We start from the raw sequence: 72,089 nt of genomic DNA on the forward strand, positions 1-72,089 counted from the left end.
ATATATGTCTTTTTAATGTAACTTAGATTTTTATGTCATGTTTTACTGATTTGTATGGAATAGCCTGGGGCCCTTTCAGACTAAATATTATAAATCCTGAAGGGCCCCTCACACTCCATCATTAGAGTTGAAATCAGTCAGTCAAACCAGGCCAAGAAATATTTCAGATTTGAATTCCGTTTTGTCAAAATGTAAGGAAAATAGGTGAAAGAAGAATTACATAATAAATCTTTAAATACCATCCTGACAAATCCAATCAACAACAAACAATCAACAAAAAAACAAAAAAAACAAAAACCAATATGAAAACTTTTAAAACATGTTCCTGATGCACAAATAAAATGTTAATATAAATCAAATCTATTCCACAAATCCCTATTTTTCACATTCCAATCAAATCCAACTGTACATTGTTCTAAAAATATTTCATATGACAGAAAAAAATGAAAGGGTTATGAACAAGTTCATGACGACTTAATCACACATTTCTTCAAAATCACCTTCCCAACTCCCAACAGTTTCATCGTAATAGTAACACTGAAGTCCACATGAAGAGAGAAAGACTTTCATGCATTATTAGTGCAAGTCATGTACAATTTACAGAAGTCCACAGTCCTGATGGATCCACAGCAGTGAAACATGAAGGCAGCAGCACAGGAGATCTATGAACACTACCAGGCTACAGATCAGATGAGTGTCTGTCAGACCTGAGCTGAGAGGCTCATAGGTAGGTGACAGTAAGTATGGTCTTCCTAGGTGTGACAGTAATAAGTATGGACAGGCAGGGAACTGTAAGTAAAATGGTGAAACGAATGACAATGAACAGACTGTTAAAGGGGTTGTATCATGAAGAATCAAATTTACCTTTAAAAAACTGGGTTCACTGAAACCGAGGTGCAAAACCGATCATTCATGAAACCATCATAAAACAATCAAATTACAAAAACCAATAAAAGCCAATTAAGCTCATTCTCAGCATTCAGATATTTGCCTGTCCAGTCACAGTGAGGAATGACAGATGAAGTAGGATAGCTCAAGGAGGCTGTTTATCTCAATGCGGTTACTGGGCTGGTTTTTAACAAGGTCCCCAATAATATCAGTCCAGTTTTGCTCTGATTATTTAGGCAATGCATTTTATGAAGGGGCTGTTACTGAAGGATGAATCAGTCAAAAAAAAAACAACAAATCAAATAAACAAACTCAGCTTGCTTTACATACAAAAAAAAAATTGTTCGTAGACAGATGAATAATGACAGAACATGGTGGGGGAAAAACAGGTAGAAAAATGTACTTCAAATAAATACAATCATTTATAACTAATTTGAAATGGTGCTTGTTCGAGAAAAAAAAGAAAAGAAAAAAAATCATGTATGCACTCTCAGTTGCCCTGATCATGATTGTTTTTGGCTTCTCATACTGTACAGTTTGAGGTCAGTAAGAACTCAGTAAATGACAGTAAAGACTTGTGACACCGAAGATTGGAATAATGTCTGCTAAAAATTCAGCTTTACCCTCACAGGAATAAATTACATTTTAAAATGTATCAAAATAGGAAACAGTTATTTTAAATTGTAATAATATTTCATCAGAAAAACAATATACCTTTCTTTTTTACTCAAATATTAATACAAAATAAATGAATCTAAGATTACTGAAAAAGAACAGAACAAAGACAATAACAAAGCAATAATAAAAAAATAAAACCATCTCGAGATTAAAGTCATTATATTGCGAGATTAAACTGTTAAATTTTGAGAAAAAAAAGTCGAAATACAATCTTGAGAATAAACTCATTAAATTTCGAGAATAAAGTCGTTGTGTTTCGAGAAACTAACTCGTTAAATTTCGAGAAAAAAAAGTCGAAAGACATCTTGAGACAATAAACTCATTAAATTTCGAGAATAAAGTCCGTTGTGTTTCGAGAAAAAAAAAAAGTCGAAAATGAAATGTAGAGAATAACGCATTAGATCAGTGTTCATTGCATAGGACATGGCAGAGTTGGATCACTTAGTCAAGCTATATTTTAGTCAAAGCTATACTTTCTTTCGTAGAGTAACAAGAATACTAGCAACTTTAGCTAATTATGACAAAAATAATAATTAGCACACGAACTTTAAAAGAGAATTTGCAAGCGGCTAGGTCTTTTTAGAAGAAAAACTCGCTTTTGTCCAACATGCAAGGTTATCGCTGGCTTCACCCAAATGCACTCTGGCACTTGGACAGCTATGATAAATAAAAACTGTACCCCCGCATTTCCACATTAATGGCGTGTAATGTAATGAGATTTATTTCTGAAGATTGTATTTCGACTTTTTTTTTTCGAAATTTAACGATTTTTTTTTCTCGAAAACACAACGACTTTTATTCCTCGATATTTTAATGAGTTTATTCTCAAGATTGTATTTTGACTTTTTCTCGAAATTTAACGAGTTTAATTTCGAAACACAACGACTTTATTCTCGATATTTAATGAGTTTATTCTCAAGATTGTATTTCGACCTTTTTTTCTCGAAATTTAACGAGTTTAATCTCGAAACACAAAACGACCGCCCGTAGTTCTCGATATTTTAATGCGTTATTCTCAAGATTGTATTTCGACTTTTTCCCTCGAAATTTAACGAGTTTAATCTCGCAATATAATGACTTTAATCTCGAGATAATTGTATTTTTTTATTATTGCTTGGCCCTAATCCTCTTCCGTATAAGAGACTTCTTTCAAAGACATTTAAAAAAAAAATCTTACCAATCACAAACTGTTTCAAACAATTTTACAATTTTAATAATGCATTAATAAAATGATGGAAAACCAAATATGACCTGCATCCACAATACAAGCTTGCCTGTTTTCCTGCACGTTTTCTCTTTTTTCCAGAGCTGCAATCACCACAGACACTGCACTAACGTCAAGACTAGAGGGACATGTTCTCAATCAACATGGGTTTTTCAATGACCAGTTCTCTGATACCTTTAGTCCCATCCAATGCAAAATATTAAATTAGATTCTTGATATAACTTAGTGAATGAATGCTACAAGATTACAAAGAATAAACTCAACACCTTGTACATTTTTGTGCAAATAAACAGTTGAGCCACTTTGCATGTGGTATTTCACCGTCATATGATTCTCTAACAATAATAATTTAAATATGATACTTCATTCAAATATATATACACAAGTATTGCCTTATATAGAAAACTCATAACTACTTTCCTGGCACAATTAATACTGCACACTTTTTTTACTTCAAACTTCTAAACTGAATGGAAGTCAGCCATAGCCGACTATGAAAAGGGCCATTATTTCTTTAAAGAGAATAATGAGTATGCATTCTTGCATGATTTATGTCTGAGAATCTAGCAAATATGCTTAACATGAAACCAAGAGCAATGAAAAATCTCACAGCTCATTCTGAACAGCTGGTGAGTCAATCTTCTCTGAACCACATCAGTCAAAATAAACTTTATCTAAGGTGCATTTACACGTTGGACCTGCTCCTGTCTTCACTGGCTCCCTCGGTTCCCTGCAGAAGCACTAACCAGAGGTAGAGTTTATCGTACAAAAAAATTATTAAGTAAAATAGATAGATAGATAGATAGATAGATAGATAGATAGATAGATAGATAGATAGATAGATAGATAGATAGATAGATAGATAGATAGATAGATAAAAGAAAGAAACATGCTGTCATTTGCTATTATCATCTTTGCCCAATCTGGCCATATTGTTCACAACACCAAACACTGAACCACTGAGGTGCAGGTATGTGGTGGAACTAACAGAAGGAACAAGAGCCTGGAGCACTGAAAAGGGTCAAGACTGCCAGTGAACCGAGGCACTGCTGAATTTGGCCCCTGTGGTACATCATGGGGATAAATAGAGAGAGCTCAGTCACTGTCCAAACTAAATAAGCACCAAAGCCCTGCTGTCATGACCAGCTGGGCTTAAGCTGGTTGCTGTGTTTTGGAACCATCTTAGACCAGCAACAAACCAGCTGGTCATGACAGTTTATGTGGAACATGGTAGCTGGTAAACCAGCTAATTAGCAGTTTTTTTTTTTTACTGAATCAAATGTTTCAAAATTGACAAATTCTGAATTATCAACATTGTTATTGAACTGAAACAACACTGAACTTACCTGAGCTCAATAATGACACTACTGACTTCTGTAGAGCTTTTTGAATTTGAATTTGTCTAATATTTGAAGTTTGCATAATTGATCTTATTATTTTCTGTTTATTACTATGAAGCTGCTTTGAAACAATTTTTATTTTTTATTTTTTGCTTAAAGTGCTACATAAATAAAGGTGACTTGACTAAACCAAGGTTATTAATTAACTAAAACTAAAATCATAAAAAATGTTACTTTAAATTAAAATAAATGTTAACTGAAATAAAATGAAATATATAAACAATACTTAAAAAACTTAAATATTAAAAAACATTTTATTTCAGCTAGTTTCCAAAGTAAGATTTCTCATTTTAATTTAGTTTAACTTGATGTACTGAAATACCTAAAACTAAACCTGAGAAAAAAAAATATATAGAGGCATATTTAAAAACAACAAAAACTAATAAAAGTATAAAAACAACAAAATTATTAAAACTTTCGCTAAAAATTAGGAAAGCAGGAAATAAATATGAGAAAAAATATAATCTAATTCAAAATATTAAAGGTGCTGTATGTATTTTTTATTTTTTTTTGTTGACGTTACTAAAGCAGAAAAATACCATAATATGTTTGCAGATATTTAGGAAATATGCTAAGTTTATATACTTTTTTCTCTGAAAAACAACGCTACAGCCATCTATTCAACTTTGATAATGGGCGTTCTGTTTTGGAAAGTCTGCTCTTTTTTTTTTTTTTTTTGGTTCATGTGATTCCACCCACTACCAATTTACCCAATAGTATTCTGACACCCCAAGTTGCCAGTTGGTGGACATAACAACATAGCATATTGCAAACGATCTGGGTCAGAGATCGCAGATTCTACTTGACCTAAAGAGTATCGGCATCCATCTAAAAATCAATCTAAGCTCTATGATCAGAGATATATTGAAAGTGTAAGGCTCATCACCTTTTGTTGCCGATTGCACTCATTTGTGTTGTGTGTCCTCAATCTGCCAACCGTCGTGAGCATAGTCTGAGGAGGAGGGGCGGGAGAAACAACCACCAACAAATAAATTAAAATCAATACAAATCACTTACCATCTAATAATATAAAATACACCACCTTTAACAAAAACTATAATATTATCTCAATGATACTAGTATAACACTGGAATTGACTTAGGCTAGCTAGAAACAAGCTATCATGTTTCAAAACCAGCTTAAAACCATTTAACAGAGCTATCACACAGTGAAAAATCTGTAGGAAGCAATCCAACCATTGTACCCGTCTGCTAGCCCTCTTTATTTCACTATTGAGGGCTGATCAACATGTGTCTGTCACTAATGGAAATGCAGAGGAGGCTGATTTAAATGAGGTGGGGAAGGTGAGGTATGTTTGTGGGTTAAAGCTCCTGGCTTTGCGCTTGTTGTTTTGAAGAAGTGAGCGAGTGAGCAGTACCTGTACTTCCTCTCTCTCTCTCTCTTCCTTTAAAATCTGGTGCTCTCATGTTTCAACATTCTGATTTTGGGGAGCGTACTGGCCCCCCTGTACCCGTACCCCTGGTGCTGCTCCTCCAGTCATTGAGCTGTGCTACTGGATGGAGAACTTCCACTGGAGCTGGAGCTGGTGGAGCCACTGTCTTCAAAGATGGAGATTTCGATCTGGACAGCCACAGTCAAGGGTTAAATGCTGCGATGTTGAAATATAACAGTGCTAGTATGAAAAATGTAAATACTGTATTAAAGACCCATTTCAATTGTTTAATGGGTATTCTTTCTTGTAATGTTGTATTTCCTTTTTAATTAGGACATTTGGGCAAATATATCAATGGGTTCATCAGCCAATTTGAGGTGGCGTCATTTTACATTTATGCATTTGGAAGACGCGTTAATCTAAAGTGATTTACATTACATTCAAGTTACACATTTCATGCAATCGAACCAATAAATTAGTGTTCCTAATTTTAAGTTTCTGTTTGCTTCATGAAATCTTAATTATATTTTATTTAACTTGTATTAATCAAAATTGTTCATATATAATTTAGAAATATTATATCACTTTATATTATAAAGTCGTTATTTTTGTTTCCCTCGCTTACAAAAAGTATTCTCGTCACTTCATAACATTACGGAACCACTGATGGCAGATGAACTGTTCTGACAATGTCTTTCATACTTTTCTGGACCTTGACAGTGTATCTTACTTGGCAGTCTATGGGACGGTGACAAGCCTCCTGGTTTTCATCCAAAATATCTTGAATTGTGTTCCAAAAACGAACGAAGCTTTTACAGATTTGGAACGACACGGAGGTAAGTGATTAACCCTCTGGGGCCCCAGGGTGTTTTGGGGGCCTAGAGAAGTTTTTACATGCCCTAATATTTGTGTTTTTTTCAGTTGCTTATAAACATATAAATGGCTAAAGTCTAATAACACTGTAATCAGCACAAACTGGGCTATAATAATATGTGAGCAGCATGTATGTACATGATTGTGTTTTTGAAAAAGCAACGTTTATACATGGTTAGTGAAAAACTAAAATTTTGAAGTCACTGAAATAAGGCAATAAAACACCTAGAGAACATTTGCTCACAAGAATTTTGAGAACAGATTTTGAACCCTAGAGTTTTTGCTTCAAAATGATGTGAAAATCATCTTGATTACTCGCTCACAGAAAACAATATATTAATTTACATTTTTTAAGACACTTTTTGTGTAGGAAAGGTATATGCGAGAAGGCGTCAACTATCATGCATAATGCTGTGATTCACACCTGCATAATGAGCCTTTCAGCCAGGTATGTGACTGAGAGGGAAGAGTTACAAGAAAGAATCTGAGGACAAAATGCATTTTGTATATATATATATATATAATATATATATATATATATATATATATATATATATATATATATATATTAGTTTTTACTTAGAATATATTTAGCTATCACACAAAATAACTTGAGATTGACTTGGGAGTGCAGTTAAACGGTCTATTAGGAACAATCAAAGTTGACTTTTAAGCATCACTACTCCAGTCACCTGATCCTTCAGAAATCATTCAAATATTCTGATTTGCTGCTCAAAAATTATTATTATTATTATTATTATTATTATTATTATTATTATTATTATGTTAAAAAAGATCGGAGGAGATTTTTTCAGGTTTTTTTGATGAATAGAAAGTTCAGAAGAACAGCATTGTTTTTAATATGATAAATGTCTTTTTCATCACTTGTGTGCTAAATAAAAGTTTTATTTTCTATATATACTGACTCCAAGCTTGTAAATGGTATAGTGAATATTGTTACACTGTGAGTAAAACTGGAGTAATGATGCTGAAAATGTAGATTTGATCACAGGAATAAATTAAAATTTTAAATATATTCAAATAGAAAGCAGTTATTTTAAATAGTAAAAATATTTCACAATATTCCTGCTTCAGCAAATGCAAATGTATGTATTTTGGATCAAACAAATGCAGGCTTGCTGAGCAGAAGAGAATTCTTTACAAAAACATTAAAAATCTTTTTTTTTGTTTATTTTACATTTTGAAGAGACTCATGGGAGTGTGGCCCTCACTTGGTCTTAGCTGTGTTCCAGGTTCCTGAGTGGGCTGATTATTTGCATTGGCTCGCTTTGCAACGGGTTCTTTTGCACTGTTATCCTTCCTCACATCTGAAATAAAAAAGTAAGCATGCTATTTACACAAATAAACTACAGTATTAACATTATTGTGATGGCCACTGATAATAATACTAATTTACAGAAAAAAAAGAACACAGTTGCCACATAGCACACATATTATCAGTGATATTTACAGATTACTTAATACATTTACACCTCAGAGGATCCCGGGTATAACACATTCCATTTCCATTTAATCAATTAACATAGAAGATTCTTATATCCAAAGCGTCTTACAGTGCATTCAGGCTAACATTTTTTACATAACATGTGTTCCCTGGGAATCGAACCCACAACCTTTTGCACTACAACTGAGCCACAGGAACACATTCAAAATATTTACACCAGAGTAGATATTTATGAACAGAAGCTTAGTTACATTCATAAACACAAGCATGCTTTGTATGTAGGCCTATACAATATATATAAACATATATGGCTATATTCCTGAAAAGAGAATAACCTATCACAGTAAAGTTTTGTCTAACCATTCTTACTGACATTAGGCTAGTAACATTATATATATATATATATATATATATATATATATATATATATATATATATATATATATATATATATATATATATATATATAGATATCATATTGCTGTTTATGTTATAGAACATAAAAAAAAAAACATCCTGGCATGGTGAGACATTTAGATGATGTGAATGAAACTTTATAATGTTTCACTTGATTATACATTTAGTCAGGAATCAAAGTTTGAAAAAAGTCTAACTAGTAAAATGTGTACAAGTTATGTGAAAACTAATACAAGTAGGATAATAAAAAAAAGACTTACTCTTATTTAGGATCTCTGCTTTATGAAGTCGCTGCATCAATAATCTAAAGCTTCTTGAGGTGAATTCTTTCTTATTTGTCACAGCGAGTCTTTTCTGCGGTGAATTCAGTCTTATTCCTCTCAGCACAAAGCGAAAAGTAAAATGTAAAAAACTTGCTGCTTTGTTTGCTGTTATAGGGGCGTTTACACCCCACACGCTTCACGTGGACCATTATAATATCAATAGCGCGCTTGGCGCGTAGTCGTGGTCGCATTAGATATAATGAAGAGAGACGTGAAAGACTGGACATTGCGTTGGTTTCATATAGATTACTTTATCACAGAATATTTGTTTTTGGTAGCACTTGCTTAGTTTAAAAGTAGACATGCCAAGCTTTCTATAGATATCTCTCTCATGTCTCTTTGTTGAGTATTTGCTGAGTTACAGTTCATTTTAATTACGTGTTTCTAAATGAAGATCAACGCAGACCAAGGCTGCAGACAGCGCAACCTGTTTGTTTTCTTTATTTTATAAATGCACAAAGTTTTGTTGTTATTATGTGTGTATACAAATAAAAGTAGACCCTTTACAGATTTGATAAATGTATTGCTCTTATCTGTACGATCAAAACTAAAAGTATAATTTAAGTTATTTTCGGCTTTATCAGGAGATTATGCCACAAAACGCATATCTGAGTTTGTCGACCCCTAAGGGTTAATGACAAAATTTTCATTTTGGGATGGAGTATCCCTTTAAATGCTGTTCTTTTGACCTATCTATAAAAATAAATAAATAAATAAAAAATTTAAAATTAACCGTTTCCACAAAAATATTAACCAGCACAGCACAAACTGCTTTCAACATTGATTATGATGATGATGATGATGATGATGATAATAATAATAATACATTTTTGTTGAACACCAAATCAGAATAGAATAATTTCTGAAGAATATTGTGAGCCTGAAAATTGGAGTAATTTTGCTCAAAATTCAGCTTTGCCATCACAGGAATAAATTACATTTAAAAACATATTCAAATAAAAAACAGCTATTCTAAATTGTATTAATATTACAGTTTTTACTGTACAAATAAATGCAGCTTTGGTGAGCACAAGAAACTTCTTTCAAAGACATTAAAAAATCTTACTGACACCAAACTTTTTAACGGTGGTGTAATTACAATAAATGTTTGTTTTGTAAAGTACACGTAACATTTAGATGGCCTTAAGGTTGATAGACATGCCCTTAAAGCCACATAACCCAAATTTGGACCTTAAAAAAGTTAAAGATGAGAGTTGGACAGATGTTAAAGGCATTCCCTCCTAATAAGAAACTTAGACCTAATCAGATGTTGAGAGTATGCAATATTTTGCAAATGTGGTAGCATAGCAATAATGGAATTTAAACCATCAACTGATTCATTTAATTTAAGTTGAAAATGTATTTCCTATGAGCTAAACCAAAGCTCTGTGATGAGTTACTGGTGGTCAGTGTGGTAGGAACTGAATGGCAGCTATTGTTTGCCCATTGCTCCTAAGGTGACAGATGGTTGGATTGTGCAGGACTGTGAGCTGATGATGGGCTGCCAAAGCCAGCCGGGCCTGCAGTCAGCGGGAAGAGGGAGGAACGGTATTGCCAAGCTAGCTTGATGGTTCACTGGATAGCTTTCCCAAAAGGAATCACCCAAAATTATGGGATCCAAAGAATAATATGTTCCTGAAGGAACTTTTGGAAGTGCATACTGTCATACCTGAAGACTGCGGATATATAATAGACAATGAGAGAAAGGGGACACACACTAGTTCTTTAAAAGATACTTCAATTTCATTATGCATGCCAATTTAATATATATCAGGAAAAAGGGGAGCCAAAAGAATAATCAAAAAGGAAATGGGTTGCTAAGGCAACTAATAGACCATTGGGGTACATGCAGTGCATGAGCCTGATCTCTGCAAAGTGACATGCATTCATCCAGGCATCAATAGATTTGACAGGAACAATGCAGCACCATCTCATATGGTGAGGTGCTTAGAAACAATTAGTCTAGTTCACTTTGACCCAACAAATGGCAACATTTCAAACCTTCTTTGCCTGTTGAATTTTTAATGTGAGAAACATTTTCAAACTGCTTCAACAAATACAGGCTTTACACACTGATCTGACAGAAGCAAATTAACTGTAATTTGGTTGTAATTTGTAGGAATTATGGTTACAATCTTGGAATTTTAAATAATGTTTAAACAGGATAACTTTCATTAATGACACAGTTTGGGTTAAATGTGCACTGGAAGCAAGCAGTGTAATGTGATGTGACAAAACTAGATTGTTCCCTTTTTGATATTTTATTTTCTTGGCCAGCTGATTTTCTTCTATATTAAATCCCACTGAAGGATATTCAGTCTGGCTTTGAATATTAATGGCTTCAAACTCCAGCTGTCAAACAGTTTAAGTGTCTTTAATCTGCTTTAAGTTTAAGTTTACTTTAAGTTTGTCCTGACAAATGTTTCTTTTTTTTTAAGATATTGTGTTTCCAATCAGTTCTGGCCTTAGACACTTTTTGGTCTCACAGTTTCCTAGCTACAACCACAGTGCTGGAAAATGGAAAGAAACGCCTACAAAAAAAATGCTAATTTTCCTTTCTGCTTTTTATCAACATATCAAAGTTTCACCTCGGCTGAACTGCTAAAGATGCCATGATATTCTTTGTACAGTATGTGACTCTTTTGAAAATGATGCTTCCCATTTTGGAAAGAACAGAAGACACACAACCACAATTGTGTTGACTGGTCTCATTTTTTTTTTTTTTTTTTTTTTGTGGAATATCAGAAGTGAAAGGAAACTAAAAAGTCTAAAGAAACTAAAGCTAAAAGAGCAATGTCTTTTCAGCAAGCAAATAGGATAAGTCATCAGTCCACAGATCATGCTTTGCTCTTTCAAGGTTGTGCCAACACTTCAAAAAAACATCCAGACTGTTTGCAAAGGATACCACTCTCATGCCTCTCTCGATGGGATCTGTGAGGAGCAAACCTCTGGGTGCATAGATCTTCTCATTCTGCTCCTGAATATACATGCTGATCTTTTTCAGTATCTGTGGGGTGTCAGAGAAGAGACACTGCAGTGAGAAGGAAGAAAAAAGTTATTGTAATTACTCTATAGTGGTCCTTTAAAGTTAGCTTAAAATAAACACAGACTCCATTTGCTTTATTAATACACTTTTTTTTTTTAGGTCTTACTGTGCATAAATTAACTTTCTTTGCTAGCTGACATTAATCCCTCATTATTTTTCCACTGCTCCCCTTCAATCACCTGCCTCCATTCTGGTACTTAAAGGTGCTGTATGTAGGATTAATACCGAGTGGTTGAACTAGGTATTGCAGTCCAAATTCAAAATATTGGAGAGGGTTATTTTCACCCGGCCCCTCCTACTCAGACGCAGGTTGACAGATTGGCGACCCAAACAGGAACGAGTGCACTTGACAATGAATGAAATTAAATACTCTGTGTTTTCTTGCCAACTGGCAACCCGGGATGCCGAAACACAATTGGGGATAAACTGGCAGTGGGCGGGTTTCACAAACCAAAACAAGACATTCCGGCCGGAACACACATTTTCAAAGGAGAATACTTGACCGTAACATTGTTTTTCAGATAAAAAAATATTAAAATATCATCATTCTTAAAAAACATCAAAAAACATATTATGGTATTTTTATGTTTTAGCAGAGTCAAAATCTTACATACAGCACCTTTAACACCCAATTTTCTCAATTTAATCAATTACAATGGATAAAATTATGTTTGTCCTTACATTTATTTTCTTATTGAATATTATTTAAAGAAAGGTTAAATGTTAAAAAATAAAGTACTTTTGTAATTGTACTGTACTAACTGTACTGCATAATTGTACTAAAAATTAACTGTATTTCATTAACAAAATAATATTAATATAGCAAATTACTTTTTTATTTATATAAATTTTTACTACAGTTTTTAACCGTAATGGAACTTACTATTAACCAGTTTTTATCATAACATTTTTAGTCTTTTAACGTTAAAATTAGGTTAAGTTTTTACAGTTTATTTAAAAATACATTTAAATGTTTATACAATTAAAATTAAGTATTTTTAAAGATAATTACAAATAGATTATATAAAAACAATAGAAAAACAAGTCTATAGCATTGTAAAGCTAAATAAATGCTCATTATTATATTGTATACTGTCAGAGCCAGTTGTGAAAACATCAAAGCTGTATAACAGTAGTTTATTTAGATTACTCAAGTTTATTTGTTTGACTTCTCAAGTGAGCATTGCAAAGGCTGTCTGTGTTTCTCTACCCCAGTGGGGTGAAACTGTGCATCACTTTGCTACGCTTTGACTTCCACTCTACAAAACCGGCCATGAAAAGGGACAAGATGTTTGTAATAAGGGAGAAAATGAATCTGTTCTGAGTTCAGTTGCCATGAACAAACTTCAGGATGAGCAATGACTCACAGAAGTAAATCCAACACATGCTGCTAATATGCTACTTGGCACAACCCAAAGTGAAATATGTTTTTCCAGAGCAAAGTGTACAAGTACACTTTTATCCAAAAACTTACATTAATTTATCATGAAAAAAATTCCATGTAAATATGCAGTGACCAAAAAAATAACAAAAACAAACAAAATAAATTCTTCATCACAACAAATAAAACATCATAATAAAGTATTGAGTGGAAAGTTGAATTGAAAAATTAACATGAATATCTTACTGTTTGGTATGTTGACCTTGAGCTTTACTCACAGCAGCACTTAAGCTGCATAAAGGTTCATTTACATTGATTCATTTAGCAGACTATTTTAGGCAAAGCAGCTTACATTGCATACACTGTATTGATGTATGCATTTGCTGTGATTTAAACCCATGACATGACATTGGTGTTGCTATAACTTCATAACTTAAAAAAAAAAAATAAAGAAAATTTAAATCCTATAACTTCCTTTATTTAAAGATTTAAATTAGATTATGAATTCCTGATTTGCAGTACACTCTTAGATTTTTGGACCTGAGCTGATACTAGCTGTTATTCTGGGTCTTACAGTGTTTTATTTTCAATGTCTTTTAAATAGGCAACAAAGTGCAACAGTCAGATTCCAGAAAAGTAATAATCTCCCCTCATTTTCTCCACTGAGAAATTTATTTTTTTGTGATAACCTTTATATAATGAGGTACAATGAGCTCTGAAGATGTTAAGCAATGATTTATGAATCCAAACCAGCACAATAGTAACTCTCTATTCCCATAAAGCACTGCAGATGGCATAAAGTCAATATGACTTTAGAATTTTTGGAAAATGAATGCCAAATATATCACTGGAAGCAAGGCAACTTAAAAATTGGCTTGCCATTTTTGCACATATTTTTGAAATAATGACTGCTCACTTTTTATAATAATAACAATAACAGTAAATATATCTATAATATAATATTATAAATATATCTATAGTAAATATATCTAATATATAAATATAATTATTTCCTGAACAGCATGCTGTTACATAATGAGGAATGGAACTTGAACATATGGAATGAAATTCTGATTTGGAATGAAAGAATGAAACTGAATATATGGAATGAAAGTCAGAATATATGGAATGAAATATATTTATTGCACATTGTATATATATATACACTTATATATAGCGTGACATACATGCTGCGTGCACGTGGTACGAAAAAATTGGTCTGTGCAATGAATACATTTACTGTAGTAGCTTGCATGTGATAATTTTGCATGTGATAATTTTGCATGTGTGTTCTGCTCTCTGTTGCCATCTACTGGTTATAGTGGTAATTTGATGTCATTTTAATTTTAAAGGTGTTTGTTTTCCACCTGAAGGCAGAAATCGTCCACTAAAGCATGGTACATGTTCCATGTTATCTTTGTGAATTAAAATGAGAAATCACAATCACAATCACAATCACATCTCACATCTTATTTTTGTCCTGTCCATTGCTATGGTTATCACTTGAGTTATCAATCACTGCTATTTCGATTTCAGGGATTCCATGACTAATAATATGGGGAGGCAACAGTATATCTGTGTGTGTGTGTATGTAAATCTGAGATGTTTTTATTGATTCATTTAGATTTTGCAATGGAAATGCGGATTTCCAATGTGTGTAACACACAGTGCTGCTAGAAAGAACGAAAGGTCATTTTGTGATTTACGGTCTTGAGGCTTGACATGTGACAGTGCAGCATGCTCTAAATCTTTGTCTCCACTGCCCTGACGTGTGTGCAATCACTCGTCTTTGATGAGGAAGATGCTTATCATGCTAGCCTAGAGCATGAGAGAACTCATCCGTGTCCACTCATGTGTGGCCTTCTTTCAGCTGGAGTGGCAAACAAAAGTGTTCATCATGGGTGGGAGCAGTTTATCAGAGTTCTCCATTAAAGTGGGCATTTTTCCTGTCTGGAGTTTACAAAAAACGATCTGAAAAGGCCTGATGTGACCTCGGATTTTCACAATGCATGAACAATGTCACTTTTCAAAGATGTTAAAGCATGAAGACAAATTTAGTACAAGAGAGACTTTCAACTTTATGTCCACTCTATCTCAGTCTCAGTGCAGGTGAAGCACACCTGTGTGGAGTAATCTGCTGGCCTTTGGAAGTATATCGCAGCACTAAAATCCATGTTATGATTTGGTCAGATATGCCCACTGGTGGACAGGTGCTCAACCCAAGGGAACTACTGTCTAAGTAGGGTGTATCTACGCATATCAAACCTCATCTCAATTTTGTTTGCATGCTATTCAAAGAGAGTGATTAACATCTGCCACTGCAAACATGTATGGTCAGATTCAAATGGGTTGGCAGATCAAAATCTTCAAACTTTCTAATGTTTTGGTTCTGTGTGAATCCTTGGGTGACCAGGCCTGAATGCTTGTCTTTGATCTTCAAAGGCACTCATGGTTTGGAGCTGTTCTCAATCTTACATCTCAGGACTGGCTTCTTCATGAATGTTAAGTGTATTGTAAATGAAACAGGAGAAGACTTTATCTTGATACCTTTTCATAGCGTGTCTCCATGCACAGGAAGATGATGTAGGCTGTAGCACAAGCCAGGCAGCCTTCCAGGTAGGACTGACCACCAATCTTTTCAGCCTCTGCATAATAGCAGTTGAGCGTCTTCAATGTTTCTTCAAACAGGCTCCTCTCGATCTGCGCAGAGCAGTCAGTTTAAACTCAGCAAGCTTGCCAGTGGATCCACTGCAGAATGGGTGCCATCAGAATGAGAGAAAACATCAGAGTAATCCACAAATCACTCACACGACTCTAGTCCATCAATTAACGTCTTGTGAAGCAAAAAGCTACAAACATTGCGATCCATCATTAAGATGTTAAAACTTCAAACCATTGCTTTGTGCTAAAATTTGACTCCTCGATCCATAATACTGCTTTCTACAATGAAAAAGACGTCTGGCCTGAAACAGGAGAAATTTGTTTCTTACAAACACATTGTGACAACAAAAGATGTTAACTGATTGACTGGAGTGTTGTGGATTACTTGTGGATTATTGTGATGTTTTTATCAGATGTTTGAACTCGCATTCTGATGGCACCCATTCACAAGAAAAGCTCTCTTTGTGAACAAGTGATGTACTGTAATGCTAAATTTCTTCAAATCTGTTCCAAAGAAGAAACAAACTTATCTACATCTTGGAAGGGCTGAGGGTAAGTTCATTTTTAGCAATTTTTTTTTTCCTTTCATTTAAACTATTCCTTTAAGACTGAGGCAATCAAAAGTCTTAAGATTAAAGCAATGCCACATGGGATGACTGTGCGACCACATAAATGGCAGTAATACATCAGATGTGTCCCCGAACCTTCATTTGAATCTCACCCTGCTGTCCAGCTCTGCGGGGAACTTGGTCTGGAATTTGCAGATGGTGCTGTCTCTGTAGTCTCTCTGAATGAAGACTTTGGTGGCCAGAGATGCACTGTGACGCAGCTCCTGAAGGTTGTGAAACTACAAATAGACACAAAATACATCAGGAATGTCTCAAAAGGGGGCGCTCATGAGCACCTTTCTGGAACTTAAAATGACAAATGGCACAATCACTTGGCCATTGATATGACTAGTGCCTTGTATGTACATAATTTTAAACATTTTTCATGTAAATCATTACTTGCACAGTTAAATCATTGTACATGTGGATGAGAATTTGTGATTTGACACTTAAAATTGAGAGGGTCCTGACAGTATGACATTGTTTCAATTTATTTAATGATTTACGTTTCTATCTCTTCCAATACACACAGAAAACCTAATGATAGAGACTGGTCCTACATCAAGAGTCTATCAAAATGAAAAATGGACATGGGCTTCTGAATAAATAATATTTTAAAATATGAAGGAATAATGTATGCATGTTTATAAAATCCAGGCCAGAAAAAAAGACCGAGCATCAATCAAAAGAAGGAAAAGAAACACTCAATGAGTTGTTTTAGGACTTAATGTGTAAAACCCATCTTCACCAGCTCTGGAAACATCATGAAATAGTTTTAGAGAGCCAAGAGAGAGAGAATGAAACCTGATAGATCCAAGATGCAAATCCAGCTCTAATGACCATTTGCTGTGTCCCATTTCTCCTGATTCTCCAATTGACAATACAGTCAGACAGACATATTCCAGTACTCAGTCTGTCTACAGTGGCTGCTGGCAAAAATGTGTTTCCTGAATTTCATTTTCAAATAATAATAATAACTACATGAATTAAGAACAGAATGCAGCTTTCTGTCTGTGTATATCACCTAACACACTGTTAGCAATGCATCGGTTTCCTTCTTTCAAGACCTTGTTTCTCTCTTGTAAACAAAGCCATATTTTAACAGATAAAAAAATAAGACAAGGCTCACAGCTTTATTTTCAGCAAAAATTAATTGGCCTCACAGTTGCAGTCTCATTACTGTAATTGCTGAAAGCTTTGATGCCAAAGTCAATCTCAAAAAAAAAGTGAAAGTGACGTGACATTCAGCCAAGTATGGTGACCCATACTCAGAATTCGTGCTCTGCATTTAACCCATCCGAAGTGCACACACACAGAGCAGTGAACACACACACACACTGTGAACACACACCCAGAGCAGTGGGCAGCCATTTTATGCTGCGGCGCCCGGGGAGCAGTTGGGGGTTCGATGCCTTGCTCAAGGGCACCTAAGTCATGGTATTGAAGGTGGAGAGAGAACTGTACATGCACTCCCCCCACCCACAATTCCTGCCGGCCCGAGACTCGAACTCACAACCCTTCGATTGGGAGTCCGACTATCTAACAATTAAAAAACCACTTCAAAAAAAAATATTTTATCATGTAGAAATTGCTATTTATGAGTTAAAAATCCATTTTAAAAACCTTATCCCATAATCACTAATGACTGGAAAAGTAATGTTAATTGGTCATTAAAGGAGCCATGTGTAATGTCTGGCAAAAAAATCAAGTCATACTCCACATTCCATACCAGATGGGGGCAGTATGCCTCAATAAAGTGAATTGGTCTACTCTAGAGTAACAAACGAGAAACGGCATAGTCTCTATGCTCCGCCCCTACCTTTACAACAACCCTAGAGCCATAGCCGAAGCCTAAAGGACGTTTTGTGCCTCCAGAGGAACGTTGGGTGATGTCAAGTGATTTTGAAACATGACATCTTCAAGCTACTCCCCTTCACCTTTACCAGTGATATGTTCATATTCGTTTTGTTCATATTACATTTTGAATTGTATATACACATTATTTGAATTAAATTAATTTGACAGACAGCATTCTGTCAACATCATTGGTCAACATCAGACAGCTGATGTTGACCAAGCTAGCGCCAACCAACGTAACCAGAGCTGCCAACTCTCAAGCATTCACCGTGAGACACACGCAATTGACTCTTTTCACACGCTTTCAAAAACTTTGACCGCTCTGAATATAGTGAGTGAGTGCGCGCGCGGCCGGGGCGCGCTCTCTCTCTCTCTCTCTCTCTCTCTCTCTCTCTCTCTCTCGGGTTCATTATCATCGAAGACATTTCAAGCTTCTTAGGTAATGTTACATTTTAGCATCAGCTTGGTAGAGACGGGCTTGGTAGATAACAGGTGAAAACCGGATCGGATCTGTGGGTAAAGTTATAGCTAGCTTACTATCAAACGCAGCTACGGTTAGCCATCGCTAACATTAGCACGTTTATCGAGCAGCCTTCGATACATTTCTATGTTATAACTTCCCGAAAAAAAATACGCAAAAAATATATAAAACAAACTTCTAGCGAAATACTAACAGCATCTTACTTACCAATCCAAAGAAATGGTGCAAGTTCGGAGTCGAAGCTCATTTCTTTCAAGTCCATCAGTTGTCTCCAGCGATGGAAAGCAGTGCCGATGTTTACTCTGTTTCGGCTCCTTTTCTTATCGGATTTGATTTGTGATTCCGAGCGCGGTTGCTTGACATCAGCTTCAAGTACGCCCACAAGCCGTGCGAGTTATTCGTGTATTGCAGGGTTGGCTGGTGGTTATGTTGCCCGCATACCGCCTCCCATGGCCGAAACTGGTATTACGACACCTGTCGGGCCGTGGCTAGTAATGCTAATGCTAATTAAGGTTGATATCTCTGCAGCACTATAACTTGACATTTTTTTAATGACATCATCGCCCTTATTTCTTCTCATTCTTTTGATGCGTGTAGGTCATTTTTTGGATATTTTTACCTCAATTTTTACACATGGCACCTTTAAGAGTGTGAAACAAAGAACATTCAGTTCTGGAATTATGTTTTAGTATAACAGAGTATCAGTGTCAAACTATTATAGTTTTAATTAATATTTTGAGTTATTTTGAAAATTTTAATATTATGCATTTTAATTTTTAAAAAAAGTTTTATTAATTTTGTCCTTTTTTAAATGTCTATAATGTTTTTCATTATTATTAGTTATAGTATAGTTATTTTAGTATATCAAGTCAAACTGAATGAAAATAATAAATGTTGCCTTGGCAGCTAGGTGTAGTAAATAATAATAATAATAATAATAATAATAATAATAATAATAATAATAATAATAAATCTTATTATTTTTTTAGTTTATTTAGTTTTTTTCTTCTTCATGGATTTAGCTTTAATTAACTATAACAACCCTGAGGGATTAGAGTTAAAAAGTCTGAGAACCAGATATCTGTGCTCAAATTTTTGCAAGAGTTTACAATCAAAAGTAAGGCGCTACTTGGTTTTAGGAGAAACGTATGAGACAAAAGTTGATAATTAAATGAGGCACAATTAAAGGAGCCACACCTGAGCAAGATTTCATTTACAGGGTAGCAATAAATTCAGCTACATGTTGTCATTATGACTTTGGAACAAATACAAAGTAAGTCAGAATTAGCAACCAAAGGATGGACATGAATGATAATTAGTCTTCACTGTTGCCATGACACACAAAGCCTTTTAGTTCACACCAAATGAGACGAGCCTAATTATCCCTGCACTCCTCCACCGAGGCATCGCTCAGAGAAACTCCAACTCAGGTTGAGGACGCTCATAATAGCTGTTCTGCTGTCTCAAATCCCACAGCAGCTGTTAACATATCCACAAGCAAGTGGCTTATCTGGCCACATGACTATCCACAGCTGAATTTCTCCCAGATATGATAAATTATTCACACTTGGGAGGTCATCTAAACTGTTACAAGAAGAAAAGTCTCACAGTCAGACTTTAGACTGTCAACAAAGTATTGTACAGTTTGAAGCTTATTTTGCTCAAACTGTTTCTACATAATTTTTTTCAGTGTACAACAATAAAGTTTTAACAGACAGTCATTCAAAATTTCATGATTAATTAAATGTGTTACTGTTTCTTTTGTGTATTTGTAACTAATTGTAAAAGTTACTAGCAATTTCTGAGTAAAAACTGTTTCTATATATCTTTTTTTTCAGCGTACAACAATACATTTTTAACAGATAGTCAGATTGGAAGAGGCAATTTTTGCCAGCTCTTGCCATTTCTGTGTCCAATTTGCATCAGACAGTCAGTAAACTGACTGTAGGTGGTTAGTGGGCTTAGGTTATGACTATAAAAAGAGTAACCATCAGATTTCTGTAAGTCCTGAGCTGTCGAATTGGCGAATAAGTCTGAAAGGTGAATGAGGGTACAGTGACATTCCTAAAGTGAGACCATTAGCATCATTGGCCATCACAACTCTCAGCAGTGAGATGGTCACGGGCAATTAATATTCATCAGTTGAGGAAAAGGTTATGAATTTTAATGAAACAGTCTGTCCAGCAGGAACATCTAAGGGGTCAGAGGTTGATTCTAAATGCTGCCAGTATTTCATAAGTAGCTGAGCAGATCTGCAGATGCATATCAGGAAGACAGATGTGTACCTTCAAAACTGTACAGGCTCTCGGGCATTTCCTCTTCCTTCCCTTGTGAATGGGGAAGATGATTTTAAACAGATGTGACAGAGGCAGAACATTTACAGAAATGCTGATGTGCTCTCAAACCCTTGAGAGACACTGTAGAAAAAGGAAAATATAGACTTCTTCAGTGTAATGATGGTTTATAGACCCACATGTTATAAGTGAAGAAGTCCAATTGACTGAGAGAGCAAAACATTTTGGACTCATTACACAGAGAATACACAAGTCAGCCAGCTTATGGACTCAATTTTAAGCAACACATAAAATACACTAAAACCATTCAAATGAAATGTATATCAATCATGTTAGTACTCACTGATACACAGGCCAGCTGCCCAATGTCTCTGAACTCATCACAAATAGATACTGTAAAACTGTATAGAGCTTTTTAGGTTCATTATCTAGACTCACATACACAAGACACCTGTCAAAATATACATGAAACAAAAATAAACACCCTCTAAAAAACACTGGATTAAAAATAACCCAGTTTTTATTTTGACAGGTGTCTTGTGTATGTGAGTCTAGATAATGAACCTAAAAAGCTCTATACAGTTTTACAGTAGCTACTGTATTTGTGATGAGTTCAGAGACATTGAGCAGCTGGCTTCTCGATGTTGGGTTAATTTTACCCAGCAAATTTAGCTGTTTATTTAACCGAGCTAATGGGTTAATCCATTTTTACTATCGTTTTTTTTTATGTTTTGTTTTCTTTTTTACTTCATACATTAATTAATGTTTACAGATGAACTTAAATCCTCTAAACATTTGTAAAATATTCCACACAACCACTGGTTTGCATGATAACATATTTACAGTATAGCATATTTTTATAGCATGTTTACATCTTTTATTGATTTTTCTGAACATTTCTGCCGTATGCACATAAACTGACAGTCATCACTGATAAGCTACTACTAAATATTGCAGAAACTTAATTTTCTGTAAAGTTGCTTCGCAATGATTTGTATCGCAAAAAGCGCTACACAAATAAACTTGAATTGAATTAAATATAGTTTTTAATACATCTTTGTCATTTAACAAACATTAAAATGAAAAATGAAACATTTAGAAGTAATACACATGTAATCGGCCAGTCCCTGTTATCCTTTTTCCACAGTGACAGTGCTGGTTCTCGTGCCCGAGCTGGAATCGTGTTTGGTGGAGAACTGCTAACTTTAGACTGCCGGCCTGCATTTCACTCATAGCTGAAATATGCTGTGACTGCCTGCATACCCTGCCCATAAACAAACAGTAAACAGCTCCAAGGACATATTTTAACATCCAAAATATTTATATTCTGTATCTGTATAAATAAAATCTTTTTTTTTATGCATGGCATCAGGCCTTTCCATCACGCAAAAACACCAATGCGAAAAAAATCATAATGCAAATAATAATAATAGAACAGGACTCACAGGAATTGCTTTGAATTTATATCAAGCATAAAGTACACAAAAGTATTTGGACGATTAACCACATTTAAAAACCTCTCAATCTAATTGCATTAAATAGCAAAATACCAAACCAAGTGGCATAAACTTTTAAAGAAAGACAGCACGAGTACACAAGCAAAACCTTTCATAAATCCTTTTTTTTAAATGATAAAACTATAGATACACTGTTCAAAATTAAGTTTTCGGACTCAAACTTCTATAATCTGGAACAGATTAAATTTGTGTCAAGTATTAGTGATTCTACGCACCATTATGAACAAGCAAGCATTGAAAAGCTATCATTGTGCAGGTTACATTCAGATTGTCACATGTGCAAAACATCTGCCACCTATTAGAGATTGAACAGAAGGAGAACTTCAGAACGATTCAGGAGATATGTAAGATTCATTGAGTGTAAATAGTGCATGGATGCCATGCCTTTAGAAAATGAAGTAGCTCTTGAAAGGGCAGCGTGCCATTCTCTAACCGCTAGCAGAGATGCTGAGTGCACATGGCCTGAGGGTCACATGAAACAAATTACAGGTTGCTTTAGCTGTGACACTTTAAGAGGGTAGAACTCCTTTCTGTCTTGCTAGTTCATTGCTTCTCTTGTCCACCATTTCCCACTCCATTCTTTCTAGATGCAAATATATTTTCATTAAACATTGAGACGGTCTTATAACTGTAAACATATTTCAGATCAGCATACATTTTCTGGTTAGGTCAGTTCAGTTCAATATGAGCAATATGAATGCATTATGGAAATGTTGTTTTACAATCTTGCTTTGTTTTTTTTCTATTCACTTCTAATGAATTTAAGAAATTCTGCAAATTATAGTTAACAAATAACACAAATCAAGAACTGTTCATTGTGTTGTATATAATTAATTAGATTTGGCACAGGGTGCAAGTATGTGGAGACAGCTGTGTTGGATTTAACTACTTGCTATACTCAGGGGATAAAACAGTCCCAGGGCATTTGCTAAATCTTAAAGGGGTGCTATTATGCTTTTTCACTTTTTCAACTTTAGTTAGTCTGTAATGTTGCTGTTTTAGCATAAAAAGATCTGCAAAGTTACAAAGCTCAAAGTCCAATTCAAAAGGAGATATTTTATTTAACAGAAATCACTTTTCAAAAACGAATGACTCGTTTGGGCTACAATGCATATTTTCCGGGATTTGTGATATCACAAAGATCGACAAATGGGACGAGACCTGGTTGAGCTGCACTAGAGAAGGCAACGAGTGCTATCGGAGACACGCTAGTGTTCCCAAGACAGACAAGCTTAGAGTGGTTACAATCATCCGGGTTTAAATCGTGCTCAAATTGATTTGATTTTGACGCATTATTTACACTGAAGCTCGCAGGAGGTGGCTATGATAAGGGGCATGACATTTCCCGACCAGGCGCCGAGTGCTGTCAATCACAACACACACTGGCCCAGCTAACCAATCACAACACAGACTAGCACAGCTAACCAATCACAGTGTATTTCGTATTTCAGAAGGCGGGCTTTCATTTGATGCAGGAACTATTTGAGACATTCATGCCAGACTGGGGAGAGAGGTGTTGTAATAATGTAAAATACGTGAACAATATATGTTTTTCGAACAACCTGGTATGAGAGCCTATTCTAGTACACCCCCAAAACAAAATCAAGACCTTGTAAAAGAGCATAATAGGACCCCCTATTTAAAAAAAAAAAAAAAAAAAAAAAAAAAAAAACATCCTTTTACCATTCTTAAATAATAATAACAATAATTAAAACATTTTAAGTGTGTGTGTGTGTGTGTGTGTGTGTGTGTGTGTGTGTGTGTGTGTGAATTATATAAATGTAAATAATGCTTATAAAGTAAAGAATAGGGTTATTCTAACAATTATGCACATTTAGCAAATCTATTAATGTTATTAAATATTATTACTACTACTACTACTACTACTACTACTACTACTACTACTACTATTATTATTACTATTACTAAATGGCTTCTATTGGACTAAAACAACTCAAAATTACATATTTAAAAATGATTGTATTCTAAAAATCCAATGAAATAATAATAATAATAATAATACAATAGTGTTTTGTCTCACTTTTCTTAATTATATAAATGCTAAAAGTTTTCTTGTAAAGAATAGGGTTAGTCTGGAAAATAAGCACATTATTATTATTATTATTATTATTATTATTATTATTATTATTATTATTATTATTATTATTATTATTATTATATGTTTTTTATTATATTTTTCTTTTTTATTCTAATAATGATATTTTTGATTGTATTTTTTTCACTTTTCTGAATTATATAAAGTCAAAAAAAATTTCTTGTAAAGAATAGGGTTAGAGTTAGTCTGTAGGAAATAAGCAAAATATTACATTGAATACTACTACTAATAATATCAACTACAACAACAAAGGACAAAAACTAGTTTTAAAGATAAAATAAAAATAAATAAATAAATAAATAAATAAAATAAATCTATTTATTTATTGTGTGTGTGTGTGTGTGCCTGGTATGCTCTTTATTACACAAGGATAGTAAATTTTGACATTGTGTGGACATTTGTGGTCCCCATGAGGAAGACAGCTTATAAATAATACAGAATTAAGTTTTTTTTTTTTTTTTTTTTTAATAGAAGTAAGTTTTGTTTTAGGGGAATATAATACTCAATAGTTAAGGTAATGAGATAGAAAATACATTCTGTACAGTATAATACTCATTACGCCAATGGAATGTCTCCTTAAAACATGGAAACTCAACATGTGTGTGTTTGAGAGCAGCTACCAGGCCCTTAAAACACAGCAAATCAATGTGGGAGTATTTAATAGCCAGGCTATGTACTCCTGCAAAAGGGTAAAAACACTGTTGACTTTGGAGTCTCATCTAGACAGATAAATAGCACGCAATACTCCAAAGACTGTCTAATGCAGCAGCTCTGCAGAAAAACAGAAACACATTACACATCAGTTGTCACAGTAGCCCCAGAACATAAAACAACCTGATATTTCCAGCAGTAGTTATTTTAAGGATTAACTTCACTTTGAGGTGCATGTCAAAGAAGAAACTAGAGAGCCGTCTAAAGAAGTCTCAGAGTTTATGGCACCGAATGTTAAACTGACCAGTGAAGCAAACGAAAGTCACTCTGAGCATCCCTGGAACATTCCGATGACTCATTACAATATTTTTTAATGAAAACGAGCTGAATGTAGGACAACAAGACCACAAGATCACCACAAGACCACAAGAGCAAGTGCATGACAACACTTCTTATGACAGCAAAAACATTTTTTTTTTCAGCGAATGTTGGCTAGGTGAGAGTCAAAAATCAGTTTCAATATCCTAGTAAAAGTAAACTCTAGGTTGCTGAGGGATACAATTGTTTCCCTGAATACATTACAAACAGTGGAATCTCATTGTGTATTCTCACTGGAGGAATTTGTCTTGCCTACCTTTTCAATAAACCTGTAAACAAGATGGCTGAGTAAACAGAAAGTGCATGCAATCTATACACGTTTAAATATAAACATTTATTATGCTGTTTGGATATGAGTTGATGATGCATTAAGGATAAAGGGCAGCCAGTCAGAAATTATTCTTAAACAGAGAAAATTAAATTATATTTGGAAGATATGCCATGAGAGAAAAGAGATGTGGATGCTTGTGCATATTAAAAATGCCCATCCATGCTTGCAATCTCTGTTTAATTATGAATGATGCATATAATGTCAACTATGATGAAAAAATAATTTATAAAAACTCTAGAGTATGGCACATGGTTGCCAGGGCATTCCCTTGAGGGTACTAACAATGGAAGTCAGAGAAGGATTTTCTTAGGCTAGTAAATAAATATTGATTAAAACCAACAAAATACTGCAGTATGATTTATTTTATATTAATTTACTAACAACTGATTCAAATAGTATTGATAATGATTTGTCACAATCTCTCCAATCACCAACACATGTCAGTACACTAGGCTATATCAATGAAATTAATTTCACACCAATGATCTAAAGACTATGACCATTAAAAACAACAACAACAACAACAACAAAAGAGCCATTGCAACTTAAATCTACTCACCTACACGGTGTAGATGGAGATCCTTCATTAATTTTGGATTTCATGGATATTTTGCCTAAAAGTTTCTTTTCCCTTGTTGTCTACAGGAAAGCTTGATGACACATTGAAGTGATTCTGAAAGCTGATTTGACTTTAATGTTATCTATGGTAGTCGTGATGTTGGGTTAATTGAATATCTGTTCTGATTGGTCAGATGTTGTCAGTCTAATCTAACAGTTTTGTAAAGGTATTAAAACTCTGTTACCACGTTTGAAAAATTATATTATACGGAATTATATTATATTCTATACATCTGAGTTATGAACTTCAGTTGGTAAACTGATTCAAGAAAATTGTTAACTTTAGATGTGTCCCAATTTGTGAAAAATGTACTTTTAACAGATGTACAGATAAAAAAAAAAAAAAAAAAAAAATGAATGCTGTCATATTCGTTACATCATTTCAAATTTAGATTGTCGCTGTGTTCCGAAATCACACACTGTCTGAGTAGGTACCAAATTTGAATTTGAACTTACTTTGTGACCATTAAAAATGTATGTTGTATACAGTATGAATTTTGGGAGTATGAATAAAAATTCAGATGTACTACATCCTCAATGTGGTTCTGGTTACCAGTGTCTGTGTCTTCGCTTCACTGCCATTCATAAATCCTATCCCGTGGCATTGTAAAATGTCTATCAAACTTCAGAATCCTTCCAGAAGTAGTAGATCAAATACTATGATTTTGTGAGGCTGCTCACTGCAGAGCAAATGGGTGGAGCTTATGTCCAGCTTCCCCTCGCTAAATGTCCAGCAAGGAGAAGCGAATGTAATTTGTGCCTAATGAGTGGCTTTAGAATATCTAACCACACCCTAACCCTAACAAAAACTCTATCCCTCCTCCCCATTAGACATCCGGAGAGGTGGAACTGGAAGTCATGAATGACTCTGCAGTGAGCACCACTTGATGAATTGGAACATACTACTCTTTTTCCACATAGTAGGGACATATTTGATTTTGTTGGGTGTCTTGACAGCGAAAGTGGCTCAACCTATCAGAATTTAGAGTCAATCACTATAGTGAAGGAAAGGCACTGGTTTTGCATTATAGTCTATAATAATATAGTTTTTTGCATTATAGTCTGCAAAATAAACTGATCAACATATCAGTGCTTGTCCAGATTTTTTATAAATAAATTGACACAAATATTTACTTAATTGTATAACTAAATAAATAGTATATTAGAATCATTTTTTACTTATGTTTTTTTTTTTACTTGTTTGTAGAGACAGGAGCACAGCAGACATGGGTTTCCCCGATCAATTGACCAATCAGAATCAAGTATTCCAGAGAGCCGCGTAAAAATACTTTTACTTCAGCATCGGTTGGGTTTTTTTATTCAGTGTATTTGTGTCTCTGTCCAGGGTGCTGAACAATTCGTCAGTCTGTCTGTATCATTCACACTTTTTTCGGTAGATCCTCTGCTTTGACCACAAAATATTCACTTTTGGCTGATTCCAATGGAAAACTCCGTGTCATGTCGACGAAATCAGCCTTTACAGGAAACAGCGTCTCCATTTCTTAGTTGGCTTCTTTGAACGCGTCTCATCTAGAGCGTTTACAGGAAACATCGTGATTCGACCCCACAGCAGGTGTTAAAATAACTTCACCCAAAGCACGCGAATGAAACGGACCCGCTCTCCGCTGTCTGTTCATCTCACACGAAGCTCAAATGAATGCGTTAATGATACTTACCTCTGTCGCCATGATGCTTGACGGTGGTGAATGTGTGGTGGATCTGTCCCGGTGCTGAAATCCTCTCCACTCGTGGGACTAACGGACGGAGAGATGAACGCGCTGGAGAGGGTGGAGCAGCGTCCCACTGATGGAGGAGCGACTGGTACAGAAAGTACAGCTGTGCTTCACTTCATGTCTGAGAGAGAGGGAGAGCAGGATCACCAGAGGAGAATATTACCACATAAACTGGAGTAAAAAGTGCTTCATCAATAAAGGCTCTCCTTTTCCTTTAGACGTTTACAGCGACTACACTGTAAAAATAATAATAATTATTATTTAAATAATTATATAAATATCATTGTTAGATAGAGCTTCTGAAGGTTTACATTTTTACAATCTAGATGCAAGCTATATACATTAATGTTAACCCCTTCAGACCCTGCGTTCATTGAAATGGACATCACATGATATCTTGATTAAACCAATACAATTATACAAGAGCAAATATCAAGTAGATAATTTTTTTTTTTTTTTTTTTAATTCAGGCCTGAAGGGGTTAAGTTTACAGGACCCAGCTAACAAGATTTTTTTGCTAGAGTCCCCTTTAAGTTTATTTCCGAATTAAAAGGTTAGTTCTTAATGTTCTCTTAGTGTTCAAAATGTCCAGACTTTTTAAATGTTTAAAAACATTTTTTTTCTTGGTTATGCAAATATTAGAGAAAACAATAAGGGAACGTTCCATTTAATCATTTTGCAAATATTACGGGAATGTTTTCAATGTTCACTGAAACAAGTAGTAACAAAACAAAACAAACAAACAAACAAACAAACAAACAAACAAACAAACAAAAAAACAGCCTAAATTCAACGTTCCATGAATGAAATATAAATAACATTTTTATACTTGCATTTTGAAAAAGTTATTTAAGAGATTGATTAAATGTTCTATTCTAATGTTCATAACATTGAGATAATCTTGCCAGAGCATTATCCAAGGTTCCGATAATGTATTTAAAAGTTCAAATTAATACAGTGGTATTGCTTGACACTGAAGATTGAATGTCCATGTTATCCATGGTGACTTTCAGCTCCTACTGTACCTTCTGGAAGAAAATAAATCATCCTTGCCATTATAATCTCGAAAACTAAGACAGATATTAAATAAAGGTCCAAGAGGTTGTGCAATATATGATGAAGGTGACCTATGAGTGTATTCACAATGTACAATTCATGTGGATGCAGGAATGTACATATATTGTGTATATACTGTATAGAGATGCAGGTGATGGTGTGCATATTATATTGGATGGATTGATGCCTGATGTAAATTCAAGTCAAAGTATAAATAAATCAAAATATATTTTATCTTAACCTAATAAACATTTAACACCCCATCTGAAATTAAATTCTGACAGGTCTATGGAGAGCTGGCATTTCCCTAAGTCTGTCTGATGCAAAAATATCTTTCTCTGGCGATCATTGTGGTGGCTCAGCCTGAGTCATACATGCATGAAACAGACTGCATAGTTCACAGGAAAGGCAAAGACACTTAAACATTTATTAATTTTGCTGCTGATGTTTGGACACTCATGGGCTTCGACCAAAACGTGGACTGGATAGTAGTCATGTTTTAACCATTAGCATGCATGCCTAATAAAAAAACAAAGCAAAGTGCATGCATATGTATGTTAAAGTTAGCTCTAAATGAACATTTCAAAGCACAAATCTGGTGTAATGCACCATGTAAGACTATAGGAAACCATATCTTACCTAATGGCCTTGACTTGACAATAAGATATTCTTGAACAAAACACACTTGCACTCTGTCCAAACGGGAACATTTGTCACTTTTGATGGAACTTAGAGATAGCTAATCTGATCACACTGGACACAGGACAATACCATCTGCTCCTGTCTCTGATGGAAGACTGTAACTGCATGCTACATAATCATAGCAAAAGAACTTCGCCTTGCATCTAAACAGTAAAACAATTTGTATTACAGGCCCACATGGGCTGACATAATCAAAAAAGCTTATTGCCCAAGGTGTGTACACATTCACGCACACGTGCAGAGATTCAGGGATGATACAAAATGAAATAAAAAAGTGTATACACTAATCACAGCTTATTTGATTAGACAGCCTAATGCCTTTGGGAATGTCAGATAATATAAGGGCAAATTTGAACAAACATGCAAAACATGGGAAGCAAAGTTGCTTTATTTAATTTACAAAATTATTCTTTCTCCTATATCAAAGGAGATTTTAACCTTTTCACATGAGCACTTTTGATTTCATACACAGGAGAATTTTTTCCTAAATCAAAATAGTATCTAAAAGCATGCTGAACTAAGAGCATTTACTTGATACTCACGCTAGATTGTGTGAATGAAAATCTCAGGCATGTTGAAGAATGGAAATCTCCCCTTTTGTTTTTCAACTAGGCCAAAAATGTCTTGTGCAGATGCCACCATCCCTTGGCACAGAAACGTCTGTCTCACAGGAGGGAACTGGAAAGAAAAAAAGAGGGTTTGATCCGTGATATAAATAAAACATTAGAACGTGGTTGGTTTATTGTGTCTTTTTATAGAGATGTTAAAAAATAAAGTGCATAACCTCACTGTGCCTTGTTACTAACATTGCAGAAAGGGGGCTCTAAAAATAGAACTCCCCTTAATATAGATGCACACAGGCACCTGTCATAAGAGATTTTCTATAGCAGCCAACCCATTCCCCACTATGCAGTACATTTTTATGCCCCCATAATATGTCTTAATGCAATGGATAACATTTTTAACTTAATCACAAGATCAAAAACTTGAATTTAATATGTTTCATTACTTTTGCTTGAGTGGATGTGTATACAGTAGAACAATTCCAGATCTTTCCTTTTCCTTTTATTCTCTAATCAACATGCTTTCTTGGGAATATTGTTTTCATACGAACTAATGCAATGAAATGTGATGTGTGTTGACTTCTGGGGAAATCTGGCAGTCTAAGGAGTTCACAAATTTTCATATTTGATCAAATACCACAGAACATCAAATATTTTCTTATTATCCATTTAACAGAATAACATTTAATCATCCCCCCCAACACTCTAAAACCATCTGTTTATTTCCTGGTTTAAATCTGAATATCAATCCCAGATTTTCATTGTGAATTTAGACTTTTGGACCTCACTGTATATACTTGCTATAGGAAGATGTATCTAAGGACAACAAGAAAGTCACTGTTGCTAAGGAAACAGAGCAAAAACAGATTTTTTTTCTTTTTTCTTTTTCTTTTTTATAATCTGACCACCTGGACTGATCTTTGGCTCCCACTAAACTCTCAGTAGGATCCTCAGGCACATTGAGATGGAGAAACATGTGAGAAAAACATATTGCAACACTTCACAGACCACAGAACTATTGACTTTGGTGTGTGAAGTGCATTCCTAAGGTTGTTTCCATTCTCTTGGCATATTGTTTATGAAATCTGGCATTTCTTTTTGTAATATTAGACTGGTGTAGACATGTACGGTTAGTGTTACTGTCTTGTAGTCGGAGGACATTATCATGACAAAGCACCAATATTGCTTTGAAAGTCATACTTCAATATAAATCAAATTATAAAATGATATATTTATAATGCAAATCTAATGGATTAAATAGGAAAACGTAATGCAAATGTAATATTTTAATTTCATTACATTTTATTCCATTTATAATTTTTATTAATTGTTCATGTGAATAAAGCATTTCTAGTAAACTGCATGGTTTGGAGTGATCTATTTACTTTTTATTTCAAAAACTGTTTGACATAATTTTAATGAAATTATGTCAAATAATAATACAGATGGTGGTGCCAGTCAATACTGTAAATGAGTTTTATTTTCATATGAAATGAACTTTGTGCATCTGTTATTTGGTAACAACAGCAGTTTTGGCATTTTTCAGACTGGAAAAAATAACAACAACAACAACAACAAAAAACAAAACAATTTTAGACAGCACGAAAGTGTGTAGCCAATCAAACTATGCTGTCCTGCAAATTTACTGTCTGCCCTTAGAAAGTTCAAGAAAACCTCAAAAGTGCCTCTTAACCGCTTTGAAAACATATGCCTTGTCAGATTTCTCAGGACTGATTTGCTTTAATGTAAGGGGACATTTTCTGATTTCAATTTATTTAGGGATTTTTGCAAGTATGTGCAATTGTTATTTATGAGTTTTTCTCTCTCTCTCTCTCTCTCTCTCTCTCTCTCTCTCGCTCTCTCTCTGTGTGTGTGTGTGCCACAGGACTAGTCAGGCTCTTTGCCAACAAAAATATCCTTTGCCTAACTGTTGTCTTAAAAACAGGAGGAGATGGCTGGAATGTGATCAAAATCATCTTCCATCCCAAGAAGCAGGAAATGAGAATTCTGAAAATGCAAAAATAAAATATTATTAACTTGGAATTGTTAGAAAAGCAAATAAGCATTTATCACAGTTTTAGAACACAGAGGTCTAGTGAACTTTGTCGCTTTTTCACCCAGACGTACAGAATTGGATGCAGCATATATTGGCAAGGCAGGTGGTATTGCTTCATGAAAGTATTTGACGATGCGATAGAGTCATGAGATCTCATTACTCCTAAAATCCAGTGACAACACTGCATGGGACCAAAGTAAAACAACATCCACTCTCTAAAGGAACAAACAACAAGAGGAGAAAATGTGATTATTAATCCTTATTTGATAAATGGGAAATGATTACTCAAAGTCAAATCTTGCAGAATATACTGTTGCTAAAGTATCAGTGTAAGATGGAGAGAAGACATTCGGCAGGAATAAAACACTAGAGATAAATGTAGCAGTAGAAAGATATTAAATGAGATATTAGTTGTTTTTTTTATATAGCCTAATCACAAATATGACTTCTTACCATAAGGAGAAGAGCTGGGCTTGTGGACTTTACACTCTACTTTAATCTCTGCATGGCCAAGAGATCTCTCCATCTCTTCTTTTAAACTCTGTTTTGATCAAAGAATCATGAAAGAAAATATGTATCATGGTTTCCACAACAATATTAAGCACAACCCTATACCTGTTAGGCTTGTGTTGTGTTTTGTTCCCCATGTGCTCCCTGTGTCCCAGTCTTTACACCCATATTTGGTTAGTTTCCTGTTCCTGTCCTGATTATGTTGATTTAATTCCAGGTGTTCCCCGTTTGTTTTCATTGATCCCAGGTGTGTCTCATCTTCCCCTCGTCTTGTCAGGTGTTTAAATACTGTTTCCTGTCTTTAGCTCAGCGTCCGGTATTGTTTATATCTACAGCCTATGCTACTTGTATTTTCTTGATTCTCATTAAATTCCTTGTTGATGTACTCCTGGTCTCCTCGTTCCTTGCTCCCTCACAGTAGCCCGTGACAGTACCGTGTGTGTTATTTATTTATTTTTTGAGCAGCAAGAGTGATTTAGTGATTGTTAGATTGATTTCTGAAGGATTATGTGCCACTGAAGATTCGAGTAACTGCTGAAAATTCAGCTCTGTTGTCACATCAGTAAATTACACTAAAATATATTCAAACAGAAAACAATTTTAAACTGTAATAAAATTTTTCCAATATTAATGTTTTTACTGTTTTTTTTTGATCACATAATTGCGGCCTTGGTGAACGTAAGAAACATCTTGCAAAAACATTAAAAGCAGCTTACTGACCCAAAACTTTTAAACTCTATTGTATATATATACACGCAGTTACACAGCAACAAAATCAATATTCATATCCGTGTTTTTGTATTGCAAAATTTGCAAAATTTCTACTTCAATTGAGTCATACCACTAAAAAGAAACATACAGCATATGTGTTTATATGATGTCATGGAGAAATGAGAAATGTTTCATAATTTCCTTTGACAGCATCCTTTGCACGATCCTGCTGCACCTTGTAAAATGCAAAAAGTCGATTAGACATGTAAAGGTCTAGGAGGAACTTTGGCAGACATTTTATTATATGGCAGCTGTAAACCTATCAAAATCGGCATTAAACAGACAGTGACTAGCATCTTTACCAGAAAAATAATTAATCACTACATCTGCTGTGACTAAAAAAAAAAAAAAAACCTCAATGAACTGTGAATTCCTTCTGCAAAGCAGAGATGTAGTTGGAGAGGCAAAGAAAGGCATAAAACTAAAGGCCTTTCACAGGCCCCTACGGCCGATTTAAAAGGAAACTCAAAGGCTAATAGAACTTACATGCAGGTTTCTGTATCTATTAGGCCAGAGGAAGCGGTTTAGATCAGAACATCTCCATACTTGTGCAGACAGACACCAGATCTCAAATATCTTTTTGCTGAGGTAGAACTTAGTGATAATAATAATTGCTATTGGTTCAAAAATCAAATAAAAATGCTTCCATAAGCAGCCAATAATTTCTGCAATTGACATTACAAAAGCCAACACATGGACGCACACATTGTTTAGTGATTAGATTCATGCTAATAGCTGGAAAGACAAACAAATGTGGTTAAAGAAATGACTTATGCTGTTTTGATGAGTTTAGCCATGGTTTAGCTGTGCTGGGATGCTATTGTGTTTGCTGCGGGTTTTGGCGTGCCGAACAGCTTCTTGTCTGTTTCTGATTAATCCAAACTGATGACTTCAGAACTATAGGTCCATTTCAATATTCAGACTGCATTCTCTAGGATGAAAGTGTATGAAATGGCTCCGTTTTTGTCAAGATGGATTCTTATTCCTTATTATATAATACATTTTTAACCATATATAAGAAAGAACACACAGATTTATTAGGATAAAAGTACATTCAGGTTGCTACCTTTTTATCAGATTTAGACAAATTTCTTCAAAATGTACTTAATTTTTTTTCCAGAAATACTGAGACTCAAATGTTCAGTCCTATTCGTGTCCTCAAGCTTATCTGTCTATGGAGCTCAACATTTAAGCAGCACATAGTAGTTCAAAAGTTTGGCCACTTTATGCTTTCATTGCAAATAAAAGAGCAGCAGGACATCTCTTTCATTTTCAGGTGATATAGTCCTTAAAAACAGAGAAACGTTATCTATTTTCAATGCCTTAGAGTGAGCATTTGATGTATCTGTTCCGATTTCCCAGCATGTGTCTCTGTCGGTCTCACCTCTGGAGGACAGACACCTCACTTACAGATATCTGGCCAAAATTTCTGTATTATGATCTGTAAATTAGCTCGCCAGGATATTCTAAAAGCCAGTGCATCCCAGGCTCCTTTTTTAAATTAAGAAATCATTATTTCATCAGGAGGTCATTTGCCAGATGCATTTCTCATATAACAACACGGAACAATACCCTTGGCAGAACATACTATAAATCAGTCAAAAGCTGATGTATGTGCACTAAGGCATCACTGCCAACCTGGTAAAGCGCACACAAGTGTGCACAAAAGTCTGTGTGTTTTGGCCGATGAGAGCTTTTTAATGCAACGGAATCAAAGGTACAATGTACTCAAAAATAAAAATTCTGTAATTATTTACTGACCTTCATGCTGATCCATTTAATTCTGTAGACCACAAAAAGAGATGGGTTACACTTTATTTTAAGGTGTCCTTATACGGTGTAATTATACATTTAAGTACTGAGTAATATCAATTAACTACATGTATTTACTATATGGTTAGGGTTATGATGAGGGTTCGGTTTATGGTTACTTACATGAAATTATGCATAATTTATTGTTATTACAATAGTAAGTGCATGTAACATGTGTAACAAGGACACCTTAAAATAAAGTGTTACCAAGAGATGTTAGACAAAATGCTGCAATATTCTATACAATGGATAAAGGCAAGACACGACAGAGAAAAATTATATATACATACAAACTACCATTGAACATTTGTCAATAAGAACTTTTTACATTAACTCATTATTATTAATAATTATTATGAAAAAAACTTTGCCATTTTAAATCGTAATAATACTTTAGTATATCACTGTTTTTTTTTTTACCCTGTTTTTTAGTTAATTCATCTTCAGCCTTTGCGAGCATAAGAGAAAAAAAAGTCTTACCATCCCCCAAATATTGAAAGTTAGTGTATGAGTTTCTTAATTTGATAAACATTTCAATCACCACAGCTCTCGGAAGATTTTAGCATGGTAATGGATATGACAGTGTTAATGTATTTGGTCTTGACGGAATAGATCTGCTATGCTGCTGCTGAATTGCTGCTGCTGTTGGTTATTGCTGTAGTTGTAGATTATTGCTGCTGCTGCAAGCAAGTACAGGAACTGCTACTGCCAATGAATATGGTGATATGGTGCTGTGAGTATTTAAGACATACTGCTGCTGCACAAATAGCACATAAAATAACCCATAGCACATCTGTACAGGTGAAGCTGGGGAAGGTGGAGGGTTTAAGAGAAACTCTGAAAGTGTGCTGCAGGAATCTCTAGTGAATGCTAGCCAGCCATATAAATGCAAGTCAGTAAGCTCATTGGCTGCATATGCAGCATGAACCAATCAGCTTGTGCCAAGTCGTTTAACTCTCTGAATATCAACAGTTACATTAACAACCAATCAGCCTGCGCCATGAGTTTCATGACTGAACTATATATTTAATGAAAACAGATGACTTATTTCTCAGCAATTTTGCATATTTCAGTATATTTACTTACAACATACATGTGAAAGATATACAGTAACACCAACATGTCAGAAGAGAGAGAAAGAAAAAAACAGAATCACAGAGTTGGAAAAAGGATCACCCCCTTGTATCAGTATTGTGTTGAACCACCTTTTACTTTATTTACAGCCTTTAGTCTGTTGGGAAATATATCTACTAACTTTGCACATCTAGACTTCTTTGCAGAACTGCTCAGGTTCAGTTAAATTTGATGGTGAGATTTGTGGACTGCAGTCTTCATGTCATTCCACAGATTTTCAGTGTGGTCTGGATTTTGATTAGGCCATGCAAGGACATTCTCCTTTTTCTCCTTCAGTCACTGTGTGCTCTATTTTGCTGTGTGCTTTGGGTCATCGTCATTTTGGAAGGTAAACCTTCTTCCCATTTGACAACTTTCTGGCAGAGAGGAGCAGATTTTCCTCTAGAAGATATTTTGCCCCATCCATTTTTCCTTCTATCCTGACAAGTACTCCAGTCCCTGCTGCAGAGAAACACCCCCATAACAGGATATCACCACCTCCATGCTTTACTGTAATGCTGTTAATTTATGAGTTGTATTAGAATTCTGACAGACATATTGTTTGGTGTTGAGGCCAAATAATTCAAATTTAGTCTCATCTGCCTTAGAATCTTCAAGGTGCGCTTTGGCAAAGCTCAGTCATGACTGCATGTGGCCTTTCTTGAGGCGTGGCTTTTTTCTTGCAATCCTCCCATACAAGCCACATTTGTGGAGAATATGTAATAATATTTCCCAAATTCTTGCAACTGTTTCAAGGTTGCAGTAGGTCTCTTGGTACCCTCTCTGACCAGTTTCCTCCTGCTCTTTCAACCAGTTTGGAGTGATGTCCTGATCCAGGGAGGGTCTGTGTTGTACCAAATACCTTCAACTTCTTAATAATAGACTTCACCGTGCTTCTAGGCATTGATAAAGCCTTTGAAATGTTTTTGTATCATTCTCCTGACTTGTGCCTGTCCACAACTTTATCCCAGAGATTGTTTGACAGTGCCTTGCCACCCATAGTTGATTGTTTGCTTCAGCTGCACTACCAAGGACTGAAATGCTTCAGGAAAGCTCTTGTCATGCTGAGGCTGATCAAAATTACCACAGCTGATCACGGTTGAAAGCCAAATGGCTTTGTGTGCCATTGAGATGGTGATTAGCTACACCTGATTGAGTTTAGAGGTCATTATTAGGAGGGGGATGATCCTTTTTCCAACTCTGTGATTTTTTTTTTTTTGATGATGGTGTTATATCTTTCACTTGTGTGTGTGGATGTTACAAGTTGCACTGAGTAAATAAAGCTAAATATTATAAATAAATATCATATAGGTAAAACAAAAATAAAACAATAAAACAAAAACTGTCACTGCAAAACAACACAATGTGATTATTTTAAAGGAGGGTCATTCGTTTCTATACTGGCTGTAAGTTATATATAATATATATATATATATATATATATATATATATATATATATATATATATATACCTTATAATAAGAGTTTTAAATTACCAGAGTTCCATAGAAATATCTCATATTTTATAGTACCATTTTTTTAATTGTTTATTATTATTATTATTATTATTATTTTACCCTTCACTTGTAGCATCTCTCCAACAGGTAAAATTACACACTATTCACAGGCAGCCATAATAATACGGATGCCACAATTGCAATTGCACAATACTGAGAAATCCTGCCTAAATTTTCAACATGAACACAGTGTGTCAACAAAAGCATCATTCATTTCCTGTCATCATATGGCAGGGCAGATGGACATGCAGGCGGACTGTGCTTATCCTGACATAACAATGGCGGGTTTCCATGCTCTAGCATGGGTGATATTTCCTGTTCACCAAGTCAGTGTGTCAGAGCCACAGTTTGTCCATTCTATGTATTTACACCAGCAGTGACATAAGGACAACATGACAGAATCCAGGGAGTGACTAAATATAGGGCTTATCAAAGGATGGGCAAAGGGAGGGCTGGACATTGGTCTGCAAGAACAGCGCCCTCAAGTGGACTAAAACTATTTTAGCAAAGTTAAGAGCCAACAATTAATTACATGCATGCTGGAAGCGAGTTTTGATAACGTCCATAACATTTAGATCAAAACTTGCCCTGTTAAAATATATATCAGCTAACCTAAACCTTTCTTTCTTCTTCTTCTTTTTTTTTTTTTTTTTTTTTTTTTTTTTTTGCTGCTTCCAGAGGTGTAATTTGAAATCCATTATAGCTCTCTGTTAACTGTTAGCAAGGAGTGATAATTTATGTGTGGTCCAAAACAAAACAAAACAAAACAAAACAAACAAAAAAAAAGATTTATTGACTGTATTTAACTCTGGCTCATAAAATAAAATAAAATAAAATAAAATAATAAAATAAAATAAAATAAAATAAAATAAAATAAAATAAAATAAAATAAAATAAAATAAAATAAAATACTTGAAAAGCTTGGGACTTTTTGACTCCATTTAATGTTTGCTTTGGATTTATTTCAAATAATGCACTATTTACAGCAGGGAGTGACTGACAGAATGTCAATAAAGAGGTCATGATATAATTAATTACAGTTCATTAAATGATCTCAATTTACAACCTCAGAATAATCTCCGCAAGAAAAAATATCTAATATACCAAATAGCATTATTGTGTTTTTTTAAATCACAGTCAATTAAGCTACAGTTTCAATTTAAAGGAAAATAATATGATATATGGTTGATAACAGCACATTTTAAACTATTAGAAGGAAACCCAATCAGGCTTCAGAAAGAAAACTCAAGGCATGGATGTCTGAGATAAGATGCCAAGTTATAAAGATAAGTTGTCAAGTTAGAAATGCTAGAATGTAACGTGTGTTTATTAAAATCTTTATCACTGTAAATCTCCAGAGTGGCCAGACTATGAATAGAGGTCTTCATGCATGCAGCATGGAGGTTGTAACCTCTACATTCACTCCTGGAACACATCCAAACTGCCCACATCTTGCTGCTTACCCTGGGGCGACTAACAGACAGGGCCTTATTAATCTCATTCAGGCTGGGAGAGTTCACCAAAGAAGAAAAAAACACTCATTATTCAAGTATAATGTAGAAATGTAACACTAATATTCCCACGCCAGGGGAGTGAAATTACACCAACATATATTTAAAATCCATAGAAACTGCATATACATCTGGAACAAACAGATTGTACAAGTTTTTTATCTTTACTAATTAGCGCTGTCATTTTAACCAGTTAATTTAGTGCAATTCATTATAAAATAAATGATGTGATAAAAACATAACACATAATTGATCATTTCTTTCTGACTCATACTTATATTCCACAATTCAAGTACAAACTTTCACAGGAACTTGAAATAGTTTCTTAAAAATGTGGCAAAAATAGCAAGCAATGGGCCAGAGATGCAACTCTGCATATGAAAAAAGAACAAAAACACAATAAATAATTAAAAGGAATTAAATAAAAGAACACCTACTGTGCCAAGGGAGGATAAAATTATGGAAATAAAACACACATTGACTTCTAAAGCCTCTTTTGTAATCGGTTACCATGCAGTGTTTATGCATTAATGTAATTTAGGTGTTTCATGTAATTGATTAAAAACAATTACAATAATTATTGTATTCACAGTGATACTATTAACGGATTGCTGACAAAGCTTAGAGTTTGCATGCATTTCACTTTTTTTTTTTTGGTAATTATGCAAATGAATTTATCCAGAGAATATTAAGAGTTGGGGTACAAACCTCTCAAACAAAACTATAAGAATATGAGCTCAACTTTAGGGTCATGTGCTTCACAACAGTGGAATGCTTTGTGTAGATTTTAAAATATCAAAATAATATTTATTCCACAGACTGATGGATCAAAACAAAAGGATCCAAATGGATACTATCACTGAAACTGTATGGAAAATACTGTGCTAGAGCATAGGTGCATTTACATCAATCAGGAATGACAAATATTTCAACGCCAACCCAGACGAGACAATTGTGAGTTAAACTTTTCAGTAATGAGGCACCAAGAGAACTTTGCGCTTTGCTCTCGAATCAGATGTCATATCCATTCCATTCCTTACAAAAGGTGTAAGTCATGGTTCATTAACTCAGAGCTGGAATTCACATCATGGATTCTAAATACAGAATCCTTGCGAGAGTTACATGAGGGCCAAATCTCCTCCCTGTTCTCGGAAGCACCATTTTTTTTTTTTTTTTTTTTTTTTTTTTTACCTAATCAAGAGCTGAATACATTTTGCACACTCCTCCTTAACTGGTCTTTTTGCACAAGAAGCCACATTTTTTTCTCCTTTCCACTCTTATGCTTTTAAAAATTGAAAAGGAGCTCCAACACCATATGAATGATGGGGGGAGGAAGGAATGGAACAGGAACAGCCAAAATAATAATAACTCCCCCCTTCTCTGGATTAACTTGTCCGACATTCCCTTTCCTTCTCCCTCTCTCCATCTTCTGAAAGATCTGCCAATGTCTTGATGCTTTGAAGTCAAGTATGCTTTCCAAACTGTTATAGCACATCCCACCCTGCTTTGGCCCTTTTTTGCATGCAACGGGCCAGAATCTGTGGGGCCTCATTATGGCAAAATGGTTGATAATCACAGCAGTGTGAGCGCAGGAATATAACACCAAGAAACACTTATCCTGCTCTGTGGGCTCACATGGCTATGTCCTATGTTCCTGACCAGCTAGAGATGCCCAGAAAGGAAAACGTTGAAGGTAGTTGTCATCTCAAACATTTTCTCGTACTAAACTTTCCTCTTTGCCACTGTCTTTCCATCTGCAGGCCACACAGTAATCAATATCAGGAGTGCTATCACTCACTGATGTCAATGGACTAAGACTCTCCATACTGTAATATGAGGGGAAGATCCAACGGTTTGCCAAATTTTATATCTGTTAAACATCTGCTTCAGCACAGCAAATTAGCCTTCAGCAGGAAATAGCCAAGTTCTGGATGGGAAAACTTAATAAAACATGAAAAAATGTTATCAGGCTAATGTTATCAGGCGTTTTCAAACACCACTGCCAGGATTTCATAGCTGCAGGAATACCTGAGCTACTTTGCAAAGGGTTTGTCCTGCTTGCTGAAAATGTAATGCTCTCAGCAGAGGTGAATGATTTTGTGATTTGACAAAGGCAAAGTCCAGGCCAGTTACACAGGATTGGAGTGAAAGGCTTCTGTGTGGAGTGAAGGTGAGAAACATTGGAAATATGGAAATACTGAAATGCTGGAACACTACAACTCTGGAAAACTGAAAGACTTAAAACTGTGCAAAAAAAAAACGGCCACTGAATCATTGGAGCACTGAAAAACTGGGAACACTGTCACTTTTATGAATGGAAACAGGAAAATGCATAAAATCACTGAATCACGGAAACAGCAACACAGTATCACCCTGTTTTTATGTGCATTTTGAAGTGTCGCATCAGAAATGAGTGATGGGGAACAAAATCACAATTCACAAAAAAGTTTTAACACTCACTTGAGATGGTTTTTGACTTAAAAAAGAGTTAATGCGATGGAAGAAGGAAACGCATCCCACTGACATTAATCTACTCTCCTGTCTGGTTTGTTTGTCGGACAAAATGGCAGATTCAAGTTAGGAGCATAGGAAACATGACAACACTGGGTTATTGACTCATTGAAACACATAAAACACTGAAGAACTGGACCACTAAGACACTGGAAACACATTAAACATAAAACACTGGACTACTGGAAAGATAAAAAGCACGGGATCATTGAAACCCAAGGGGAAACCAAAAACTAACATCCTGAAACTCATAAAGTCACTTCAACAGTGCAGGCACTGAAAAAATTGGAAATCATTAGAAAAAATCCCCAGACACTGTGATTTTTACAAGTCTGACACACTGAGAGCAACACTGGATTACTGAAACACTGGAACCAATGCAAGACAACTAGTGATACATTAACATTTTAGTTACTACTAGCCTACTTAAAATGCAAAAATGATTAACAAACCTGTAAAATGAGCAAACTGATGACTGAAATGGTTTACTATCAGCTAATCAATAATTACAGAATCTTATTTGCCTCTTGAAGAACCACTAACTGTTGCTCATTGAAAATCAATGCTAATTAATTACAGTAATCAGCAACGATTTTTCAAAAATGTGTCTGAAATGTAAACAATCATATTGTCCTGACTTAAAACAAAGATGTATCTTCAGAGAAGCAGGAAAACATCCCTCTTGTGCTCTATCAGGAATCATGGTAAATGTATTGGTATGTATTCGTCCCGAACTGTCATGGTATGGACAGACAGACAACAAATACAGTCATTAATAGGTGATCAATCTAGAAGGAGGTGCGCACGGTAATGCAACGCTTACTGTCACAACACAAAAGAACAGAAGAAGACACTATCTACGTACCAACCCAGATGGCACGCAAGGGCTCCAAGACCGCCTGCTTGTTTTAAATCAGCAGTGTAGAAAAGTTTTGGGTTCTAGAGATGCACTGGTTGACCGGCTATAAATTGGAACCGGTTTTTAGTTTTATTTTGGCCTATCTCTATTCTGGAATTACACACAAACTGCATTGCAATCATTTCCCTACATGTAATTTGTGTGGAATTCTTATGAAGTCTGTGAAGAGGAGAAAATACTGTACCAGGCAGATCAAGCTCACTGTTCGCAATGCTCAAAATATAGAAAGACAAATATGTGGGGGTTGAATGTACCTCTTAGAGAAACTGACCGTCTTCAGAAATGTTTGACAGGATTTTCTTTTCCTCTTACCTCCATATAGCTAATGCATATTAAAGTAGTGTTTTTATGCGCAGCTGCTTTATTTACAGCGGTAACCACGGAAACGCCATATCACTGCTGTTCCATAAGCGCCACCAGCTATCAGAGAATAAATATGGATTTTCAGTTAGTTCGTCCTCTGTTTTTGTTTTGTGCATGTGTCTTATGTAGCATAATTTCTCAAATCTAAAGTCAGACCATTCTGTTTTTGCTTTAAATCTTGAAATTATACAATTTATTTCAAACCAAAAACAACTGATTATGCTTCATGTATGTAGCACTACTGTCTGTTTAAAATAAATGAAAAAATTAATTTCCTGTTGTACCGAACTCGCATCGGACCGTGACCCCAAAACTGAGGTACGTACTGAACCATGACTTTTGTGCACCATTATACACCCCTACAGGTAGAGTGTCAATACTAGCCAGACTCAGAGAAATATGGATCTATGTAAGTGTCTGTTTTCATAGGAGTATCTCTTCTAATCATCAGTTATTTGTGTGCGTAAGAAACTGATTGAGGTGTTGGAATTGCTTGTAATAGTAAAATGAGCCCATTAGTCAAGGCTCAAATGTTAGCACACAAAGTCTATCTACTGCACAATTTAATATCCTGTCACTCAGCTCCCTTCACAGCACTGTCATCCTCCTGCATCAACTCAAAATCTATATAATAATTAATTTAAACACTCTTAATTTTCAAAACACATACTGTGCATTGGAATGCAAAGCCATGTATCTAGAAGACATTTTGCCATGGAAACAAAGCATGTCATTAAATTCCATTGTGTTTGACAGCTTTTGAATGACATACTTAAATCCCCAGTTTTTGAACAATTATTAAATGGAATTGCAAATGAAATGCTGAGAAAGAGCTAAAGTTTAAATGAAGGTGAAACATGCATATGAGGCTAAAGACTGGAAGAACACTGTGCTTATAGAAGTTCAGATCCCTTTCTAATGAGGGAGTGTTTCTTTTAAACAGAAGGCTTATATAATAACCCTTGGGGCGTTTTTGAAAAAGACTGACAGAATGCAGCAACATCAGATTTAATTAAATCTCCTCTTCTAGAAGAAAAAAAGTTTTGATTTACTCTCTGAAACATACTGAAAAGGCTTAAGCTAATGCCTAAATTATTCTCTTTGGCCTTTTTTGCAAATATTAGACCTGATTACTTTTGGACATTTTGTATTCAAACAAGTGATTATCAGTTTAAGAAATCAATCTTTTAAATGTATTTTGGATGTTTGAGCAAAACAAAGCATTGATCGTCAAAGCAATTATTGGTCCATTATAGTCATCCATCCATGTAGTTTATTTAATTTAGTACTCCACAAAATTTATATATGCTTTGTTGCCAATAGCCAATACAGCCAAAAAAAAAAAACAATTCATATATACACACACACACACACACGCACGGCACTCACGCACGCACCACGCACACACCACACAACCACACCACACACACACACACACACACACACACACACTTGTTCTTTGTTGTCTCTGGGTTAATTCTTTATCCCAGGACATCTCATGGCCTTCATTGGATTTAAGGAGGACATTTTATGGACTATGTGTCCATTCCCACAGGTCAGAAAGAGATCTTTGATAAGATAAGTACACTTCCCAAACATGAACTTCTAGATGACAGATCCAGCTCTGATTGGGGGCGGGGGGCAGTGGAGGGTGGAGGGAGTGCCGGGGATGTTTGTGTTATATTGAAGGGCTCAGATCACTTTTTCATGAAGCGCTTTAAATTAGGACTCCGTCTCAGTCATGGTCCTGCTGAGATATGAGACATTGACTGATGCTTTCACTTCACAATAAGAGATTACATTACAGTTTCAGATCCCACAAACGCTTCATTCTGCTGGGAATATTTTTGAAATTTCATCAGATAAGAAAGACCTCAGTATGGGATAGATATGTTATTGCGACAACAGTACAAGGCCTCAGCACAAGGACTAGCTCAGGATACAGATCTGTAGATTCTTGTTCTTGCAGATGTAACAATCTGTCAACAAAATACTTTTTAACTTGTTTAAGGAATAAAACAGAACAAAACAGATAAGTGTTAGGCAGTAGCATTATGTGTATGTTATTAGTTTAACTCCATTTCTCAGAAGCAAGGCTTATGTGTTAATTTATTTTTATTTTTTTCTGTGTCAGTTCTTTTCAGTAATCAAATAGGTTAGCAAAACATAAATCAGAAACAGGATATTACAGTCAGTGAATTCAAACCTGGCTGCCTGTAATGAAGAACACTCACATGGAATGATTCTGAACAGTTCAACAATGTGAATATAAAATACGGAGATCTACAGACCTTCAAATTCTCAAGTAAGGCTTTGTCAAACCAACATTCAAAGTTTGTCTTAAAAAATGATCAGATTCAGGAATTTAATTGGAATTTAAAAAGCAATCTCAAATTTACTCTGAATGGCACACAACCTTGCTAATAAATACAATTCATAAAAATAACTTATAAAACTATAATAAAAAACATATATATATGAAGTAGTGTAGAAGTAGCAAGTATACTATTCACTTTTCAAGTTCACGCGAATTCGTCGTGCTGAGCAACAGGAAGCTGCTTGGTTTGAAATTGACTTCTGTGTTAACAGTTTTTTTAGGGTATGCTTACACGACAACATGTAACCAAAAAAACAGAAACGTTTTTTCTTTGCAACCCCTGCAATTGCTCCCTTTTGGAAAGTGCTGCAGAAAAGGAAAAAAGGATCTTAAAACCCACGGGCCAAAATCCTGAAGACAAAAGCATCGCTGAAGGTGGCCATTTTAGAAAAAAAAACAAAGGGAAAAAAATAAAATAGCATTTTTTTTTTCATCAATAAGGTCCTGTATTCTGAATATAAACTAAAAAAAAATAATAAGTCAGAAGGGACTTAAACAGCCATCAGAACGGCTGGTTTAGTTTGGGCCCATTTTCCCGCTGGGTTGAAAAAAAACTCCCCCAAATGCTGGCTCTCGGCGCATGTGCAGCTGTGATGATCAAATGCCGGAAAGCATATTCGGTAATTATTCAGAGTTCCTATGTGATTTTCAAGGGGGACAGACCCTTTTTTTGCAACCCTGGATTTTTCAAAGGGTTTTTTAGTCGTTTTGGGGACATAATAGATTCAGTAAAAGTTTATGACTTCTTGGAAACCTGTCTACCCTGAAAAAATTTAATTTTAAATTTTTGAAAAATTTTGTCCAGAAATGAACCTTGCCAAAAGGGCAGCTGTCCCTTGGAATGTCAAAAAAGGTCTCTTATATCTGCCCTTTTTTTTCCCTTCCTTACCCCCCTTTTGGGTCAGGATGTGTATGCTGTAATTCTGGCAGATTTGTGACAAATGGCCATTTTAGTCAAACTGCATGTTACTCTGCCCGAAAAGCTTACTTCCCAAAAAAAATTACAAGAAAAAGCCCAATCACAGATCACTTTGTTTTATGCCATTCTTAATTCGTTCCCCACAATAATAGACAAACATTAAAAAAAAAACCAAATAACTCTCCATAGAAAAGTTGTATAAAAAGCCAAACAAATTTAAAAAAGCTGCAAATTTATGATCAAATTTATGTCTGCTTGGAACATCTAGTTAACTGGAAACGGCCTCAAAAAAAACAAATCGGCCAAATATTTTTTTCCACTAATCTGGGAAACTTATCAAAAAAACTTGAATAAACCAATACCTTGTAAAACCCGCTTTTCAGTTAGACTGAACCCGTTTTTGGAAAACCCAAACGGGTAGAATCAAATTTAACTGCCTATTTTCTGAGGAAATTTTTGGGAGTTTTTTGTAAAATATGCATCATATGGTTATGGAAAGTGGGCTGAGCCATCTGGGGCAATCTATTTGTTCTGGTGTTGAGTATCAGCGGACTTAAAAAAATTAAAGTACAACTTGAAATCATCCCCCACAGCCCCTTTCTTCTCCCCCCACAACAGGCAACAGGTGATCTTGTTTCACCCACAGCCACACCTAAGCTACAAAAAAAAAGAGAGTAAAAAAAAAAAGAATGACATCAATAATGCAATAGAAAAAGGGTTTTGTGTGGTGAAGGAAAACAGATGAGATCTGGGACCTCTGGGAATCGTGTTGTTCACCAAACGAGCTTTAATTTCATTAGAGCTCATAAATTAGAATATGACAAATGTATAGAACAAGGATTTTCCTTCAAAAAAAAAAAAAAAAGTTTTAATGCTCTGCACCTTTCCCAAAAAAGACATATTAACTGTTTGGGGATACATCAAAATTAAAAAAATGATTTATCCATTAAATAAAAAAAAAAAAATAAAAAAAATATTTTTCTTTGGTTCCCCCAGTATTTTTAAATATCATACATATGCTTTGTGGAACACACAATTAAGGGGGTAGTTCCCCAAAAATGAAAACTGTAAAAATTACTCACCTACATGTGTTCCCAAACCCATAAGAGCTTCCTTGTTTAATTTTGAAACAAAATTAAGATATTTTGTGAAACGAGCTTTTTGGGCCGCTAAAAGCATTCCTGAAACATTCAAAAACCCCGAAAGGTAGTAAAAACATAATAGTCCATGTGACATCAGTGGGGCAACCCTAAATTTTTTTTTAACTACAAAAAAATAATTTTTTTTCGGAAAACAAAAATAATGACTTTATTCAACAATTTTTTTTCCTCCCTTTTCGCCCCCAAACCCTTCCCCAAAGTACCAATGCCTCGGTTTACCCAAAAAATTTTTTTGTTAGTTTTCTGGGAAAATGAACAAAAAGGGCTTAATGGTTTGGGGCATTGGGGGGAGTAAAATGAAAAATTTTTTATTTTTATAAATATCCCTTTAATTTTTTTGCAGAATGACCTGCTGCTGTTAACATACAAAAAAGATAAAAAAAAAAATGGATCAAAAGGTGGTTAAATGTTAATTTATATCACATTAAGAAAAATACAATTATTTTCAAGCTATTTAAAAACAATATTTTCAACTTCAATTTAAAAAAGACATTCAAACAAAGTTGTGTTTGAATGAGGAGAAATCTTTATAAAAAGGGGAAATCTTTTATTATTATTTTTATTATTACTACTACTAATAATAAAAGTAACTATTATGATTATTATTATTTTTTATAAAATTATATGACAAAGTACTTAAGTTCTTCTTTTGCAGCAATTTTACTATAAACCCTTTAAGCTAGGGGCCTCAAAAAAAAGAAAAAAAAGAAACAAACCTCCCAAGCAGCGCTTATAAAAAATCCTCTTTGCAGGAGTAGTTTGTCCTCATTAATTTTATCATGCACCCACTAAGGAAATATAAGAGAAAGGCGTGAAGGTGAGTGTTGATCAGTATGGATAGAGGGCACAAGGGGTTACACACAGGTAAATAATTCCACGCTTGGTTTTGCACTCTTGTGTGCTTGAACAATTGCAGGAGAAACTATGATCATATGAGAGAAGAATCTTTGGTGATTCATGAATACCAGTCCTGGGGTTCATAACCTCATGAGTCATTTCTACACCTGGGCGGCTACATGCACTACAGGCAAATGCAAACAGGCAGAAGCTAGCTACTTACGATCATAAGAAATAGAATGCTGTTTAAGGTCAGATGAAGACTGAGAGAAGAAAGTAGGAGCAGGAAAAGCAAGACAAAAACCATCAAACATGTACTGACTCTTTTTGATCACTTTTGCTATTTTGTTCTGTAAGCATTAAGCATGCTCAAGTAGACAAACCGCATCTTTGTAACCAGAGCTGAATGGTCACGTTTTTAGCCAATAAGAGAGGCTTTGAGGCGCGTGCCTGCAATGTCAATCATTTTTTGCGCATTAAAACCACACACGGAAGCTGAGAGCGTCAGTTTTGCCGCCGCACTGTCCGGTAACATGTTATTTCGCTTCAGCTTACTTTATTTTGCTAATTTATGGTACTTGTACATGCACAGGGTCATGGCATTAAAGCAGAGTTCAGTGTTTTAAAGTTAGGTTAGCTGATGCTGACATCAGAATTTGGCGTTTTTTGTTTTGTTCTTCTCTTTACCTGTGACATTAGGTGATTTCAGCGAGTCTCCCAAACGTGTCCGTGCGAGCATGTATGTATGCTTGAGGAAGCGGGGCTTTGAGACAGAGTGGAAGCGTGCCTAATTCAGTAGCTAAAGTGCACTGTTGCACTCAATACAGGATTAAGGGTTGCTGATCTCATCGTCATCCTGCTTAAGTTTGGTAGGCAGGGCACTGAAATGGGGTGTGAGCCATTTTTAAGGGCCGTCTGAATTACAAAATCCTTTTTAAAAAACTAAATAATAAAGCCCTATTTAAAAAACATTAATAACATATCAAAAAATGTTACATTTTCTTCTTCTTTTTAACTCAAATATATATACATATACCTACCGCTATATACTATATATATATATATAATATATTATTACATGCACAGTTTACTCTGCGTTTGTTTTGTTTGTGTATCTGCAGTAGTTGTTTTCCATTGACAGTGTGGATTGCAGAAAGTAAGCTCTGTCACCAACAAAAGTTTATGAGTTTTCCTAAATGCATTGCTCATCAGCGAAAATCTTAGATAAATTTTATGAGCTGGCTTTTATGGACTTTTTGGAAGCCTAATTTGTTAGCAATTGCTAAAAAATAAAAATTTTTGGGACTATATGCCTTAAACCAATACAGCCAGGTGCACGTACTTTCAAGGTCACCACCAAGCTCTGATAACTCCTTTAATCTATTACATCTATGAGTTGAAAAGTTTTAGGAGTTAGAAATTATAGTTTGAATAGTATTATAATGTTATTTTATGTTGTAGAATAAACATGTGAAAATATTTTGAACTGTAAAACCAAAACCCTTTGTACTTTCAGAACCATGGAACGGAAGTTCAAAAATTTGAACTGGGTTTTAAAGACTCATTACTGTGGCAGTCTATGAGTTAGAGGTCATCTATGACATTTACATTCTTCTTTTGTTCAAATGTCTTTTCGACATACACATTTGGCAAGTCAGAGTGGACCAAACATGCACAGAATCAGAACTTTATGCCGTGCTTGCATTTTTTCCCCCCCATTCTCCTAGAATGGAATGAAAAAGGGTAATTAAAAGTCTCTTTTTGGGGGAGTTTCCCGAATGCTAACATTGCTTACAGTGCCTTTAAACCCCTCTCCGTTCTTCTGCTGCAGACTGTTATGGTAGCTGAGCCACGGGCATCCTTGCAGGTCATATAAAATGATTAAGAAAAACCTCTGGAGGAATTTGAGTTTGCCTGTTCAAAGCCACATTCTGCAGAAACAGCGAGACAGTTAAGGAAAGTCTGGAATTGTCTGAATACCCATTTTGTTTCAACACTGCTGACACTTGCCATGTGAGAAGACGGAGAACTTCGTAATTACTCTAGGCTTGGCATTAATCACTTGACACATGCTAGACTATTAGATATCAGAGATTTTGCCCAACACAAACTATCATTTATTTGCTAAGTTAGTTTGCTATTATAAGCAGAAACAACATGCAAACTAGCATTAAGGAGTGACTAACTGATCTAGGGATAAATATCTACAGCTTCCAATGAAATGTCATTTTAATAGGACAACATTACATATTGTAAATGTGCACAGAAAATGGCAGTAGTGTAATTTAGTACAGTACTCCAATTATTCCACCTTGTGCTGACAAAATGACACAGATGCCAAGCTAATGGAAGCTTGTTTCCACCACAGGATTTAAAAAATAAAATTTAATTGTGTAATTGATTTATTGTTAGTGTTAAAGTAATTATGACTTTATCTCATACTTTTTACTTTTTTTTCTCACAATTATGAGTTTATATCCCCCGAATTCTGAAAAAAAGCTATCTGAGAATTGATTTGCAATTGTGAAAAAAAAAAAAAAAAAAAATCTAAATTGCAAGATAAAATAGCACAATTAGCCTACCATTTAATTTTTATTCTGTGGTGTGAATAATAATAAAAAAAGTTAAGAATTTATTAAAATTAAATTAAAACAGAATTGAGAGAGCTCTGACAAAGAAAGAAAAAAAACAACTCACAATTTGCAGATAACACTCAGAATTCTGAGGGAGAAAAAAAAAGTGAGATAGCAACTCAGAATTCGAGGAGAAACTTTAAATTGCAAATAAAACTCACTTTCATAGGAAAAAAGTTTGAATTGCAAGATGTTAAAAGAAATTTAAAAAAAAAAAAAAAAACGTCAAATTAAATCCTGAGGAAAAAAAAAGTCAAATTGCATGATATAAAATCATAATTCCTGAGGAAAAATTGGGGAAAACCAAGTGCGGAACGTTGAATCGATATATAAAAGGTCCAATTTACCTTCTTTTTTATTTCGGCAAAAACAACTTCCATCTGAAAGTTCCACAATTATTGTTATTCTGTTCTCCATAAAGAGCCTCCTTGTGGGAGTGACGTCCACTAAGAGCCTTTTCATAAATGTTTTATTATTATTATTATTAATTCCTTTTGACACTTATAAATCTTGAGCAGACTTCAACTTCATTTTTCATCTCTTTTTAATGTTTTTGTTTCTGGTGTGGCAGCTTCGGGCATGGCGTCAGTGGAAGTTTTCACATCATCATACGGAATTTGCAGACCCCCAGGACTTACCGGACCCCTCCATCCTCTGCATGACCTGGCTTTGGAGGGCCCTTTATTCTCCTGATCGGTCCCCTTTGAATTCTGCTACATGACCAACCATCTTTTTCAAGGGTCCGCTTAAAGACCTGCACCTGTGTGATTAAGGGAAAGTGCAATCCAAAAACTGAGTTGCGTTCCCGCAAGCATGCCGGACTCCATGGCGCACCTCGCAAGTGTGGCGTCCCTTCATCCTGCCAGGCTGGCCAATACAGTGAAAATGTTATCCTTGCATTTTCCAGGGATAATTAAATAAATTGGTTCACAGTCCTGGTGTGTCCAGTGGGTTTTTGTGGACCTCATTTGCCACGAAAGTACTTTTTTTTGGGTCTATCTCAAATCTGCGGTAAGAAATGCGCCTCTGTTTTCATCCCATTTCAGCAACTATGTGATTTTATAAACAAAACTTCCCTTTAGATAGACTGGTCAGTAGAAATGCATTTTGTGATTCAATCCTTTTAAACGTAAATTGTAACATCGCCAGCCCTTGTATAGGCAGTCAAGGGCCTCATTAGACCAAGACAACATTTTTTAGATCTTGGTTTTCCACTTTTTAAACATATAAGACCTATTTTAGTCCAAGTAAATAAAATTTAGAGATAGATTGAAGGCAAGAGATACGTCCATAAGTTATCTAAAGTAAATGTCTAGAGAGGCACACAATGCCCTTGGTATCATCACTTTTCAATTCCCTTCAAATATTGAATAATTTCAGTAATTGATGCTTAATGTAAAAAAGATTTAATTAAAAAAAAATAATTAAAAAAAAAGGCTAAAGGTTCGCGAAAGCTTTGCCTAACATTAGAATGTTGAAATAACTTTTATTATATCTTCTGATCACACTGCAAAGAGGGAAGTTCCAGTGCAAATGTGTAAAGATTCTTAAATCAAGATACATAGGAAGATAGGAGATAGGAAGTCTTATTTTCTGTGAAACTGATCAATATAAATTAAGTTTATGATTAAAATAAGAACAAATATCTGCACACAGGCTCAGAAAAAAAAAAAAAAACCTCAATTCAAAGAGAAAACAAGTTTTCATACCTGACTGATGGATATTGGTGTCTTGGTTGTAGAACAACGCATTATTTAGTTAATTTTCTCAAAAAAATCTAAACTACATACTTCTTTTGAAACTGAAACATGTAATCTTGATTTCAGGTTAAATATTTGTATTGGATACAAAAAAAAGCTGTTGAAAGATCATTTTTAAGCAAGGCATGGCAACGTTTAATGCCATGACTTTATGAATTTAAGACTTCTGTTGCTTTGACTTTTTCAGGCCTTAATTTGTGTGAAAGGATGAGTTAAACAATTTTGCACAAGAACATCATTTGATTTTCCCAATAATGTTGCAAATAATCAAAAATAATCAATGAGTAGAACATCTAGGCAAGTGGAAGCAAGAAAAACCTGACCTTATGGGCACAAAGGAGTTCACATGGTTACAACTTTGCTTATTATATTAGTGACCCAAGTCTTTTTGGCACAATGCTCCTTTTGTTTTTAGAATTTTGTCAAGAGCATAAACAAAACAAAAATGTTTTAATGTTGCCATGTTTTAATATTCCAGTCTGAATCCTAGATTTGGGTCTAATCCAGGAACTTCTTCAGCATGCATAAACATTTTATGTTTATATAATATGCATTTGAAAATGTTCACCATACTTTGAAATGCACAAAACACTTTTTTGGGGGTGGGCAACCTTTGTTTTTGATATTTGAATTGTGAAAATGCGTTTCCAACGTAAACAAATTTGGCCGTTTAGTTCTATTTGCACTGGTGTTAATACCATTTACATTTTCTTTTTTAAATAACATTTTACTATAGAGAACTAAACCCTCACTGCCCAGAGCGTTCCTCTCCTTCTGTTTCCTTGCCCCACTTATAAAATCCAGAATTTACGAAGGATATTCTTGGGCAGCGGGCCACCTTTCCAGCACCCTAAAACCAACCCTTTGTAAATAGTCACTTCAAATCGTTTCTTTAAACGTGTGGCTGGAAGTGCACTTCCAGGGGGCGGTGCTTGAACTTAATCTCTAAACAACCGAGCCAATCACAAAGACTGGAGAAAGTTGAAGTGTAGAGTGAGATAGGCAATTAACACAGCACTGTCATTGCTGATGACGCCTGCTGAAAGAGCGTTTGTCATTTTTATCAAACTAACAACACTCCATCTAATAAGAACTCTTTGCTCACACAGGCCCCCAAAGTGTGTTGTGTTTTTTTTTCCACTACCTACATCTGAGCGTAAGGGGCTTATATTCAAGGATTATTTATTATGACAATTGAACAAAATCAAAGCCATAAAACTTTTTGTGTGACTTTTTATAAATAAACCCTTTTGAAACACCCCATCCACCATGTCTATATGACATAAATAGAAAGACAAGACAGACATAGATTGTTTTGTGATGTTCTATTGTGTCTCTGGTGTATCGAATGCCACAAAATATTATTCATATCCAAGCATAAACCGCACAAAGTCAGTTTTTTGGGCATCCCTTTGGTAGCAATTTTATGTACTGATTCTCTGAAAATTGCTCTTGGGACACAAAAACATCAATCAATCAGATATTTCTTCCAATAAACATTCCTCATCATGCATCTCATCCTCTCTGTGCATATCCGCTGTGGTGAATTATTGATTTTCTAAAAGAGCGAAAAATTTGTGCCGCTTTCAGTCTTTGGACACAATCTTGGCCGCATGTCACCAGGACTGAATGAGCTTCCCAATTCTAGAGAGAGAGAGAAGTGGTTTCCAACTATCAGTCCCGCAGAGATCTGTCCTGGATTGAAAAATGTTATGAACTTTGTAAAGAACCAACTAATGGAGGCCTATCAGAACAGACATTTCAACAGACGTTTTCTACAAAAATAAGTATTTTCTGTATTATTTGCAGCATTTGCTGTCTTATATAAAACACTGACGCTTCTGCCAGCTTGCGTAAAACTCCAATAAGTCAACATTCCAGATGCCTGCTAACCACATTCTGTTTTAGCTTTCCCTAGATTTTACTGTTAACCACTGTTTGCTGTGTCATTTTGTATCGGCTCGGCCCCTCTGATGCACTATTCTTTGGCCTGTTTTCCTTCTTCTTCGTCGCCTCCACTGCGAAACACATGTCTAAAGATAACTTATCAAAACTAGGCTTTATATATAGGCTTTTTTATATATATAACGCAAGAAAAAAGCAAAATCTATCTATTTATCTAGCTTATATATGTGCTTTTTCTAACACTGACAATACAAAAGGCAAACCAAAATGCACATTCAGTAAATATAAAGTAGTAAAACCTGAGCGTATAGATAAAAGATCTGTCCAGTAAGTTTCTCAATTTGGGCAGCTGTAAGATGGCAGTATGGCCCCCCTGCTGCTGGGTGTCCCTGTGTGGTTGAATTTTGGGGCCCCAGACTGTGACAGCTAAATGATAGAAGGAGACCAGAGCGAGAAAGCCAGTTGTCTATTCACATCCAGCTGCAACATTAGCATATCTCAAACAGCAGGACCAAAAGCCTTACCACCTATAGATGAACTTTTTTTTTCTCTGCCTTCTGAGTTATTTCCAAAATAAAGTGGAATGTAACAGGCCGGGGCAGAAGATGTGTGTGGAAAATGTGTGTGTGTGTCTGCAAAAAGAGCAAAGAGAAAAACTGAAGTAGCCTACGCGCAGCTCCACGCACACAAAAAGATATGTGACGTGCAGGACAGGAGAAAGCGTGTGTTCCTGAACCTGCTAGAAAAGTGTCTGTGCGAGGGGGGGGGTGGGACTGAAACCAATATGTCGCCGCGGCGCAAACTGGCAGCAGCGAGTTGTGAGACTAGCAAATGGCATGGGACAATGGGGGCGGGGGGGACAATGGGGGCTTATCAGTTTACGAAGGGGAAACCAGGTGAGGGGGGGGGGAAAAAAATGGTGTGCGGGGAGGTGCGAAGCATTTACTCCAGGGGTTAGTCAAGCTCATATGGCCCCTTGAGTGGCCAGGCGTGGCTGTTTACAATAGGCACATAACGGTGCAACTTTGAGTCAAGCTACAGAGAATAGCTGAGCTCTGTATCTGCCACTTACTTAGCCTGTCCTGCTCAGGAGAGTCTGCATGTGGCAACACTGGCAATGGACAACCCTACTCAAGAACGGGGAAAACCCAACACTTTTTGTCTTTTCTGTGCCCTTTTTTTAAAAACACAAAAGCAAAGACGTAAAGCAATAGGATTAAAATTCATCCTTTTTGAACCACTTCCTCCCCCAATTCCTCTTCTGATTACACCGGACTTAAAAGCATGCGAGCAGAAGAGGCAGGTGGCTCTGACCCAGGCTGTGACCCTAGCGCTGTTCTGCCACCCTCAGCCACTTCGGCAGAGGGTACGTACTACTACAGCTGCAATCGGAACATGGGCCCCAATGACCGCTTCTTTCTTGCCAAGCAGCCACAGTGTTTGGATCATTCCAGCCGACCTGCGTCTCTCTACAACGTGGGCGACAAAGATGCGCCTGCCAAACGACTTGACCACGAGAACCATGCCTTAGGCACGCAGGCAGGCACTGGTTTCCCTCCTGGCAAAGCGATGCCATGCTGACACGCAGGTGTTCCTCTGCTCCCTTTTTGCTCCAGTGTGCCTGGACCGGCCCATCTACCCCTGCCGGTCTCTGTGCGAGGCGGTGCGGGACAGCTGCGCTCCGGTCATGGAGACCTATGGCTTTCCCTGGCCAGAGATGCTACAGTGCGAGAAGTTTCCCATCGACAACGATCTGTGCATTGCTATGCAGTTCTCTGAGAGTCACGCCACTCAGACTCCAGTAGGACCTACAAGAACAATTGTATTAGTGATTCAGTTGTTATTGATTCATTCATTGAAAGGTAGAATTGCCTTTAAACAGGTTTTGATTTCATTAAAGTTTGCATAAATAAGCAGGAAAAAAAATCTAATTTTAACAGCATTATATATAGTTATATTTCTTCATATCCATCTTACTTAAGCATTGTTTCTTAATGAAACATTTGTATGCACTATAAAAAGCATCAGTGCTTCATTCTTGCCAATTCCAAAAACTCTTTTTGTTTAAAAAGAGGAAAAATTATAAACATTAAGTCTCCATAGATCTATACAATAAGTCCTATTGGTGGATTTTCTCTAGCTCTGTTTAGCCTGAGGCTCTTGAGAAAGTAAAATTAAGGAAAGCTCTTGGAAGGACAAAAAACTTTCACTATCTAAAGCAACATCTCATGTGGAATGTGGAGAGGAGCATTCCTGACTGCGCCATGCCTCTCTCTCTTGTTTAATCGTGCATTTAGGTTTCCAATTAACCAGGCAGCCAAACCCTTTGGATCACTAATTAGTCTGAAAAGTTGTACATTACTTTGTCTCACTGAGATGAGAAGGACTATTGTAATAGACAGAGGAAGGAAAAGAGAGGAGAAATGGGAGTGTAGCTAGTGTTCAGGGGAAGTTTGAGCATGGTGCTGAACCACACAAACAGGACAATACACTATAAAAATACATACAAATTTAACTAAAAAAAATAAAAATAAAACATAAAAAGCTTAAAATAATTTTTTAAAAAAGTGTTTATTTTCAGAACCATTTGTAAAGTATAATGAAATAAGAAAAAAAAACTGCACCAAGTGATGCAAAAATTACACTTCCGTGTACAAAACAATGAGAAAAATATGAATGTATCATAGTGTATGCTGTATACAAAATGAATCTTTTTTTTTTTCACATGAATCACATCACAGCTTTTCTTAGACATATAGAAATACATATAGAAATAAAAAACTAACATAACAGTTGGATGCTTGCCAAATGGTATCTAATGAAATATCATTCATATGTTACCCGAAAAGAAAATTGAATTTACTTACAAAAATACATAAAAAAAAATGAAATACTCCAATCAAAAATAAAAGCAATTTTTTTATCTTTTAAATTGTTATTATTAAAAAAAAAGCAAAATTAAGGAAATGATGGTTTAGTTAGTCTGTGAAATCATAATAGCTTATATAAAATATATATATATAATATATATATATATAATAATATAGATAAAACAATGAGTCATGATATTCTGCAAAAACGGTGAAAAACATGCCACCTCTCTTTCATACTAGATTGATGGATACAAGTCTTAAAAAAAGAAAAAAAAAAGCGGCTTATAAAAAAAATGACCACACACTTTTATACTCCAAGTTTGGGTTCTGTTGGAAAAAAAGCTCCTAAAATTGAGCAAATTGAGAGAGTACAGAAAGAGGGACCTTGAACAAATCAATTACAAAACCATAGCCATCAAAAGAAATGAACTAAAAGTAAAAACTTGCAGAATATGAAATGTCTTTCTACACACCTGATGGAAAGTAGCCGCGCCAAGCGTTCCAGTGAGTGTGTTTTGGGAGTTGCACCATCGCTGAAACAGGATTTAAGAAACTGACAGACAAACCCTTGCTTGACACGGCCAGTCGCTCCGCCCTTTCTCCGTCAGCTCCAGCAGACCGGGACATGAAGAGCTGTTTTTTCCCCTGTGGTTTGAGGGAAACCCGGGGACACAGCCCGCCCACAACCAGACCCCTCAGACATGCATCATGGGCTGTTTCTGGAGACTGATGTTAAACGATACATTCCCGAAAAATCACATTGGACAGGCAGCAAAAATCCTCTTTAAACAATATTTTCATTTTACAAATAAAGATTTTCTCTAACAGACAGATAGCAAAACAAAACAACCCCACTGGAATATTTAACATTAATCAAAAAAAAGGGGCATATTTCATGCTTAATCTCTGTGATTTAACATTTAAATGATTTTAAACCTGAAGCATGAAAGGGTTTTTTTTTATGGAAAATGTTAACATTTTTTTTCTAATGTGCAGAGACAACTTCTAGTAGTGACATTGGTTTCAACCAGGGTGTGGGTTTGGCAAGGGCTATTTGTTAACTGAGGGAAGTTTCTGTGGAAACCTGTTTAAAAATCATTATTTTTTGCAGCTTTTCTTGATGACACTGGGGGGATATACATTATACATTTTACAGAGAGGATTACATTTTATTATAAAACAGGACTGAAACATTTGATTCGGCCGACATAATAAGTACAGGATAAAACAAACTAACAGTTCAGATTAGAGTGAATGTGTATTCCATTGTTTGCAGGATTCTGGTGAATGCAGAGGCCTGCTGCCTGAGGGGGGATTCAAAGAAACATGTAAACCTGTCTCTGTCTCTTCGCCACTACATTTAAACAGACATAAATCCGCAGTTTTTCACCTGATTAATGTTTTGGGTTATGTAATGTAATGATTTAAAGTCCAAAGTGTGCTGCTCATAACTTCAAGGGTCCAAATGAGCCATAAAATTATGACCTGTGCTATTTAAACTGAACATTTCCCTCATAAACTGTGATACAGAAAGTCAGCGATGCAGAAATCGTTCAGACACGGAACACGTGTAGCAGTCTCTCTGAGACAAATGTGAGGACTGCAATGCACTCGTATATCCACAATGACAAACTGTGAAAAGTAGTTTAGTGATGGTTTTAGTCAAGTTCTTTTCAGTAATAAGGAAGACCAGGGCCAGTTTGTCAGTATTTAACCCCCTGTAAAAATATCTCAATATGGGTATATTAAGCAACATACTTTAAAATCTGGGTGCAAAAAAAAAAAAAAAAAAAAGGACTAACATTTCCAACATTATTGCCCAGGAAAAAAAAAAAAAAAATCTTCAAATGATATTTTAACTAGTGGGACATGTTGTCCAATATAGGAGTAGTATCACAGGGATGGCCCCCCGCCATTAATCACACATCATAGGGTTTTTTTTCCCGGTCAAATTTATCCAGTAAACATTACGGAACGCAAAATGTAAAAGATATATCAACCATTCTTTTGACCAATATTTTATAAAAATGCCCTTCTTGTGAAAAAAACGTTTAGCCTTTGAAGTAAAATATATTTTCATGGACTTCATTGACCCTTGTCTTGAATGTGTGGTTTACATTGCACTAAGTCCCCGTCACCAGCACTACAAAAAAAAAGAAAAAAAAAAGGAAACAAAATTTAATAAATACATAACCTACATATGAGATCAGTTTGTTTTCCAAAGGACTTAACAGAGTTTATATTTCAAGTTTATTGTCGCAAAATAATATTTAATATGACTGAAACAAACAAATCAGTACAGTAAGGTTTTTAGAACTTTTAGGTTAAACCTGTTTGTGGTCTGGAAACTTGAGTTATAAGGTACTACATGAACTACAAATTTTATTTAGTCTACCTGAGCAACAGGTTTTACATTGCAGAAACCGGTTTAGGACTGAGCTGTTAAACGTATCACTAAAGCACTTTTGCTGATTAAAAAGTTTTTCTTTTCAGAAGCAGTTCTGTTTATTTTCCTTGTACACGTTTCAATGAACATGAAGAAGGAATTCAACAGGAAATTTAGGGAATAAATTTAAAAAAAGCAGTATTGGCTCTGATATCACTCAGGGTTCTTCTGAATTGGCACTACACTTCTATGCAGAAACTTGGTTTTTCAGATTTACCCTTTCCTCCAGTCACCTGACACATTGCTTTGGCTCTGTTTCCAACCGGGCATCCTGCCAGTGAGCCACCCCTGGCAAAACAGAATAAATCGCTCTGCAGTGCAAAGACATTTTCGCGTCGCTGTATGCAGTTTGCTTACAGCGTTGGAGCGAATATGAAACAAAGTTTCCTCCACGAACACACTCACTAGGGCACAACTCACCAAACACCACACGTCTCCCGACTTGCCGAATATTCCCTGTATGCCAGAATTTCTGCTAAAGGGTTCCAACTTGCCGATTGAAACTTACAGGCGGGTTTTCACTCACCCTATGACCCATGCACTGTAAGCCTGGTGAACTGTGACCCCTCTCCTCATTATTCTACCGCTATGGCTGTGCTTGAGGCTGAGTGAGAAACTCTGACTCCATGGTTTTTTAACCGGGAAGGGTATGGCTGACGATGATGGCACATAGTAAGTTCTGTTTTACCAGATGCTTTTTGTTTTGTAAACCTTTCAAAGAGTACCCAGCTCTGAGTAAATGACAACATCATACCTTCACCCACCCCAAGCAGATCAGCCCGACATCCACCCCAAGAAACAAAAAGGTTATTGGGTTTTATTATTATAAGTATATATATATATTCTAATATAAAAATATATATAATCTAAGGGTATCCCCTAATCTAGATATATATATATATATTCTAAGTACTTCTCATGTATATTTAAAAGTAATGTCTTATTTATAACATATCACTGTAAAACAATACAAAAGACTCAATTAGATATAATGACCTTTTTGTTTGTACTGATAAATGCTTGAACTTCCAAATATCTAAATATGTGTACAGTGTTTGTGTTATACAGTAATACTAAAGTCCAAAAAAAAAAAAAAAAAACTGAACAGAGTTTAGACTGCATGTGCACAATTAAACATCTGTACTTTCACTTGCTGTGTGTGACAGCTTTACAGTTTAAAATAAGATCAAGCAAATCGCGTGTCAGCTCAAAAGAAGGTCACGTACAGCTGTTTGCCCAACAATGTCCATGGAACATTTTTACTGTCAAACCTGCTGCGAAGTAAAGTTTTTCACAGTGACCTTCTAAAGTTTTACCCCTGCATTTGTCTTCGTACATCTGCAAAGTGTGTTGAAATATTAGGGTTTCTATAATATCCTGATACTCCTTTTTTGGAGAGTGCCAAATTATTTTCCTCTAGGTCAGTTGAATGCAGTCGAACTGGACATACCCTAGTGACACTACAGATTCTGTAGGGATAGATTTCATAGTGCATAACCACTGAAAGTCCTATCTTGGTTTATATAACTCCCTTCCTCTGTGAGAAATACAACTAGCAGCTGCCAACCTCTCCCTCTCTGGCTTCCAAACGCTGCGGATAACTCCTTGCCCTGGCCTGCTGCCCCCACAATGAGTCCCAGCACTGAAAATGAAAGTGCACGAAACCAACCCCCCTTGGAGTTTTAGAATCAACATAATCACATCATTTTAGTAAATAATGTTTTCCATTTGGTTGTGTGTGTCTACTAGTGCTTAAACTGTTGAGAGGCCTTTAATTGAGTTCATCTTTCACTGAATCCTGCAACATTACTGATGCCTCACATAACAACTACAAGTAAGCAATTCGTAGGTTGATTTCACAAAAGTGTAAACATGGCAAAAAACTTGATCTATCCCAACCATCCTGAAACAGCAACACCGTAATCAACCAATTGCACAAGTTTGGGGGGGCGGGGACTATCAGTTTGTCAGACAAAATATATGTAGGCAGGTTGAATTATTCATAGGTAAATATATTTCTGAGTTATTTTTGATGTTACTACCTTGAAAGTATGCACATTTTTTAGATTTCCCAAAAAGATTTCCCCAAAACAAAACAAGTCTTTCGCAGTATTCTTTAAATACCAAAATGTTTTGGCTAAATGTTCTAGACACTAACTTTTCCCTCTCTTTACCCTACAGTTTTCAAAGTGTGTCCACCCTGTGTGACAATGAGTTGAAAGCTGACACCATAATGGAGCACTACTGCGCCAGTGATTTTGGTAAGATATTAACTTTTGAGACATTAAATTTTGACAACATTAATAACTTGTCTCTAGAGGAAATGATCTCTTCATAATGACATAAAAAATATGTGATGAAAAAAAAAAACTGATTGAGAAAGTCTGCAGTTTGCTAGCATGGGAAAGTGCCCACTTTAATATATAGATAGGGTGAATATAAAAAGGTGACCTCATTAGAAAAAAAAAAAGATACAATATGAGGAGGTTGTTCTATTAATTGCAGTAACATTACTGTGCAATAATGAAAAGTGATATATTTTTTTAAGAATAATAATAAAATTAGCTATTCACAAGAATATATTTAATATTTTGAATCTGCATCAAAACAGAATATATTGTACAAAAATAAAAAATACAATATTTTCATGCTAGTAGCAATGTATCATTAAATTACAGAATTAAATTATAATAACATATAAACATATTTTCAAAGTAGAGAATTTGAATTCAGTTAGAAAGATATCACATTCCACGTAAATAATATACAAAACATTGTATTAATAGATTTGAAAGCATGGGACACATGAGTTTGTATGGAAAGGGACATCCAGTTTTAACGGTGTTGGAGGATTCCTGTTGTAATAGTTTTTGGATTCTTTATGGTTAGTTTAAAGTGATGTATTCTGACTGGAGCTCCGTTGATCTGTCAAATGTGAATCTCTAGAATGAGTCTCTGGCATTGAATAAAAGAGTTTCAAGGTAAAAAGTCATTTGAAAGCCTTCCCTATAGAGAGCAGAGAGGATTATAGCCACAGTAAAGCCACACATAAGCCTGACTTATCTTTTGGCTGTGAGGCCTATTGCTCTTAGGATTTGCATGTATTTTTCCAGATGACACCAGAAAATATTGTTAGTAGTAGTCTGAGTGTTCTTTCTATATTTATGTAGATTTTACACACATTATAGTCAGAAAGCGAAGTCCAGACATCAGAAAATGAGTTATAATGTTTAAAAATTCCACTATTTATCAGCTCTTGAGATCTAATATTTCGTATATTGAAAGTAGAATGCATGGCAGGATATTACAGCTTTTGATTCATTTCCTCCCTGATCACCATCTCACGTCATTGCACTGGTACCCTGCTCACATGACTTGTTTGTTGACTAGTGCTGTACAGTTTATTATGATTGTAAAGTTTAATAGTGCACTCTATTGTTAATCTTACTCGGATGTTATGGCCACTTTTAACAATGTAGCAGTAATCAGTGTATCAACACATTCTGGACAGTAGCACACTTGTCAAATGATTTAAAGGTTTTTGCATGTGCAGACCACTGCAGAGAAAAAAACTCTCCATTAGAGTGTATTACTGGCTCTAAACACAGCTGATTTTAATTTGATCTAATTTTAATTTTGAATAGAGCTAATGAAATGTATTGTTTATAAGTTTGTTTTTGAGATTTTAAATGGCTCAGTTTTATATGTGTGATTTAGTTTTTTATCTGTGATTTGTCATTCTCCTTTTTTAGTGAGAGCTATTTACATCTCAGGTGCTCAAATAATAAATAAAGATAATAATAAATATTTTATGTAATAAAATTCCTTCAATTTATTGTTATTTAATATTTGCAGTGAATACAGTAAAATACAATGACTAACCAATGATTGATTTTAAAATTATGTTGGTGATCTACTTCTTTTAGGACAGAACAGAATATCTGTCCCATTGTAAAAGGAAAGAACAACAACAACAACAACAACAACAAAACCTGTCATTATTTACTCACCCTCATGTTGTTCCAAAACTCTATGATGCTTCTTTCTTCTCTAAAACACAAAAAGAAGAAATTTTACTCTGATATCTTTTTTTTTTTTTTTTTTTTTTTTTCTGAAAAAAGAAAGTCAGAATTAAAGTAAGTTAATGATGACAGAATTTAACTCCTTTGGGTGAAGTCAGAAAAAAAAAAAAAACCTGTGACCTCAGTGGTTTAAACTTACTTTATTTCCCTCTCTAATGGTGATTCTGGGGAAACTTAAAGACAAATGTTTTTAATCACGTTATATAAAGAATGCCTAATTAGAGTAAAGTGCAGCAATAGAGACTCCTTTCTTTAAAGATTCATCACAGCTCTGCACTGACAGGTCTTTGAGTTGAACAAAAGCCAGAATTAATTAGAGCATTATCACGAATCAGCTAATTGTATACAAATGCATTTATATAATTTCTAACTTAATAAATGCTATTAAAATTGTCCAGAATGATTTAAGTGTTTATAGTGGTCTACCATTTTAATGGTTTTCACAGCCTAGGGCTAGAATTTCATCCATTTCAGTTAGAAAATAAAGTAGTAATTATTGTATAATAATGCAAAACAGTAATGTGCATTTTGATGTTTTGATGTTCCCTGCCAGTTCAGTATTTTTTTAACACTAAATGTTACCAGTTCTAACGGTCTTTCTCTATTGAAACCCCTCAACCCCCAAAGCTCTATTCAAGTCTATTGCTGGCTCTGGCTTTGCACATATAGGCAAGGTTTTATTTCAGAATTATTGAAGAAGGCTGCAAATGCTCAGGGTGAACACTTTTCCTTGTCTTTGCCTCCTTCATCGGCTGTCAGACTACTGCCATCATTTAAAGCAGCTCTTGTGGTTTCCTTGTCACCACGATTGGCCCCATCCCCACAAGCATTAATGGGTCATGAGTGATCACCTGATCAGAGAGAAAAACCCAATAGCCATAACTCCAGTTCTTAGCCATGTGAGCTGTACAGTTTATTTTATAGTTCTACTTAGCTGTGACTAAAGTTAATGTGTGCATGTCTGTATCTAGTGAAAATAGTTTAAAAGTACATTAATAATATATATGCTACATTAAGAGAGAGAGCTGATAACAAGTGATTTGAAATCCTGACTTTTCCGTTCCCCAAAGTTTTAATACACCTGTGGCTCTGGGAGACTTCAACAATTTTGTTTGTCTTGTTTGAGAGTCCCCTGACACAGCTACAGTAGGCCTACTACTTTTACTAAGCAACAAATTATACTGAAGCGAGAACTTACACCATAGTTAGAACAACAAGAAATTATGGTCGAAGCGTAAGAAATCCGTTTAACAAAATATTTGATGCCAATACGCAAACATCCCCATGCAGATGCGAACTAAACTCAGAGAAACCATTTAGAACATACATTCTGGTACGTTCCAGAGAAGCGGTGAAAATGTTGTATTATAGTAACAAAAGAGCAATACTTACACTGATAAATGCATAAAATCTCAAGATGCGTTTTCCAGGTAAATGCTGGGATGAATTTGCTCTCAGCAATCTTGCAGCATGAGTTTCTGTTTCCACGACATGGTGGCGAGGTGTACAGGTTTTGTACTGTCCCAACTCTCATGTTTTATGCTCCAAAATGGGCAACATAGAAACAAGTGAACCTGAAGAATCAGTGGATTCCACTGTTTTATGTTTTTTTATTTTTTTTTGATGGGATTTGAAGCTAGAGGTTTGGTTTCTAATCATTTACACATGCATTAAATCAAAATTCATGTTTGTATTAATTTTATTTAATTATATTTTTAATAAATAACAGGCAGATAAGTTAATTCTGAATCAAAAGAAAAGTTACATATGAAATTTTAAAACTGAGGGTGGGAAAAAAGGATGGGGTAAATGCCACAGCCTAAAATAGTGGCTAAAGATTATTGTAATCCTCTTTGAAATGAGTTCCCAACATAAACAAGACTTGTTGAAATTTTCCCCAACAAGAAAAATGAAAATGTAATCACCAAAAAAAACAAATAAATAATGAATTATGAAACATTAGAAAAATTTTTCCAATAAGAATTTGGTTAGGTGGTTGTAAGATGGTTGGGGCTACTGACTGGGGTGTTTGCTTGTTCAACAATCTGTCTTTTTGAAAAGTCGTGTTCGGTTTCCTGGACTCTCCCGTCCTGCCTCCTGGTGGAGTGCAATTAGTGGCCATCCATTTTTTGAAATGAATGGCTCTTCTGGGGAGATGTAAACTATTGCCAGTATTTCTGGAATAGCCTTGGTGTCTTCCTGTTGTGCTCGTTGTGAAAGGTTCTTGTTGCTTGAGACAGCAGAAATCATGGGAGGCAAGGGGGCCGGGGGAGTTGAGCACGTGGTCCTCATAAGAAAATGTTTTTCCCATGGGGTCATTTCTTTCTTTCCAATGGATAAAGTACAAATGGCGACAAGGTAGGAACCCAGACTTTTCCCCAAAGGTCTCTCAGGTCGTATCCCCCTTGGGTGTTTTTTAAAGGGACAGTTCACTCGAAATGAAAGATTCCTGTTCATCATTTACTCCACCCTCATGTTTGTTTTCCAAACCCCCCCCCCCGTAAAAACAAAAAATTTTGTAAAACTTTTGGGGGGGGGGAGTTTTTTTCTATTTAACTTGTGTTTTACACTTCATGTCTGTGACCAATTAATCCACAAGCAGAAGAAAAACCGTGAACATGCAATGTTTCTGTGTGCAAATTACTGGAAAATTACTGTTCGTCTGACAAACAAAAATTGGGAATCCTGCTCTAAGTCCACCGCGTTCTTCTTTGGGCATATTTTTATCTACAGCACGGGGGGGGGTCTCAAGATGAAAGATTAAAGAGGTAAAAAAGGAAAGGGCGACCGCAAACACTCTCGCAGCACAAAAGAAGAAGAAGGTTCTGAAGATGGGAATACTGATGAAAGAAGACTTGAAAAAGCTCACGCCTATAACATCAAGAATGGAGCAAAAACTGTCCCTGCTCCCGCACTGGACAATCTTGGGAGCAACTTTCCTCATCATGGGTGCCGAGGGGCAAAAGTGGACCCATGCAGTTAACTGGCTCATGTTCCATCCCCACAAGTGGACAAAAAAGAGCAAGGAACTCAGTTTTGTCTCATTTAAATACATGAAAATGCATCAATCAATGCCCCACTTATCACAAACGGTCCCTTCCAGTGACCAATGACTCTTCCTGCCTACAGCAGGCCCTTCGTCTTCCAATAACCATCTTTCAGAGGACCCACATCCCATGACCTAATTCCCGACAGTTAGAACAGGAATGTATTTCATTACGCGCCAAAAGAAACGCTGCTTTTGGAAACTGCTTTAGGACGTTTAATTCATCATCCAAGTCCAGCCTACAATTTGTTGGCAACCTGTATCTTACAATAAAATTTATTGTTTTATGAAGCGATCAAGCACACTTATGATGCCGCATGGCATATTTTAGTGAAACCCTTTCCCCCGTTTTCCCTCATCTCAAAGGCACAAGAGATTTTTCGGAGAACACTATCAATCAATGTGAGACAAAAGAAAATTGGTGAACAAGAGCTTTAAAAGAGCGCACTAGCTTAATGAAGCTCATTATTTGAGTGTAAAGTGGCCAAAAATCCACTAAACGACAAAAGAACGAAATATTGCCAACTGTTTTTTTTTCTTTATTTTTTTATTATTGTATCTTTTTTATTTTGTAAAATCTGTAGAAAAAGGAATAAAAAGGTTTTATTATATACAACGGAGATACAATTCGTGAATCAATTAGTGCCCAAGATGGGACAGCTGTGGGGCTTGGAATCGTGTGGAGGTAAGAAAAGATGAAAGGATTGTAAAGCGGTTGGTTAGGGGAAGAACGCCAGCCCAATAACTTCAAACCGCAGACGTGTGAAAGCAAGTTCGGGGACCATTTCTCTCTGCTCAACATTATCCCCAAGCTCATGACAGACCTCTGGACCATTTCCAGCCAATCCGTTTGGTGAGTTTTGGTGACGTCTCATCTTCATGGTGTCTATACAGTATGCAACATTATTTTTTACTAAAACTATTATATAGTGCTACAATATACATGGTATGGAAAAACCTTTCAACCCTTACAAATCTGAGTGTTTGCAATGTAATAAAGTTCAAAATCTCACCCTGCTAGTTCGTGTTTTAAAAAATCCAGACTACAGGAAACCACTTTGTTGAACAATATTTACATATTAACCTTAAATATGGTGGTTGGTGGGTGGGGGGGTTGGCCCACATTTTGCACATCGCAAATGATGTTTGGCAGTGTGTTTAATTTAGGCTTTTAATTAATAATAAGTTTTTAGTTCCAAACTGAAAATGTTTACTTACCGCTTGGAACACAAAGGAGACAGTTTCAGCCAGAAAATGCCTCTTTTCATTTGATTTGGGGATCCCTGTCAGACGGGTTAGAATATAGCATATAATGGTGTCACCAAACCTACTTTTAAATGACACCATTTTCATGGTGCTTTCATTTTGTGATTTTTTGGAGTTTTGACCAGCATATTTAACGACAATTCAGTTTAAAGTGTATGAAGCATAGCCCTCTCCAAAACATCCCCTTGCTTCTTTTCCATTCAGAGAAAAACTAATACAAGTTTGGAATGACATGACATGTGGGTAAATGAGATGAACAGAACAATTTTTTCTTTTTGGGGGTGGACCTAAACCCGAGAAGCCAAGCCGCCTTATTCATTTAAAATAATTGACCTGCGCAATTAATTTACACACCCGGCCCCACAAAATGGAGATGCGATGACACAGTCCCTAAAATTCCTAAAATAATGAAATATTTAGCAAACAGCTTGAATCACAAAAGCAGGATCATTACCTGACAAACGCTTACAGTAAAATGCATTTCCTCTTGGGCCAACAGCTGCCTGCTCTTAAGAACCACACTAAGTGGCGGCGAACAAAATTTTCTAAGTGGGCCCACCTGTTTCAAACAAGACAGAGCAAAGGACCAATTCAGATGCCAAATTTCTGTGTAGAGTGAATAGACAAACAGACGCCCCATGAAACAGGCAGTGGAATTTTATCTGATGATTCAAGAAGCAAATGCCTCCTCCAGCGCTGTACGTGGCAGTTGAGCAATCATGGATGATCAAAACCGTTCATTACTGGCCTAATTGGTCTGTTGGGTCCTTCCCGCTTCAGCCAACACTCCGGCCCCCCAACTGCCTCCTTCTCACATTCAAACAACTTTCTCCAAACCAAAAGCTTGACAGCAAGAACACAGCAGCACCACAGTCACTTCTGGCATCCTGCAACATTCCCCTACATGAGTCACGCGCATTGCTGTCCGCAAACATCAGTTGATCACATATTGGTTTGTACATACACATGCCAGGGGCTGTTCAATTACAGGATTTGCACCACCCATCAACTAACAAACTGCGTAGTTGCACCCCGGACCGTACCCACTTTAAATAATTTTTCCCCCCACCTACTTTCCTTTTCTGACCAATGAATTTTGGTTCAAATTACATTTGTAGCCCAACTGGCATCTCCTTTTTATACATATTCTGTAGTATATGTGCAAGTGTTTCCTGTATAAAGAATATGTACATAATATACCACCAGAAATTTTTCAGATTAACCACCTTCCGAAGAGAATTCCACCCTATCTATTTTGTCTAAATGCCTTGAATTCATCCGTGCAATCTGTAGGTAGTTTAGAATTTTTTTATTTATGGTTTTTTAAATGTTTGTTACCCCCTTGTATTCTATTAATCCAAAATGTCATAAACTGGGTCGTTTCCCGTGTGAAACAAAAGACTTCTTCAAAAAATCGGTGGAAATTCATACTCATCTCCCTTACATTTTTGAGTAAAGAGTTGGGTCCACAACCTCTTAAAATCCAACAAGCAACCTGATGCACATAGAATCTGCCTGGCCTTTATTTATTTGTTTTTTGATATTTGTTTCCACCTGGAGGTAACATCACAATAGTCCAAGAAAAAGATCTGTCACTCCATCCGATTCATCACAACTTTTAAGGGCAAATTAAAGGATTCAAACCCCCCTGAAAAAAAAAACATAAAAAAATTGGTTGCAATTTGGTAAAAAGAATTTCTTAAAGGCTTTTCAGCGCTCGCAAAACTACTCAAACCAGAGCTTTTTTTATTCCCAATAGGTCAAGGAAGAAAAATTCTTTCTTCTCAAGAAACAAAATATATTAATATATATATATATATATATATTCTAGTTAATATATGTGTATATATATATATATATATATATATATATATCTTGTGGTCCCGCATTGACTTTTTGCACTATAGTCCCCGGATCTTCTTAATGAAGGTTATACACGAGTAAGCTCTGTGTGATGAACAAAATTACATTTAGGTCAATTATTTACCGATAGTCCCCCTTCCCTTTTATTGACCTGTTAAGCACGTTGCAGGATCCATTGAGACTTGACCCAATTTATTTATTATGGAAAAGAAAAAACCAGTGGCGTACAACAAATGAATCAGATTTCCTACACCCTGTACAAATTTTTGGAAGTAATGGAGACCTTGCGCAATTAGAACTAAAAGAAAGAGAGGAAAGAATCCATTGAGCTGTTTAACATGGGATAACAGTGCAGGAGAGAGCGCCAGGACACCAGAAAGAAGAAAGAGGCTTTGTTCTCAGAGAAAGCTTATCAGACTGAACAGTCCTGGCTCCTCACGCTCATCCCTTTCTTGGTCAGCATCAACTGCAAAGTCCCACTTATTACCGTAATAAAAACAAAGGCCTGACGGCAGCAGACCAGGGTAAACAGGGGCTCCGCCTTTGTGCCCATTTACCGAATGATATACACACACGCACCACACCCGCATCAAAATATAATTTCAGACCCGTCTGTCCTCTTTCTGTTGCGGGACCGGAGTTTCCCTGAAAGGTTATATAGTCACCGGGAATTGCAGGGCCCATCCACAGATCGTACCCCTCCAACACATCACTTTCTGTTGTTTTTAATCTCACCCCGTAATCTCGTATTCAATCAGCAGAGATGGAGAATGGTGCCTTTTATGTGTTTGTTCCATTTGCTGGGCCTAACTAACTGTGGTTGTGCAGATCTCCTTGTTTATTTAAAACCGCTTGAGAGGCTCAGCATGACCCCTCCATTGGCCTTTGGCGACATGGAGGATGAAATCAACATACCAACTTGCGACACGTTTTCGGGTACTTCAGATCACAAACTAATCTTATCCCATAATCATAACCCTCTGCATTCCTTTCTGAAACCGGGCACCACAAAGCAACCAAGGCTCATGGTCCTCCCCGGTACCAACATTTCTTGCAAACACATCGCCATTTCTCTTCTTGCTTTCTTGAACAGTTCCTCCCATAACTTTAAAGTGAAAATATCCCAATGACGGTTGCAGTAAAAGCGTGTTTATTTAAGTTGTTTTATCTGGAACAGATGAAAC

General features: G+C 35.6%; 1 protein-coding gene, 1 long non-coding RNA gene and 1 pseudogene across 3 annotated transcripts; 1 reads left to right on the forward strand and 2 right to left on the reverse strand.

Annotated features, from left to right (window-relative positions):
• Positions 1-5,221: 5,221 nt before the first annotated feature.
• LOC109070611 (golgin subfamily A member 7B-like) lies at positions 5,222-28,479 on the reverse strand. 2 transcript variants are annotated; one of them, XM_042769598.1, is made up of 5 exons: positions 28,278-28,479; positions 16,472-16,597; positions 15,637-15,789; positions 11,568-11,669; positions 5,222-5,772 (listed from the first exon to the last, which is right to left on the reverse strand). In XM_042769598.1, the coding sequence occupies exons 1-5, from the start codon at positions 28,287-28,289 to the stop codon at positions 5,689-5,691; spliced, it is 477 nt and encodes a 158-aa protein (XP_042625532.1). In that variant the 5' UTR covers positions 28,290-28,479; the 3' UTR covers positions 5,222-5,688. The 2 variants fall into 2 exon arrangements, with proteins under 2 accessions (XP_042625532.1, XP_042625531.1); XM_042769597.1 differs by lacking the exon at positions 28,278-28,479 and adding an exon at positions 26,543-26,926 and having other exon boundaries at positions 16,455-16,597.
• Positions 28,480-32,119: 3,640 nt separating this feature from the next.
• On the reverse strand, positions 32,120-33,446 carry LOC122147304. The gene is made up of 4 exons (XR_006161573.1): positions 33,327-33,446; positions 33,165-33,252; positions 32,783-32,926; positions 32,120-32,662 (listed from the first exon to the last, which is right to left on the reverse strand). It is a non-coding gene; the product is annotated as an uncharacterized LOC122147304 (long non-coding RNA).
• Positions 33,447-56,613: 23,167 nt separating this feature from the next.
• Positions 56,614-67,910, forward strand: LOC122147323 (annotated as a pseudogene).
• Positions 67,911-72,089: the final 4,179 nt, after the last annotated feature.

The sequence above is a fragment of the Cyprinus carpio genome, chromosome A13 (genome assembly GCF_018340385.1).
Source record: "Cyprinus carpio isolate SPL01 chromosome A13, ASM1834038v1, whole genome shotgun sequence".
NCBI classification, from domain to species: Eukaryota; Metazoa; Chordata; class Actinopteri; order Cypriniformes; family Cyprinidae; genus Cyprinus; species Cyprinus carpio.

What these genes read in the sequence shown, in the direction of transcription:
- LOC109070611 (XM_042769597.1), bottom strand. Translation starts at nt 26,570, where the DNA reads ATGAAGGATCTCCATCTACACCGTGTAG. An exon ending in TCTCCATCTACACCGTGTAG is followed by an intron (nt 16,598 to 26,542) that starts GTGAGTAGATTT and finishes GTCTATTTGTAG; the next exon opens with TTTCACAACCTTCAGGAGCT. An exon ending in AGGGTGAGATTCAAATGAAG is followed by an intron (nt 15,790 to 16,454) that starts GTTCGGGGACAC and finishes TGCTCTGCGCAG; the next exon opens with ATCGAGAGGAGCCTGTTTGA.